The sequence below is a fragment of the Pelodiscus sinensis genome, chromosome 30 (genome assembly GCF_049634645.1).
Source record: "Pelodiscus sinensis isolate JC-2024 chromosome 30, ASM4963464v1, whole genome shotgun sequence".
NCBI classification, from domain to species: domain Eukaryota; kingdom Metazoa; phylum Chordata; order Testudines; family Trionychidae; genus Pelodiscus; species Pelodiscus sinensis.
Window position 1 is genome coordinate 10241867 of NC_134740.1, and position 70867 is coordinate 10312733.

The window sequence follows — 70867 nt, forward strand, 5'->3', positions numbered from 1 at the left end:
CTGTGACGGACCGGGCCGTGTCTGGGCACAGCTGAGGGCGTCCGCTCAGGGCGAATTGCTCAAATCCGGGGCTCCTTACAGTCCCCCTGACTGGCGACCTCTCCAAATAGGCCACAAACCAGTCTCACAGAGCGCTTCAGCAGCCTGCCTGAAGCCTCCTGAGCAAAACCCCTCCTACACCCCAGCAATATCCGTGCCCCAGATGGCCCCGGGCCTATACACAGGTGGGGGGTCCTAGCACCCAATCCCACCTATCCCGAACAAGTTCTGTCCGGTTCCAAGAAACCAGCCACAGATCCCTGGTCAATTTACCCTCTGGACCTTACCACAAATCACGCTGGGCCAATCCTTTAGAATCTATATCTAAAGGTTTATTATTACAAGAAAGAAAAGCCTGAGAGTAAGGTTATTAAAGTACAGTACGTCACATGCACCGAATCTCCCAGTCCTCGATGCAGGCTCTAGCAGAGATGTTGCAGCTGCTGGTTTAAAAGTCCTTATTGCACATCCTAGCATCAGGATGGGTTCACAGGTCTTCCGGGCTCTTCAATCCCTGCACTGCTGCCTCTGGGATGAAGTGCTGAGCTGAGAACAAAATGGCATCGACCACATGGCCTCTTTATACTCCTTCCTGGCCTCTTCTAGTATGTAGCAGGTCACCTGGTCCCCAGCTTCTCTGTGTTCCCTGCTGGCTGCTCTCAGGACAGCCCCCATTCTTTGGGTGTGTCTTTGGCCCCTTGAGAACCATTGTCCCACAGGTAATTAGCATGTCCACAGGCTCGGCCCTGCCCAATGCTTAACCACATGCAGGGAAATCTTCAGTTTCCACACAGATTACAGATTACAGATCTACACACACAGACATTATACACTCACATAAACAGTGTACACAGGGTCAGAAAACAACAAGCTCCCATTCAATACCAATTTCTGGGGCCAACACCCCCACCTACGGGTGCAGCAGCGATCTGGCTGCTTCCCTCCAACTCAGTAATGTGACACACTTTCCATGTCCTTATTGAGAAACAAACCACTGCACCAGTGTTAACCTTTGCAGACCCTACCAAGCCCTGTGAGCTGCACGTAGATGCCAGTCTTGATGGATTAGGAGCAGTTCTCTATCAGAATTATGAGAATCAATGGAAACCTGTGGCGTTTGTCAGTCGAGGGCTGACTGCCTCTGAAAGACACGATCCTGTGCACAAACTTGAGTTTTTAGCTCTCAAATGGGCTGTTGTGGGCTAACTTCATGTTTATCTATACGGAGCGACCTTTGTAGTAAAAACAGATAATAACCCACTTACTTATGTGCGGACCACGGCTAAACTAGATGCTACTGGTCAGCGATGGATGGCAGCCTTGGCTGCTTATGACTTTAAGCTGCAGTACCGTTCAGGTCAAACCAATGCAGACGCAGATGCATTGTCCCATCGTCCTCATAACCCGCTCGAGGAAGCATCTGAGTGGATGGAGATACCGTCGCCTGCTATTCGTGCCACCTGCAAGGCCGTAATAGGAAAAGTGCAGTCCCCTTATGTAAATGAGGAGAGATATGCTGACACACTGGGCTTGTCTGAGAAGGCTATACCTACCATTTATGCAAACCTCGTTGGGCTAAAGACTTTTGAATTGCTCCAGTTAACTCCGATTGAATTGAGAAGAGCTCAGCGGAAAGATTCAAATATTGGACCTGTGCTGGAAGCTGTAGAAAAGGGTGAAAACCCCATCGCTAAGGCTAACTTTTCCCCCGGCACAATTCTTCTCTTAAAAGAGTGGGATCGTTTAGTGATTAACACAGGTTTGTTATTCCGGACCATCCAGACTGTAAGGGGCCATGTGCGGAAACAACTGGTCTTACCCCAGGAATACCAGGAGATGGTGTTGAAGTCTCTGCACGATGATCATGGTCACTTGGGGGTAGATAAGACTTTGGAACTGGTCAGAGACCGGTTTTATTGACTCAAAATGACAGCATCTGTGGAAGACCCCTGCAAACGGTGCTCTCGGTGTGTTAAGCGGAAGACCCTGACAAAAAAGGCAGCGGCTATGGTGAACATCGCTACAGATGCACCCATGCAATTGACTTTTTGTCATTGGAGCCTGATAGAAAGAACCACTCCAGTATACTTGTAGTTCCTGACCATTTTACAAGGTATTCCCAAGCATTTCCCACAAAAGACCAAAAAGCCAGTACAGTGGCCAAAATTTGATGGGGCAAATTCTTTGTACATTATGGTTTCCCTGCCCGAATCCATTCTGACCAGGGAAGAGATTTTGAGAGCAGACTAATTCATGAACTTACAAAACCCTGGGAATAAGGAGTCCAGAACCACTCCTTACCATCCCCAGGGAGATCCACAACCGGAGAGGTTCAACCGGACTTTGCTAAACATGTTGGGAACACTACATCCATCCCAAAAGCCCAGATGGAGTGAGCATGTCAGTTACCTTGTGCATGCTTATAACTGCACTAAAAACGAGTCCACTGGATTTTCGCCTTATTATTTAATGTTTGGTAGAGAAGCAAGGCTACCAATTGACTTATGTTTTGGGATATCCTCTGATGAAGCTAGCGAAACAACTTATCTCCAGTACATTCAGAGTCTGAGTCATTTATTTCAATATAGTAAGAATGTTATTCATGTAAATTGAATAACAATTTAATGTTTTCAATTAATATTGTATGTGGACACAGCAATACCTACTTATTGGCTAATAATATTTATTGTCAACTAAACAATGTATACTATTGCCTGATGAAAAGGACCCTGCATGTTTGCGTTGTGGTTAAACGACCCTTGCCGAGGACGGCAAGAACTTTCGCCCAGGGAGAGTGTAACCCCCAAGGAGATGACTTAGATTCCCAGGGCTTTGTCTGCCAGCAGCTCAGGGACAGGCTCTGAGTTTGCCTTGGCTCCCCCTCCCTACCAGGGCCAGAGTCTGCCTGGCAACCCATAGGGAGTGCCAGGGCGTTCAGGAGGGGAAGGAGAGGCCATTGTTATGGGGAGTCTGGAGCCAGCAGGGAAAGGGGAAGGCTGGCTGGGTGGGAGCTAGTGAGCCCCAGGCCTGCATGCAGGGTTCCCCTGAGAACAGGCCTCTAGGGACCTGATGGCAGGATCCCTCCGCTGGGTTTTATGTCTCCCCTGTTGATTCCCAGTTTGTGGAGTTTGCTGGGAGGCTTCCCCAGCCAGGCTGAGTTGGCTCCCGCTCCCTGGGTGAGACCAGTCACCGCATGGTCAGTCGGCTCTATCTGCTAGTTCAGGCCTGCTGTGTGGGTCTGAATGCTGGGCTGGGAGGGTATAGTTTGAATTTTGGTGCAGCTGTGTGGCCTGCACCCCTTCGTGGTGAGGGGAAATTCCAGGACCGAAGCAGCCTGATTCCTGCCTGAAGACCCTCAAAATAGTGTTTTACCCTGTCCTGTTATATTTGTCTCCGTTATCTTTGTCTCCTGTTTAATATACTTGGCTGTGTCTACGTTGGCACCCCTTTCGGAAAAGGGATGCTAATGTAGCACGTTGGAATAGGCAAATCCGCGGGGGATTTAAATATCCCCCGCGGCATTTGCATTAACATGGCTGCCACTTTTTTCCGACTTGGGGAAAGTCTAGACGTTATTCTCTGGAAAATAAAGCCTTTTCCGGAAAAAAGCGTTGAGGGTTGGGGTAACGGGCTAGGGTACACGAGGGAATGTGGGGTATGGGCTCTGGGAGGGAGTTGAGGGTTGGGGTAATGGGCTAGGGTACGTGAGGGAATATGGGGTATGGGCTCTGGGAGGGAGTTTAGATGGGGGCGTTTCTAAGCACCGAGGCAGAGGATTAGGGTGCAGGAAGGGGAGCAAGAAGGGAGTGCCAGCCAGGCAGCACTTACCTCAGGTAGCTCCCGGAAAAGCCACCATGCCACGTCCTAGGCTCAAGGGTGGCCAGGCAGCTCTGCATGCTGCCGCTGTGCACAGGCACTGCCTTCAAAGCTCCCTCCCAGGGGCTGTGATTACAAGGCAAAGGGGACTGCGGTCTGAGCCCTCGTGACAGGGTGCGCACCGAAAGCTCCCGAGCCGTACCTGAGCCTAGGCACCGGACATGCTGTTGCTTGATTCTGGATGCCCCACGGGCCTTGCCTGCTCTGCTGCGCCACCAGACTTTTAGTAGCCTAAAATCTTCCAGACGGTTTTCAGTAGTTTCTGTGGGAGACCAAAATTAATTCTGGGAGATTTCCAGCCAATCCAGGAGGGTTGGCAAACCTAGAGAAAAAGGAAACTCCTCTGGCTCTCGCTCCCTGTGCAGCCAGAGAAGGTATCAGGCCCCTAACTGATCGCTTTGTGCTACAATGAATCCCTAGCTATGACAACCAAGTAGTTTTGATTAGCACAGCTTTTTAGAGTGAGGGTCTACACCATATTTCTCCCAAGTCATGGATTTAACGTGCCTCTGCAGAGCCCTCACATGCTTGTACATGCCCATGCATCCCGCCCAGAATCTTTGTCTTCTGACAGTGCCTGGTACCAGATAAGTCAGAGAGTGAAGAGAACAGGATCCATTTCCTGTTTGCCAGGCACAGCTAATAATAGCCAAAGCTTTAGGGACACATGCAGCGTGCGGTTAGATCCCTGATCATCTTGGCTAATAGTTACAGTATTCAAACTGTTCTTGCTGATATCCAGCAGTGCTGTGGCACAGGATGTGGATGGTGTTCCTGCTATCTTCCTGTTCTCTCTCAAAATCAACTGCATTGTGATCTTCAAATAGCCACGTGCCATTTTACAACTTCCCTTTCTTTTATTTAGGAAACGCACTAGTACAAACGTTTACTCATTTCATGGGATATATTTTTGCAAGTGTTGTTAAAGATCCAAACTCAGGGATCAGGAACCTTTGCTGGCTCAGGGCATCAGACCCACAGAAAAGTCGGTCGGGGCTGTACACGAGTGAGAAGCACAACAAAAGAAGGCCACTCTAAGAGTCGCACAAAAGGGCTTATTCCTGAGCGGGAAAGCGTCAGAGCTCGGCTGCAAGGAGCCCCGATTTCTTACATGAGAAGATCAGTTTACTTGCACAAGAACACGCAGCCCGTGTACACAGATGGCAAGTTTTTGCGCAAGAGCAGCCGCTTTTGGGCAAGATCGCATCAGTGTAGACACACCCAGGCTGCTCCCACAGGGTACTCTGGCCCACCACCAGCAGGATCTCCTCCGGCCCATCCAGTGCCTGTAGTGGGGAGGGGAGAAAGAAGTAGGTTGGTAGGCAGAGGCTGCTTGGGCATGGGGGAGCTACAGACAGAGGCTGTTTCCTTGGGCTGGGAAACCCATGAAGAGAGGGGCCATGTCTCCACTGGCGTGTCCTCATGCACAAACTCTTCCAGACGAGAGCGTCTACACCGGCATGTGCTTTTCCGCAAGAGATACGCGCAACAGCATCCAAGCCATTTTACCCATCGGGCTTCCTTGCACAAGAAATTCATGTTCCTGTCTACACTGGCCTTTTGGGCAAGAACAATTGCGCAAAAGGGATATTGCTGAGCAGAAGCGTCAGAGTTCTGGAGCAAGAAGCCCTGATTTCATACATTAGAACATCAGTTTACTTGCACAGCAACAGGCAGCCAGTGTAGACACAGCCAGGCTGTTTCCACAGGGTACTCTGGCCCATCACCAGCAGGGCTGCTCCAGCCCATCCAGAGCAGGCAGTGCCTGTCGTGGGGAGAGGAGACAGAGGTAGGCTGGTAGGCAGAGGCTGCTTTGGCTAAGCGGGATTATTTTCCAGAGATGTTTTTTAAAAATTGAGGTTTTCGGTCCAAATTTCTTCCAAATGACAGTTTTCAATTCGGAAAATGGTTTTTCAATCCAGGAAAAGCTGTGCGCTGCCAAGCTGTATGGGACCTAGCTGAATGTGCCTTACCTAACTTCTCAGGAACAGATTTCAGGGTGTAATTCAGCCCATGGAAGTGTCATAAATGTTTACCATTCTTTTCGGTGCTTTTCTTAACAAAGCACAGTCAAGTGTCTTTGGATGTCGCTGTAGCTTCTGTAGTTAGTTTTGTACATAGACACACATGGGATATAAAAGGCTACCTCTAGATGGGTATGTCTACACTACAAAGTTAGTTTGAACCAACGGACATTAGTTCGAACTAACTTTCATAGGCGCTACACTAGCGCTCCGCTAGTTCGAATTTAATTTGAACTAACGGAGCGCTTAGTTCGAACTAGGAAAATCTCATTCCACGAGGATTAAGCCTAGTTCGAACTAGCTAGTTCGAATTAAGGGGTGTGTAGCCCCTTAATTCGAACTAGTGGGAGGCTAGCCCTCCACAGGTTTCCCTGGTGGCCACTCTGGCCAACACCAGGGAAACACTTCTGCCCCCCTCCCGGCCCCGGCCCCCTTAAAGGGGCACAGGCTGGCTACGGTGCCCATGCAAGGTGCAAGCCTGCCAACACCCAGCCAGCAGACCCTGCACCTGGCACGGCACAGAGCCACCCACCCGATGCCCCCCAGCCCTCCCCCTCTTCCCGGGACCTGGCTGGCGGCTCCCGGGAGCTTGCCCTGGACCGCAAGAGGCGGGCACCCTCCTGGTCTAGTGCAGACATCGTGGACCTCGTCCATGACCTCCGCACTAGGCACAGGAAAGTGGCCGTCTAGGGCAGGAGAGCTGCCAGCCTGGCCACCCAGGAGCAGGTATGCAAGAGAATCAAGGGGGTCCAGTGAGATCCCCGACACTGAGCCCTGAGCTTACAATGGCCGTCCTGGGTCAGACCAAAGGTCCATCTAGCCCAGTAGCCTGTCTGCCGACAGCGGCCAACCCTAGGGGCCCTGGAGGGGATGGACCGAAGACAGTGACCAAGTCATTTGTCTCGTGCCATCCCTCTCCAGCCTTCCACAAACCTTGGGCAGGGACACCACTCCTACCCTCTGGCTAATACCACTCCATGAACCCAACCTCCATGACTTGATCTCACTTCCCTTTCAACTCTGTTCTAGTTCTAGCCTTCACAGTCTCCTGCAGCAAGGAGTTCCACAGGTTGACTCTTTGCTTTGTGAAGAAGAACTTTCTGTTACTAGTTTGAAGCCTGCTACCCATTCCTTTCCTTTGGTGTCCTCTAGTCCTTCTTTATGGGAACTAATGAAGAACTTTTCTGCATGCACCCTCTCCACCCAACTCCTGCTTTTATAGACCTCTATCCTGTCCCCCCTCCGTCTCCTCTTTTCTAAGCTGAAAAGTCTCAGTCTCTTTAGCCTCTCTTCATATGGGACCTGTTCCCAACCCCTGATCATGTTAATTGCCCTCCCCTCTTCCATCCTTTCTCTTCCCCTCTCCCACCCCCTTTTCCCAGTCTCCCCCAGTTTTGTTCAATAAAGACAGAGTCAGTGTTGGAAGAAACGTTATCTTTATTTTGTACATCAGGAAGGGGGGCTAGGGAAGGGTAAGTGGAAGGAGGTGAGGGAGGAATGGGGCACGAGCCCCCGATGGGGAGGACTGGGCTGGCTCTGCGGGCTTCTGGGGGTGGAAGCTCTTCTGCAGCACAGCCCCCCAATTGCCCCCTCTCCCCAGATGGCAGCCTGCGGCAAGTGCAGCCGGGCTGATGGCCGAGTGCTGTGATGTGCCCAGTGTGGGTAGTCCGGGCACTCCAAGCCAGGACTGCTTTGCAAGCGGGGCACCCTGAGAACTGTCTGTCCGGGGTGGGGGTCGAGTCCCTTTAAGCACAGCCCTCAGCTAGCCTGGGACAGCATCTCCACGCTCTAAGTTCTTCTCTGATGCCCTGCCGGCACTGCTTCCGGCCATCCTTAACCCCGCTTCAGGGTCCACTTAATGTGGACATGCTAGTTCGAATTAGCAAAACACTAATGCGAACTAGTTTTTAGGTCTAGATGCACTAGTTCGAATTAGCTTAGTTCGAATTAACTAATTCGAACTAAGTTAGTTCGAATTAACATTGTAGTGTAGACGTACCCTCTGAGAATGTAAACTTTGCAGTGTACCATAGTGGCTAGTTCTTAAGTTTGCCAAGGGTTGGGGAGGCAGTTTGCACAACAGGATGCTGATGGAAGGACTGACTGTACCATTGCAACTGTTCCAGTGCAGCGCTGACGACGGATAGACATGCATACGGAAAATGCCATCTGATCTATGCACTCTTTATGACAATTGTGTCCATGGATTTTATAGGGGTGCTAAGGATTTCATATGGGGTTACACATGGAGATACAACCTTTGCCATTTGCAATGAATTGTGGAGTCCAAAATATATCAATTATCTTCGCGGCCCAAATGAAAATGCTGACACAACAAAAGAAATACGAAGCAAAATTAAGGACAATCACTGATACCAGAAAAGTGGCTAAGTGGAGCTTAACTATTGTTCATTTTATTATCCATTAGGGATGTAATTGTGGAGTCAGTTAACCAATAAGCAAAAGCAAAAGTGTAGGTTAATGCTATAGACAGCATGTATTCCCCAGTCCTGCCAGTACATTATTTAGTATGCTGGCCAGCAGTCTGGCTTAGTTCCAGCTCACACCAGGTCTGGCAGCTTGGGACCCTCCTACATGGGGCTGCTGCCTCTTTATCTGAGGCAGCAGCACAGGGTGATAGGCAGCGGGTCAGAGAGGGGAGATGTTTTTTAAACCCTTCCAGCCCAGCTCCAGCCTGATAAAGAGGCAGCAGTGTGGAATGGCAAGAGGCCTGAAACAACAGGGTGATTTGGAAATCCATGAATGAATATCCAGGCAGAGTAAAGTGTTCTCCAAGAGGTTTCTGGGTGATGCCTTTTAGGATATCTGATTTCTGTCCATTGACTCTTGTAAATCTATTCACTGTTTTTTTACTCCTCCCTCTCACCTCCCCGCCCCCCCCCCCCCCCCCGCCTTTCCTTATTTATTCTTGGATCTGGACTTTTAATAATCCGGTGATCTAAAGAAGTGGATTTTGCCCACCAAAGCTCATGATACCGTCTATATGTTTCGTTAGGCTTTAAAGTGCTACTAGACTATTGGTTGTTTTTTAAATAGGTGCACACTAACTTGGCTACCCCTCTGAAGATCTTAAAAGATGACAACAAAAACTACATGGTGTTTCCCGCTTAAGAATAATATTAGGTGAAATCCTGGTTCCATTAAAATCTATGATACAACTCCCTCCGACCACAGTAAAGCCAGGATGTCACACACCCGCGTTTACTGTTACAGCATATTTGATAAATTCACCTTAACGTGTTCATACCTGTTTAATCAAATGTATTTCTTGTGAAAGAGGTTGGCCATAGCATCTTAGAAAATTCATAAGTAAATTCTTAAATTATTGAATGATAGTATTGTTGTGGCAACAAGTAGTTAAGAAGGCGATTTAACCATCTTGTTTGCACACCCTTAACTTTCTTTAAAGACTTACCCTTTCGGAGGCTGTACTGCCCTATGAACCAGGAATATTTTGGGGCATGTCAAGAGAAGACTACTTTTTTGTTTTGGCTCCCACTTGTGGGTCGCATGTTGAGCCTCGCATAAACCCAAACTGCATCACAGGCCGCAAATAAACGGGTCGGCCCACGGGTGGCATGTTGAGTAGCCTTGTGTTAGACCATTCACAATGCACAATGCCTTCCTCTCCCAGCCACCCCTGCCCAACCTGTATGTCCGGATAAGAGCTCTCTAACTTCCAGACACTTTAGTCGAGGAAGGAAATTGAAGTTATCCAACATAACCTGCCCATTCTCCGGCTCTGAATCAGCCCATCCTTAGCTTTCTGTAATCGCTGTTTATCTTTCAAACCCAGAACTGAATAAAATCAGACGCCTGCAACAGATTAACAGTCCCGTTCACAGTTCCCAAGGTACTGCTGTTGCAACACAACAGGCTTTAATTATTTATTCAAATCAATAAAAAACGTTTCTTTCTGTTCAAACACACAAAATCAACGTACCCTTCCTCTATTTACAAAGTAGTTTCTTTTAAAAAGGAAATCAAAACATTTATCCTCCTTCAGTAACTGAACACGGCCTTGAGTCTCTGTATTGCATAGAGGATTTTGTTTTCTGTTTGTTGGACTGCCCTTTGTTATTTAACACAAAGACACTTGCGTGATAGTTTCTGATAAAGGCTCTATAGTTTTAGCAAGTTTCTTCATCGTCTCCTCCCTAACCAGACCCAGAAATGGCAAACAATTCCTGCAAGTGTCAGGAGTCAGCTTTTGCTACAAAGAACACTGGCATGAATATGGCAGAATATGAAGCACCTGTTGTGTTACAGTAAGTGAACTAGCTGCGAACATCTCTCTGCTCACGTTTGGTCACTTTTAAACACCCCAAAGCACAGGGGTTAACCTCCCGATCGTGTCCATCATCTATCAAACCCTTGGCTCCCGCTTTCAGATGAAAAACATCCAGCATCTCAGCTGGATCGGGAGAAGCATGTGTGCAACACGGATTACTCTGCCCCAATTGTTTCTCTTCCCAAATGCCACAACATGCGAAAGAAAATACACAGGCCATAGCAACTATGAATATTTATTTTTTCTCCCACCCACCCTCCCCCCGTTTCCGTAAAACAGACCCCTGTGGGTCCCCATGCGTTTTCCAGGGACAGCTGTCCCTCGCCTCTGTCTGGGCAGAGTAAGTTAGTTTCCGGTCAGGTTAAACCCGGCACTTAGCCTCCTCTCGTGGCTGAGTCTGCAGACAAGAAGGTGTGGAGCAGAATGGGACAGTCAGACCAGGTGTTGGTGAGGCTGGAGGAGTTCTGCTCCCAGGAACAGCACATGGGCAGCCCGGCTATTGCCGCGAGGAGCGGCAGCGAGATGGTTCTCACCCCTCGGGCTCAGGAGTTCTCCGGGTGGCGCAGCTTTCCCAGCCTGTCCCCTCTCTTCTCTTTCTTCATGCCATCCAGCCACTCTGTGCACCTGCGCACCAGCTCCTGGTCCACGACCCCCGGCGCCGGATCCTCGTCATAGTCCTCGTCGTCGTACCGGTCCTGGTCATTCAGGAGTGAGATCTTTATACAGGACGTGAGGTCCAGGCCGGCTCTGCTCTGGGAGCCCGGCAGGAGCCTGGTGCCGACGACGGGGTTCGTACACCCACACTTGTTCTGCAGGTGGCGGCGCAGCAGCAGCGAGGTCGCGTCATCTGATAGCTTAATTTCGTACTTGGTTGTGGGGACTGCAGCCTCCGGCTCCGGCCTCGCCACCATGCCTGGGTTCCTGACGGCGCGACCACGGCTACGTGTTGGGCACGACTTCCGTGGTTGCTGCGGGGGCTGCGGCTGTAGCTGTTGCTGCCGAGAGGTGCAGAGGTGGGAGTTGGGCAAAGGGCCAGTCCCGGCCTGCGGCGCCCTCCGCGGGTTCCTCTCTCTGGGTGGCGGTTCTGAACCCTCAGGCCCTACCTGCTGCTTAGGCTGTGCCCGGGTGGTGGTGGGGCCAGCGGCTGCAGCAGAGGGAGGCTGGATGGATGGTAGGGGCATGGCGCTGCTCCGTGACCCCTCTGCTCCGCCTGCTGACTCAGCAGCCAGCTTCGCCTGGGGCTGGCGGATCCGCTCTCTCTCCAGGCTTAAGTAGCCCTCCGGCAGAAGAAAAAAGCACTGCTGTAACCGGCGGTGGCAGCAAGGTTGAGCCGGAGGAGTGGGTGTCGGGGGGGGAGCAGGTGGCTGGGAGGGCTGCGACGTCACCACCTGGGAGGGCTGCTGCGGTGTCCCCTGTGCGGGAGTTGGAACACGGCTGGAGAGGAGGCGGGAGTCGGGCAAGGGGCCAGTCCCTGCCTGGGGCGCCCACCGCACCTTCCTCTCTCTGGGCGGCGGTGCTAAATTCATAGGCACCTCCTCCTTAGGCTGCTCAGGGATGGCGGCGGCAGCGGCGGGAGGCTGGATGGGTGGAAGGGGCGTGGTGGTGCCGCCTGACCCCTCTGCTTCCCCTGCTAGCTCAGCGTCCAGCGTCGCCCGGGGCCGGCGGAACTCATCTTTCCACGGGCTTGAGATTCCCTCCAATACGGGAGAACAGCGCTGCTGCGACCGGCGGTGGCCCCGGCGCCATGAGTTGGAGGGGCGACGGCCGCAGGGCTGAGCCGGAGGAGTGGGCGTGGGGGCAGGAGGAGCGGGTGGTGGGGCCAGAGAAGCACTCACACGGGAGAGCGGTGATATCCCCCGGGAGGGCTGGGACACCACCACCCAGGAGACCTGCGATGTCCCGTGACAGGGCTGTGGCACTGTCACCCGGGTGGCCTCTGGCACTGTCACCCGGGTGGCCTCCGGCACTGTCACCCGGGTGGCCTCCGGCACTGTCACCCGGGTGGCCTCCGGCACTGTCACCCGGGAGAGCCGCGATGTCCTCTCGGAGCGCTGTTTTGATGTCGTCACCCGGGAGGGCTCTTGCGACGTCACTGGAGAGGGCTGTGACATACCCCGGAAGGGCTGCGACGCTACCACCTGGGAGGGTTGCGATGCCACCACTCGGGAAAGCTGCGATGTCCCCCGTGCTGGACTTTGAACACCGCTGAAAAAGAGGGGATGGGTTAAAATCGCATTCCAAGAAGAGACAAGTCTGACAGAGCAGGAGATGTCAGTAGATAATCCCGGAAACATTCACAAAAACAAACACTAGAGGCAGTTTGAGCAAGGCTGGAGCATTTACAGCTCTGAAATGGGAGAGGGACTCGTAGTTTAGCTGCTAATACTCTGGCACCGACCAGTATTTTCACACCCTAGGGACATACTACTGCTCTTCTACTGCACTCCTTGGTGCATTGGGGAACTGTTCTTAACATTTTAAAACAGTCATTTACACTCAGCATCTTTTGATTGTGATTAGTCCATGTGGCTATGTCGACACTGCCAGGTTATTTAGAAATAAGTTATTTCCAAATCTCTCCTGTTTGTGAGGAAGAATAACTCGTAACTATTTTGAAATAATGGGGGTATTTTGAAATAAGCTTATTTCATAACAGGCTTGGTAGTGTCGATGCTGCCTTGTTATTTTGAAATACCGCCCCAGAGCAGACATGAAAAGGACACAGATTTTATTGTTCAGTTTTTTAAAAGAGAAATGGTTTCCTCAACTATTCAGTCACCTTTCTCTCTTGCCATCTCCTGGAAGCACTCCTCACTCTTGCAGGAGCTGTTTCTAAAACTTAGCAATTATCTTCAGTTCACCCTCTTTGATAAAACTTCGTGAACTAGTTGAAGACATTTGGAACCTACTCCATTTAAAGCAGCTACATGTAAGAGAGACCGAAGAAGAGAGTCAGACATTTCTTCCAAGGTCAATGGAACTGGAAATGGTGTTACTTTTTCAGCACCTCATTCACACCTCCTTCTACCCGTAACCAGCAGCCTCTTTTAAAGTATCAGAAGGGTAGCCGTGTTAGTCTGAATCTGCAAAAGCGACGAGGAGTCCTGTGGCACCTTATAGACTAACTGAAGTGTAGGAGCATAAGCTTTCGTGGGCAAAGACCCACTTCGTCAGACGCATGCCTCTGACGAAGTGGGTCTTTGCCCACGAAAGCTTATGCTCCTACACTTCAGTTAGTCTATAAGGTGCCACAGGACTCCTCGTCGCTTTTGCAGCCTCTTTTAAAGACTCTCTCAAGATCTGCTTCCTTTTGTTCCTGAATCTTAGCCTCTACCAATTAAACACGTTAGAGGGAGCTGCCACGTGCTGTGTAGCTGTGACATCAAAAAGGCTCAATGCACCAATCAAAATGAGATTTTGGAGAAGGGATAACTCACATCGCGACTTTCACAGCAAAATATTATTCATTAAGCTAGCTTTCCCTCAAGAATTCCCCGGGCCAGATTGAAAGGATTGCTGGGCCAGATTTTGCCTGCCCCTGGGCTAAGGAATTGCTCCTCTTAATAGATTTATACGTCATAAAATACCAATAAAATTGCCTGCTCCAGCTATTACTGGGGTTGCTAGGGGTCTGGTTTTGAACCAGACAATCCAGTATTTGAGCTGTTTGGGAAACAAACTGAGAAGATATAGATGAGAAAATATCACATGTCTGGTATTTTCTACAGGAGATGTCATGGAGATTGTGGTGTCATGTCAAGTGTGTCGGGGATTTTTGTTGAAACCATGTGGCACGCCCTAGCTATTGCACAGCAGAGCCCTGCTTGTCATGACAAATTGGGACCAGCACCCAACCAGATGATCAAAAATTCAGATAGTCAGGGGAGTAGGGAAGTGTGAGGCCGCATCGCCATCTAGTGACCATGGGAGGATGCCTGCTGCTGGCCCTGCATGCGCTGGTCATTAGGTCAACATGGAAAGCTGCACAATGGAAGGCTGGAAAAATGGGGATCTACAGCAGCACATCATCTGTAAGGACTCCAGATAATAGGGCACCTCGTATTATACACTCCTGGCAGTGACACACACACACACACACACACACACACACACACACACACACACACACACACACACACACACACACACACACACAGATCCTCAACTTCCTTAGCCACAGGGCAGATAGTCGGGTGTAACAATCCATTCCTGACAGAATCAGGAACTGCTCAGACCCAACCAATGCAGAGAAGCAGAACAGTTCCCCAAGCAGATGATACATTCTGGCTCCTTTGCTGGGTCCCAAAGAGAACAAAGTCCTGAGTCTTCTCCCTATCACTCTCTCATCCACTCCACAGTGAGACTCTGGCCGGGCAGGAAGCTATGGGAAAGGGGAAACAAAAGACACAAATTCCACTGTCCCCAGTGGTGAGGAACAAAAAGCCTCGGTGGGAAAATAATAGTTCCAATTTTAGTGTTTCCCACAACTTGCATTTGGCCAGCACCAGATAGGTCAGGCAGCATCAGCCCCAAATCTATCCCAGGCTCTTACCTTCTCTGCAGAGATGTGTCTCTTTTTTCAGCATTGGATTTGAAGGAAAGTCCAATAAAATTCCTCCTTGTGTCCATGTTCGAGGCCTGAGAGCGCTCTAGGGAGGAGCAAACCTCGAGATGACTCCCGGTTGCAAAGCTACGGGAGTCTGAAATTGCCCCAGCCCTGCATCCTGTCCAGCCTGGCCGTTGTCATGGACTCTCTATGAGTTCACCACCTCTCAACACCCTTTAACCAATCAGCGGAGATGCCGAAAAAGGCCTTGTGATGTCACTGCCACACCCTGTCCTGCCCCTGGCCAGCCCCTCTGCATATTTGAGCCTCTCCCCCTGCATTACCCCTACTCACTCAATGTTAGTTCTAGGAATCAAGCAGCTGCACATGGAATCATCAGAGGCTGCTCAGTGCCACGTGTGCTTTGCAGATTGTAAGGCCAGAAAAGACCAATCCCCTAACCCCAGGGTGGATATTAATTTTCACCGTAGGGGGGGGTCACTTCAGGAATCTTGATATGTGGTCACAGGCTGGTTTTGGGCCTCCTGGAAGGTGCAGGGCCTCAGAGCTACACCGAGGGTATGTCTACACTACCCCCCTAGCGGGGTAATACAGGCATACCGAACTTGCTAATGAAGCCCGGGATTTGAATTTCCCGGGCTTCATTAGCATAAAGCCGGTGCCGCCATTTTTAAAAGCCGGCTAGTGCGAACCCCGTGCCGCGCGGCTACACGCGGCACGGACTAGATAGTTCGGATTAGGCTTCTAATCCGAACTATCTGTACGCCTCGTGGAAATGGCCGCCCTTGAAAGGAGAATGCCTGCTCTCCTGATAAAAGGACAAACTGTTTGGGTTTGGGGTTATTTTGCTGAACTTCTTTTCCCTGTCCTTTTCTGTTTCTTTGGTTTGCTCTCATCATTTATTTTACTCCCACCACAGCAGAACATTTTCTGTTATCCAAGATTCAGTAAACTGCGAGGCCCCAAATGCATTTGCAGGAGAGTTGTGTGCTTTTCTCAAATGCCACTAAGTAAATAAGGATTCCTTCTTTTCTGTATGAACTGTTTTGGATCCTGACAACAGAGGTGTGTTTGGATTGCCAAGCACTCAAAGAACATGGCATAGCATCATAACTGTGTAGTGCTATGATGCAACAACCCACAATATCTAGTGTCACACCACTGCTATTCCGAAATAAGCATTATTCTTCATGGAATGAGATTTACAGTTTTTTAAATAAGCCATCCGTTATTTTGAAATTATTTTGAAATTAGAGAAAGGAGATAATTACAACCCAAGGAACTACAGACCGTCACCTTAATTGCTGTACAAGATAAACTTAAAAAACAACAAATAGTCAACACCATATGTGCCACTCGGGGAAATGAAATTCAAACTTTCCCGGGCTTTTTCCTGTTCAGTTGGAAATCAGTGGAGCAAGGCAATAGATTGTGGGATGCTTCCCAAGGGCCAAAAGCATCGACTTTCTCAACGCTCAGTCTACATTGCCGTAAATTTGACATGTAAGGTAACATTTTGCGATACTCTTGGTGAACAACAGGAGGACTGAAATTGACTTCAGTGGCCATTAACAGGAACAGTCTTGGCAGTGTGGGCTCGAAGTTCAGAAAATCAACCTTACACAGCCACATTCAACCTAAACTCCAAATGTAGACCAGCCCTTAGAAACTGGAGGAGTTCATTTCTATTTTACTAACTGCTAAAATTTGTCCTTTCAGACTCTGTGCCTGTTTCTGAAAGCAACCAGATTCAGAACAATTTTTCTCAAAGACTCTTTGACCTCCTTGTTTCTCAGGCAGTAGATGACGGGGTTGATCATGGGATTCAGGACTGTGTAGAAGACCGAGAATATTTTGTGTAGCATTTTGGGAGTGTTGGTTGTTGGAACCACATAGACAGCAATTAGAGTCCCATAGAAAACTGACACCACAATGAGGTGGGAGGAGCAGGTGGAAAAGGTCTTTTGCCTCCCGGTGCTGGAAGGGATCCTCAGGATGGTGGTGATGATACAAATGTAGGACGTCAGAGTCAGTAGCAAGGGCACAAGAGCCCCTGTGGTAGCAACAATAAATGTCACCAGTTGCAGAGTCCAGGTGTCACTGCAGGACAGTTTTATGATGGGCGATAAATCACAAAAGAAATGGTCGATTTCTTTGGAATCACAGAATGTTAATGAGAACACAAAGCTATTTCCTATGGTGCTGAGCAGGATGCCGCTTATCCAGGACCCTGCCACGAGCTGGGCACACACCCTGCCGTTCATCAGAACAGCATAACGGAGGGGATGGCATATTGCTAGATATCGATCATATGACATGGCCGTGAGCAGCAAAAGTTCTGTAGGTGCCATGATAGAGAACCAATAAAATTGCCCCAGGCAGCCCTTAACAGAGATGGTTCTGTCCCCAGTCAGGAGACTGGCCAGCAGCTGGGGCAGGAAGGTGAAGGGATAACTGATGTCCAGGAAAGACAAGTTCCCTAGGAAGAAGTACATGGGGGTGTGAAGGTGCTGATCAGCCACAACTAACACCACAATGAGGATGTTCCCACCCATTGTCACAATGTAGATGGCCAGAAACAGCAGGAAGAGGAGAGGCTGCAGTTCAGAGACCTCCCCAAATCCCAGGAGGATGAATTCCATGATGTGCGTTTGGTTTCCTCCTCCTTCTTTCTCCATACAACGTATCTAGAAATAGAAAATTAATCAATATTGGTGAAGTGCAGTTTTGTGCTGTCAGTTTCACCGAAAGAAACCTGGAGGAGGTAAATTCCCACTGCTGTGTCTCTCCACTGGAAGAATGAAGTTGTCAATGAACAGCGGAAGGTAGGTGGAAGAATCTTCCATACATTGTGAGTCAAAAGCATGAAGCCATATTGAATTACAAGAAATGTCCTATTAACTCCTGCAAGCTCTTTTGAACTTGAAACAAAGACTTATTAGGTAGAAATCTGACTCATCTTTATTGCATCTACATCATCACCGCACACCTTGAAGAAATAACAAAATATCTGTTGGAAATGAGATATCTGTTAAGTCATTCACAATTTGGGTATATGTACGTTCACTCACTTTGAACTAGCTAGCAGGAAAAAATTAGCCGTGAGAATATGTGATACAGACAGTGGGTTGTGATAGCTACCTGTGTACATATCCAGGTCTCACATAGGATTATTGTCAGAAAGAGATTGTTCATTTCTCCAAGGCTGCGTCTAGACTGGCAAGATTTTGCGCAAATATTTTTACCGGAAAAGTTTTTTCCTTTAAAAGTATTTGCGCAAGAGAGCGTCTACACTGGCATGAATGCTTTAGCGCAGAAGACATCTTTTGTGCAAAAGCATCTGTGCCAGTGTAGATGCTCTCTTGTTCAAGAAATTAACTTGGCTGTCTACACTTGCCCTCTTGCGCAAGAATACTTGCGCAAGAGGGCTTATCCCTGAGCGGGAGCGTCGGAGTATTTGCACAAGAACCACTGATTTTGTACAGTACAAAGTCAGTGTTCTTGCTCAAATACTCACGGCCAGTGTAGACAGGCGGCAAGATTTTGTGCAAAAGTGGACACTTGTGCGCAAAATCATGCTAGTCTAGATGCAGCCCAAATGTTTTGAAGTATATAATACAGGTCCTTTTAAAGAAGTAGAAGCATTTAAAACAAAAGTGTCAGAGCCCATAAATCTGAAATCTCCTGCTTGATCTCCCCCTGCAATCTTCTCCATATATCCTACTTTCTGGTCTCCTCAGCCTCTGATTTATGATGTGCCCACTGAAGCTGTGTCTACACCAGGGGTACATCTAGATTATATGCCTCTGCTGACAGAGTCATGTAAAATAGGCTACCCAACATAGTCAATAAAGTGGGAATTTAAATATCCCCGGCTTCATTAAAATAAAAATGGCCTCCAAGCTGTGCCGGATCAGCTGATTGTCGGCACAGCGCGTGAGTCAAAGCGCGGATCAGTCGACAAGGGAAGCCTTTGTCAACCTCTCCTGTCAACCTCATTTCATGAGGCATAAGGGAGTAATTGACAAAGGCTTCCCTTGTCTACTGATCTGCTTACCCCTCCCACCATGTACAAAGGGCTGCCCCCCCCCCCCCCCCGAGAAAGGAACAAGAGCATGGTTTGGAAGGGGTGCTACCAAAGGAGGAATTTAATTAAGTTTGCTAAAAGAAGGAAGGGCGATGAGGGAGCTCTGGCAGAATGCAAAGGATGCTGCACCCCAGCTGACAATAGCCTTCAAGTCTCAGGCTATGTCTACACTCCAAAAAAGAAGTCGGAAAAAGATATGCAAATTGCGATCTGCAATTTACATATCTTTTTCAGCTGTTCTTTCGAAAGAGGTGGAAACACGTCCTCTTTCGAGCCATCCCTTCTTCCGCCTAAAACAAAGTTTACAGGGATGGCAAGAGAACTCGTCCACTTTCCATCCTTTTTTCCCATGGATACTGGACGTGTCCCAGAAAACACCTGCAGTCTAGACTAGTCTGTAGCCTGACATTAAACAGAGCTTTGACTTGCCTTGGCAGAGTCCCTTCTGACTATTCCTGATGACTTTCCTCTCTTCCATGTGATTCAAAATGGATTCCTTGTGGAACCTCTCCATGATTTTTCCAGATACTGAGGTGAGGCTGGCTGATCTCTAGTGCCCTGGATTCTTCTTTCCTTTTTTAAAGTTGGGCACTACATTTGCCTTTTTCCAATCGTCCAGGACCTCCCCGATTGGTATGAGTTGTCAAAGATGGTAGCTAATGGCTCTGCAGTGACATCTGCCAACTCCCTCAGAACCCTCAGAGGCATTAAATCCTGCCCCATGTGTGTCTGGCTTTTGTACATTTGGTAAACTGTCTTTTAACTAGTTATCAACCCATGAAAGGACTTTCTCTTATCCCGTGACAACTTACTTTACTTAAGAGCCTTTGGTGAGGGACCTTGTCAAAGGCTTTCTGGAAATCTAAGTACACTATATCCACTGGATCCCCTTGTGCACATGTTTGTTGACCTCCTCAAAGAACTCTAGCAGATTAGTAAGGCATGATTACCCTTGACAGAAACCATGATGACTTTCCCCCAACAAATTATGTTAATCTATGTGTCTGACAATTTTATTCTTTACTATAGTTTCAACTAATTTGTCTGGAACTGACATTAGACTTACCGGTCTGTAATAGCCAGGAATACCTCTAGAGCTCTTTTTAAATATTAGTGTCACATTAGCTATCTTCCAGCCATTAGGTACAGAAGCCAATTTAAAGGGTAGGTTACAAAGCACGGTTAATAGGTCCACAATTTCCCATTTGAGTTCTTTCAGAACTCTTGGGTGAATATCATCTGGTCCAGGTGACTTGTTACTATTAAGTTTATCAATTTGTTCCAAAACCTCCTGTAATGACACCTCAGTCTGGGACAATTCCTCAGATTTGTCACCTAAAAAGAATGGTTGAGGTTTGGGAATATCCCCAATATCCTCAGCGATGAAGACGGAATCAAATAATTAATTTAGTTTCTCTGCAATGACTTTATCATCTTTGAGTGCTCCTTTAGCATCTCGGTCATCCATGGGCCTCATTGGTTGTTTAGCTGGCTTCCTGCTTCTGATGTACTTAAAAAACATTTTGCTATTCCTTTTCAAGTTTGTGGCTAGCTACTCTTCAAACTCTTCTTTTGGCTTTCCTTATTATATTTTTACACTTATTTTGAGAAAGTTTATGGTCTTTCCTTTATTCTGCACTAAGATTTGACATCGACTTTTTGAAAGATGCCTTTTTATCTCTCACTTCTTCTTTTACTTCGCTGTTAAGCCATGGGGGCACTTTTATGGTTCTCTTACTGGCTGTGTCTACATTGGCCACTTATTCTGGAAAATCAGCTGCTTTTCCGGAATAACTTGCCAGCTGACTACACTGGCCCCTTGAATTTCCGGAAAAGCACTGACGATCTAATGTAAAATCGTCAGTGTATTTCCAGAAAAACTATGCTGCTCCCATTCGGGCAAAAGTCCTTTTCTGGAAAACTGTTCCGGAAAAGGGCCAGTATAGACAGCCCAGATTTCTTTTCTGCAAAAAAGCCCTGATCACGAAAATGGTGATCGGGGCTTTTTTGCAGAAAAGCACGTCTACATTGGCACGGACGCTTTTCCGCAAAAAGTGCTTTTATGGAAAAGCATCCTGTCAATGTAGTTTTCCGTTTTAAGCATTTCCGGAAAAGGGTGCCAGTGTAGATGTAGCCACTGTGTTTTTTAATTTGGGGTATACATTTAAGTTGGGCCTCTGTTATGGTGTCTTTGAAAAGTTTCCATGCAGCTTGCAGAGCTTTTACTTTTCTCACTGTACTTTTTAATTTCTGTTTAACTAACTTCCTGAATTTTGTGTAGTTTCCCTTTCTGAAATTGAATGCTACAGTGTTGGGCTGCTGCGGTGTTTTTCCTACCACAGGGATTTTATTCCAGTGTTTGACCACCCTGACAGTTAGGAACTTTTTCCTAACGTCCAACCTAAACCTCCCTTGCTGCAGTTTAAGCCCATTTTGATTCCTTCTATGATACATTCAAGAGACCACACGACCAAATGAGAGTCAAGATTATTGAGTAGGAACCAGGCATACTATAGGACAAGAAAAAGCGAGTGGGTCACTCAATAATTACGTGTTCACTTCACTTTATTCACGTCACTCCCTCTGAAGCGCCTTGTACCTGCCAAAGCTGGAGGAGAGGAGACTGCCCTAGAAGCACTTTGGGTCTGACTCACGATGGCTGTTTCTATGGGCTAAATCTGAGAGCTACTCACTGCTCTCCCATAGGCATGTTTTGCTATAACCCATCTGTGATGGGTCCCCCCAGGGTTCTCCCTGCACCTGGGGCTTCACTGAGTCCTCCAGCCCCCCAGACTGGGCTCCCTCTCACACCGGGCTGCTGAGGCCGGCTGCAGCCCAACTCCCGGTCCCATTCACATGGGCAGGGACACACCTAGTTCTGGTGACATGGGAGCTCTTTGACTGACCAGCACTAGAGAAGAGACAGTCCAGATCCCCACCGGCTCTCCAGCCTAGAATGCCAGTGGAGCAGAGGGGACAGCAGCCATGCATACTGGGACGTGGCTTGCTTTTCTTCCTGTTCCATTAACGATAAGTGAGCGAGTGGAAATACTTGGATTTCCTGCCTGCCTCCCACTCCTGGCTGGTGAAGGGATGGGGTGGAGGAGAAATTCATAGAATACTTTCCCCTTTCTCCCTGATAGTCAGGGGAGTGGAAGGACAAACAAGACATGTCCCGATACAGACGGATGCTGCCTCCCCCGCTCTACTGAAACGGCAGCCATGTAAGAACCCACAGGAGTAGCATCCCGCCCTGGTCCAAACAACAACCACTAGGTGTTTGTTTCCCAATCTGACTCTCCCAGTCTGAATGTGGAGGAAAATATGCTCATCTCTGGTTCCCCGGCTGAGAGATTTTCCTGCATAGAATTCACTTAGTGTCACCCTGGTTAAAGTCAAACTGCACTTTTATTAACTACAGAGGTAGCTGGTAAGAGACAAGAGATAGCAAACCGGCCAAAGCCGCTCATCTAGCAAGCAAGCAAACACACACATGAAGCCACAAGCAAGCAAACACGCTGGTCAGACTGGCTGTGAATGAGTCACATCTCACCTGCACTGATGACACCAGCCCTCCGGTAGATTCTCAAGGCACACGCTGCATTTGCTTTGGAACTTGTGTTCCTTTACAAAGGCTAAAAATCCCTTTCGCCTGGATCCAGCACTTCCCTCAGGTCTGTCTTTGTTCTGTGGGTCTCTGTAGGAGTCCTCTTCTATAGGGAATGAAAAGAACCAATGAGCTCACTCCCTGCTATATAGAGATTCAGATGGGGTGGGAACCCTTTGTTTCCAAAGTTGGTTCCCAGATGATTTATGGACAAATAAAGACATTACGTGAGGGAGTCCAGAGTCATGTTGGTTGGTGACTCCCCCAACCCCTCTCTTAGTGTCATAGCAACCGCTGGAGAGTTCTCAGGAGATGAGAGCTGAGGTTCTCTTAAGGCTTGTTGTTTTCTCTAATGGCTAATTACCGCTAATAGGCCCAACCCAGCCTTCTATCTAGGCCCATCCCAACATCCTACTGACAACATCTTTCCCAGTGGGCATGACAACGGTGTAACATAGAGTCGATATTCGTAACTGCAGAATCAAACACAAATAAGGAGAGCATATTCAGCCAGTCACAACCTCTCCAAACCAGCTGCACCTTCAGCCTAATTCTTCAGATTTTCTGAAATAATATGATAATCTTTTCATTACATTTCTCATTCTCTGCTATCCTTGGCAGTGACCAATCCTCCACAGAAACTGAGCTTTGGGATCTGGCCGACCCACCTAGACCCTACAGTGATTCTTAGTGTATTTCCTTGTTGGTAATGTCTCTCCTGGCTAGTAATTTTTCCTCCAGATACCTGAACATAGATGTTGGTGAAAATTTACATTATTGTGCAGGGAAAGTTAATATTTATTTTTAGAAAAGAAAAACTATGGCACTAGGACAGTCTTAGTACTAACCTCAAAGGGCAAGTCATGGAAGACAACTGATTTCAAAGGGAAAATAATGGAGACAGGAGAACTGTTGACCCTAAAGACAAACCAATAGAGAAAAAGGGAATGTCTCATTCAAAAGAAAATTAGCGTAGTCAGAACTGATCACAGAATCATAGAATCCTAGGTCTGGAAGGGTGTGTCTAGACTACCGAGTTTTGTCGACAAAAGTGGACTTTTGTCGACAAAACTATACCAGCGTCTACACTACCGCTGAGTTCTGTCGACGTTATGTCAGCAGTTTTGTCGACGCTGGTAAACCTCATTTTACGAGGCATAACACCTTCTGTCGACAGAGTTCTGTCGACAGAAGGTGTTATTGCCCGTAGGGTTGCGTCTAGACTACAGGGTTCTGTCGACAAAGCAGCTTGCTTTGTCGACAGAACTCAATGTGTCTGGATGCTCTTTGTTGACAGAAGTTTTGTCGACAGATACTGTCGACAAAACTTCTGTCGACAAATCCTGGTAGTCTAGACGTACCCGAAGAGATCTCAGGAGTCATTAAGATCTTTGGGCAGGGGGCTAGACTTGATGACCTCCTGAGGTCTCTTCCAGCTCTATGACTCTATGATTCAATGAAATGATAGAAATTCCACATCTGCATCTTACCCACAAGGCTTGTTACCCCTTCAAAGAAAGCAATGAAATGGGTTTGACATGATTTGTTCTGCACTCATCAACTTATTTGCTTGTAGATGTTTGCAAATAGATTTCTGAGGGATTTGTTCCATTTTCTTTCCTTGTAGTGAAGTTCAAGTGACTGGTCTGGAATTCCTTGGATTGTGATTCTTTCCCTTTTCTATGGATGGGCATTGTATTTGTCCATTTGAAGTCAACTGGAATCACTCTCAAATTCCCTGAGTTTTCAAAGATAATCACTAATGTCTCAGATATTTCCTCAATCAGCTCCTGGAGTAGAATCACAGAATGCTAGAACTGGAAGGGACCTTGAAAGGTCATCGAATCCAGTCCCCTGCCCTCACGGCAGGACCAAGCACCGTCTTACTTACCCTGGGCAAATTATTCCAGTGTTTCATCACCCTGACAGCTAGGTAGTTTTTCCTAACGTCCAACCTAAATCTCCCTTGCTGCAATATAAACCAATTGCTTCTTGTTCTGTCATCAGAGGCCAAGAAGAACAATATTTCTCCTTCCTCCTTGTAGCACCCTTTTTGCTACCATGTCCCCTCTCAGTCTTCTCTTTTCTAAACTAAACAAACCCAATTATTTCAGTCTTCCTTCATATCTTCTAGACCTTTAATCATTTTTGTTGCTCTTCTCTGGACCTTCTTCAGTTTCTCCACATCTTTCTTGAAATGTGGTGCGCAAACTGGACACAATACTCCAGTAGGGGCCTCATCAGAGCAGTGCAGAGCGGAGTGGAAGAATGACTTCCTGTGTCTTACTCACCACAGTCCTTTTAATGCCTCCCTGAATCATGTTTGCTTTTTTTTGCAACAGTGTTGCACTGTTGACTCGTGTTTAACTTGTGGTCCAGTATGACCCCTAAAATCATAATGCAGGATGCATTTCTTAGGCCCTGGTGACTTGTCTAAGTAACTTTTGTCTTGTCCTTCCCTTATTTGAGCATTTGAACCTACCCCATTTAAACTGTCATTGCTGATGCTCGGCCTCCCTTCTTGGTGAAAGCCAGGACAAAGAAATCATTAATTGCCCCTTCCATCTGCACGTGTCCTGTTACTGTTTCATTCTCCCTCTAAGAATCAAAGGGTGTGATGGAGGGGCAGTTACAGATGACTTCTTGCAGGTGCTTCCTGGAGTGTTGATCTCCCTGTCTCCTGCAGCCGAGGCACCGAGCTGAGACCTCTGACCCCTTGACGAAGAGCAATCTCTTCAGGTCCAGGGGAAATGCAGTTCGGGCCCAGCTTCCAGGAAACCAACCCCCAACTCGGATCAGAACCCCAAATGAACCACTCCAGCAAGCCCTCTTTAACAATGAAAGCGAGAACGTACACACTGATGGCTCCCCCAGGTAACACTTATTTACACGGGGCTGGATAGGAAATACAAGTGATTTTATTAAGTACAAAGAGGAGGATTTCATAGGTTTCAAGAGAAAACAGAGCACGGTGAATAACAAATTTAAAATAACAGAAAATGCACAGCCAGGTCTATCACACTAAAACTTATTGCAAACTTATTACAAATGGTTTTATTTCAGCCAGACCCCCAAGCAAGGGAAGATCTTTTTCTCTCTAGGGTCCCTCACTATTTCCCTGGGTGTGTCTGGCCAGCCAAGGTGTTTAGTTTAGAAACAACGGTTCAGTCCCATTGTTTTATAGATTCCCCTTCGGCTGGGAACTTGTTCTCTTTCCCGACTTCCATGAATTTCCCTGGTCACATGTCTTCTTTGGACCAACCCCCGCTGAGACTCAAAGGACAAAGCAGGCTGCTTACAGGTGATCCCCCAGATATGGAGGTGTCCAAGAACTGGAAACTCCTTTGATGGGTTTCAATCGCACATTTAAAACCAAAAGCTATTCTGTACTGCGTATCTAACTTTCCACACAAGAGTGATACATGCCCAGGAGGAACATATACAGGTGCAGCAGACTGGGACGTTACAGGCAGTAGGTTACATGAGATATGTTGTCCACAGCATCTTTGCTAGATGCATATCTCTGCCCATAAAGGCAATTTTATAAAGGATGTTGGTGGGCTGGAACTCATGGTTTAGAACAGCAGTTCCCACCCACCGATGTGTGGATTGTGACTGGCCACACCCCCAGCTTTTATTTAGCTCCACCCAATGGGGTTCCCAAGGAATTCTCTACCCCCCTACTTCCCTACGCCGCAGCAGTGTGATTGGGGCAGTTGGTAGCTGGTTGTGCTGTGATGGGAGCCGGGCCCTAGTTCCAGCTCCAATGGCTGCTACCTGGCCCGGCATTTTGAGTGGCTGCCTTGGCCAGCACAGCTGAGCACCATGGGATGGGCAGCTGTCACTGCAACCCCGTTCTCCTGTCCCCTTGGTCTCCAGCTTGTGCACACACATTATTATTATTCATTATTAAGTGCATACGCATATGAATGTGGAGAGGAGGGTTACTCAACTTTGGAAGCCCCAGGGACCAGAGTGATATTCACAGCACATGCCGAGGGCCGCAACTTAAGTGTGGTTGCATCTACATGCAAATAGATGCAAATATATAATTTCATATGGCTGGGCATAAATACAAAGATTAAGGCAAGATTACATAAGGCACAGGCCCCATGTAAATCAGTTCTGATATTAATACAATGCAATAGTTACCCAATTTCTACCCACATGACAGCACTTTTAATGAGCAATGACATGACAGTCCAGGACTTCAACTACTAAAGAGCATATCAACAAAAGACCATTATATTGACTCGCTGTTGAGGCGCGTGTTCCCAGTGGAGGCCATGTTCAAAGGATCCCAGCTCTGGGCCGCGTGTTGAGCCCCGTGTAAACCCAAATCGTACTGCAGGCTGCAAACAAACAAGCCATGGACTCCGTGTAGCCCACGGGCTGTGTGTTGAGTCTGGTGTAGAATGTATCAGCCCAGTCAGACCTGCTAACTACCACCTGTTTAATTCTGGTACCGTTGAGACCAAAGTTTAGAGCAAGAGAATATACTTTAACAAATATTAGCACCTATTTTATTGTTTTTTTCAAATATACATGTGCAGCAGGTTTTCTAATTCTTCTTAACCATCTTGTCTCCCTTCCTTTGATATGCCTTATTTGCCAGGGGCTACCATTGCAATGACATGTATTATGTGTGTACAGATGCGATGTAAAACGACATGTGACCTCTCAAAATTACCATACTGAATATACACATTTTTAGTGCCGGTATGCCAATAGCTTTTGAATGAGTTTGTCAGTCCATGGTATAAAAAAGTTGGGAACCAGTGGTTTAGAAAATCGATCTTATGAAGCTAAAGTCTACCTAAACTCCTAGGCTAGGTCTAGACTGGCATGATTTTCTGCAAATGCTTTTAATGGAAAAGTTTTTTTTAAAAAGCATTTGCAGAAAAGAGCGTCTTGATTGTCATGCACGCTTTTCCACAAAAGCACTTTTTGCAGAAAAGCGTCTGTGCCAATCTAGATGCGCTTTTGCGCAAAACAAAATTGAGCTGTCTACATTGGCCCTTTTGTGCAAAAACTTTTGCCCGAATGGGAGCAGCATAGTATTTCCACAAGAAGCACTGATTTTGTACATTACAAAGTCAGTGCTCTTGTGGAAATTCAAGCGGCCAGTGTAGACAGCTGGCAAGTTTTTGCGGAAAAACTTGCCAGTCTAGACACAGCCCTAGGGTATGTTTACACTACATGGAGCCATGTAGATTACCTTTGTAGACATAGGAAAATGAAGCCGCGATTTAAATAATCACTGCTTTATTTAAATTAAAATGGCTGTTGCGCTGTGCCGATGAGTGGTTTGCCGGCTCAGCGCGATAGACTGGACGCTCCACGGTCAACATCAAAGCCCTTTGTCAACCTCCCCGGTAAACCTCATCCCATGAGGCATAACGGGGAGGTCAACAAAGGGCTTTGATGTCGACCGCGGAGCGTCCAGACTATTGCACTGTGCCGACAAACAGCTGATCGGCACAGTGCAGCAGCCATTTTAATTTAAATGAAGTGGCGATTATTTAAATCGCCTCTTCATTTTCCTATGTCTACAAAGGTAATCTACATGGCTCTGTCGACAGAGCCATGTAGTGTAGACATACTCCTAGTGTACACCAGGCCTAAAAATCTGTTCATTTCTATTTTACTATGTGCTAAAATTTGTCCTTTCAGATTTGATGCCTGTTTCCAAAAGCAACCAGTTTCAAAATAGCATTTCTCAGAGACTTTTTCACCTCCTTGTTTCTTAGGCAATAGATGACGGGGTTAATCATGGGAGTCAGAACTGTGTAGCAGAGCGAGAACATTTTGTGTAGGACCTTGGGAGTGTTGTTTGTGGGAACCACATAGACAGCGATCAGGGTCCCGTATAAAACTGTCACCACAATGAGGTGGGAGGAGCAGGTGGAAAAGGCCTTTTGCCTCCCGGTGCTGGAAGGGATTCTCAGGATGGTGGTGATGATACAAATGTAGGATGCCAGGGTCAGTAGCAAGGGTACAAGTGCCCCTATGGTAGAGTCACTATATGTCACTAGTTCCAGAGTCCGGGTGTTGCTGCAGGACAGTTTTATCATGGGTGAGAAATCACAAAAGAAATGGTCGATTTCTTTAGAATCACAGAATGTTAATTGGAACACAAAGCTGTTGGCTATGATGCCAAGTAGAAAGCCGCTTATCCAAGACACCACCACTAACTGGCCACAAATCCTGCCATTCATCAGAGCAGCGTAATGGAGGGGACGGCATATTGCTAAATACCGATCATAAGACATGGCCGTCAGCAGCCAAAATTCCGTAGCTGCCATGATAGAGAACCAATACAATTGCACCAGGCAGCCCTTAACAGAGATGTTTCTGTCCCCAGTCAGGAGACTGGTCAGAAGCCTGGGCAGGATGGAGGAGCTGTAACAGAGATCCAGGAAGGACAAGTTCCCCAGGAAGAAGTACATGGGGGTGTGAAGGTGTCGACTGGACACAACTAATGCAAGAATGAGGTTGTTTCCACCCATTGTCACAAGATAGATGACCAGAAACAGCAGGAAGAGGAGAGGCTGCAGTTCCGGGACCTCTCCAAATCCCAGAAGGATAAATTCCACAATGGGTGTTTGGTTTCTTCTTTCTGCTCTCTCCATAGCACGTATCTAGAGATAGAACATTGTTAAAAACTGGTGGAAAGTGGTTCATGCTGTCAGTTACACTGATGGAAACCTGGAATCGATAACCTTCTATGGCTGCATCTGCTTCAGATGAGCTTGTGTGCCCACAATGCCATTTCCACTCAAGCTCATTTGAAGAAACGAGCTTTGCCCACAAAAGCTCATGGTACACATGCATATTTGGAAGTCTTTATGGTGCTATAGGGCCACTCGTTCTTGTTACAAGCTAACATGGTATTCCTCTGAGACCGAGAATAAAATACACACACAAGATGTGAAATAGATAAATTCATTGAAAAATACTTCCATGGATGGCTATTATCTGGGATGGGCAAGAATGGCATCCCTAGCATCTATTTGTCAGGGATGAGAATGGATTAAAGGGGATGGAGAATTGAAGATTCTGTGTTTGGTTCATTCCTTCTGGGGCACTTGGAATTGGCCACAGTTGGAAGATGGTACACTGGGCTAGACGGGTCTTGTAAGGCAGCTTTTATGATTTTACCTTCAAAATCTGAGAGTAATTCAATACCCTTTCATGGGCATATTTTGCTAAAACCTAACGCTCTTAATTTCACTATACCGGGCCTCTCTGGTCCGGCAACTTTGGTGGTTCGGCAGGACAATGGATGTCTCTATACTACAGAGCCCTGGTCGGGAGCTGGTGGGTAGGAGCCAGATGGCAGGGGGCAGGTGGCAGGTGGCTGGGAGCCCTGCTAGGAGGTAGTGGAAGAAGGACCAGGGCTGGTGGGGCTGGCAGCAGCCTAGCTCGAGTCAATGTCTGAGGTGGGGATGGTGGCCTGGGTGGCTGGAGGTAGGGGGACCAGTACCATGATCAAAATGAGTCCCACTCCTTACCCCTCCCAGAAAATACAAAAGGCTCTCTCCTTGGCCCCCTGCCCCTAGCCTCCCCAGGATGAAACCAACAGAGGGATGTAGATTAAGGGCCACCAAATTCGGAATGCAGCCTCCTCTTCTCCTAACGTAAAGCACGGTCAGGATGGGGTTGCGCCTGCAAAATGAGAGGTGCCCGCAATGAGACTGGTTCCCCAGAATTTGCAAAGGGAGGGGCAGAGAGAAGAGATGTGATACTGAGCGTGGCCACTGGGGGCAGCGAGCCGGCAGGGGAGAGCTGGACTGCAGGGTGACCAGAGAGGGCATGTGCACCAGCAAGAGAACGTCCGTCTGAGGCCAGGACTCTATTATGGAGCAGGTAAGTGGCCCTTAGGCGAAGTCCCAGCCCACCTTACCCCCCACACCACACCCTCCTGTGGAGCTCCCTAGCCCTCCCAACCCCCCCCCCCTGATCATTCCAGCCCTCATCCCCTTTTCCTCCCCCATCCCATGCCCACAGTGCCAGGCTCCTAGCACTCTCTCAGCCCCTCTGCCCCTTCTGCCACTCCCCCTGCATGGGAACTTCCTGCCCTCAGGGGCCTCCAACAGAGGCTGGGGCCAGAAATCCGTCCTCCTTGTCTGCCACATCCTGTTTCCCAGCAGCATGCTACTTACCCATCTCGTGGAAGCCTGTGGGTGTGAGGGTGGGAGGGAAAGAGGGATTGCAAGAGGCCGTAACTACTGGCTTCCTCTCCTCCTTCATCCAGAGTGCTGTGTAAACCACACAGTGATCAGGAGCTGATGCTCACTGAATGTGGCCAGAAATCTGTTACACCGCTTTGTGTTGTAAGGACAGCAGACCACTGACTGCACTTGGCATGGGAAGGACAGATAAACCAGGAGAACCTCCCAAGAACCTTGTAAAAAGACTCAGAGATGGTGATGGGGGTGATCACAGAAGACCCGTTAGGGCTGCTTCCCAATGTGCTGACAAAGTCACTGCCACTCGCCTCCTCGCTTTCAGGGGTTTCTCACCACCCGGTCCTACTGGGCCTGGTCTCCTGGTCTCCCCCAGGCAAGGCACCGAGCTGAGCTCACATACACTTACCCCAAAGCAACAGAGACACTGAAACACTTCGGCTACATCTAGACTGGCATGAATTTCTGAATTCCGTTAAAAGCATTTTCGGAAAAGCATGTCTAGATTGGCAGGATGCTTTTCCGCCAAAGCACTTTTTGTGGAAAAGGGTCCGTGGCCAATCTAGACGTGGTTTTCTGCAAAAAAAACCCCGATTGCCATTTTTGCGATCGGGGCTTTTTTGTGGAAAACAGTAGTATGCTGTCTACACTGGCCCTTTTGGGCAAAAGTCTTTCGGAAAAAGACTTTTGCCTGAATGGGAGCAGCATAGTTTTTCCGGAAAAGCACTGATGATTTTACATGAGATCGTCAGTGCTTTTTCGGAAATTCAAGTGGCCAGTATAGACAGCTGGCAAGTTTTTCCGGAAAATCATCCGGAAAAACTTGCCAGTCTAGACACAGCCTTCAGGTCTGAGGAAAATGCAGTTTCAGACCCAGTATCCAGGCAACCAGACCTGAACTGGGATCTGAACTGCAAATAAACCACTCAGACAAGCCCCCTTCAGCCCCATCACAATGCAAGATGGATGCACACGCGGGTTGCTCCCCCAAGTAACAATTATTTACAGGCAATAGTAAAAATAAATAATTTTATTAAGTACAAACAGGAGGATTCAAGTGTTTGCAAGTGACGACAGAGCGAAGTGAAAGACAAATTTATAATAAACTGAAAGTGCACAGCCAGTGGACACATTAAAGCTCATTGCAACGTTTCCCTACAGCTATTGCAGTTTCGGCTAAAACCCCAAGCCAGGGAACATCCTTTTCTCCCTTTTGGTCTCTGGTTATTTCCTTGGTTTTGTCCAGCCAGCCAAAGACAAAGGGACAGCTCGTTTCCTATTGTTTCATTGATTTCACTGTGGGTAGGAACTTCTTGTTCTCTCTCCCGTGGAAAATTCCCTGCTCAGACTCTACCAGTTGGGGTGTTCCCATGTTGTCCCAAGGCCAACCCCTGCTTACACTTAGAGGACAAAGGAGGTTATTTACAGGTGACCACTAGGAAATGGAGGTACCCCAGCATTGGAAACACCTTTGATGGCGTTCAATTGTGTATTTAAAACCCTAAACCGTTCCCTACCCTATATTTCTAACTTTCCATACAAGAGTGATACATGCACCAAACTACGACATACAGACACAGCAGACTTCAGCATTAAAATGACATGAAGTATTTTGTCCAAAGCATATTCAAGTTAGACATATTTGTATCCATAAAACAATGTCATACAGCATCACCAAGAGTTCCTATCTCAGAGCATGACGGGATGTGCAGGAAGGATTCCTGTTCCATCTCCAGACAAGTTAACAAGCCATTCCAGGCTTCCCATACTGTGCAGGCAGAGAACACACAACACATCACGCTCAAATGCCTTAACCCTCTTGTAGCAAGAAAAAAATTATGAGTTCCCCAGAAGTGTCCTCCCAGGGTTCAGCGCCCAGCTGTGAGATGTCATGTGAAGAGGGGATTGTCTCCAAAGTCACGAAAAGTTCTTGGCTCTCGCTGCTCACCAGCTGGCATTTTTCTCATTCTCCTCTTCCCCTCTCCCACTATGTGCTTCTCCAATGAGGTCCAAGATCTGCTGGACTCTCCATGATGGTGCTATTTTGCATCTCTGGGAACTGGCGCCCAAGGAAGTTGAATTAATGAAGGTCATGCCCATGTGTTCTGCTCAGGAGTGTTGTCTGCGCTGAGGTCTACTTGCAATGCTGGCCACATGGGAATTGAAATTCAAACTGACCTGGGGATTTTCCTGTTCACCTGGAAACCAGTAGAGTTGCATGTTCTGGACTTTCTCAGTGTCGGGTATACACAACCCTGACTTTGACCATTCAAGTTCAAATTTTCTCCATGAATAGCACGAGTACCAAAGTCGGCTTGAGTGACCTGTAATGTCGATGGAACAAGCTTGCTTGTGTGGACTCATGGTTAAGAAAATCAAGGTTATGTAGCTACATTCAACCTAAACTCCTCTGTAGACCAAGCCTAAGAAACCAGATGAGTTCCTTTCTATTTACTATATGCTAAAAATTGGCCTTTCATATTCTTTGCCTATTTCTGAAAGTAACAAACGTGAGAATAGCTTTTCTCAGAGACTTTTTGACCTCTTTGTTTCTCAGGCAGTAGACAACAGGATTGATCATGGGAGTCAGGACTGTGTAGAAGACAGAGGATATTTTGTATAGGATCTTGGGAGTGTTGTTTGTTGGAAACACATAGACAATAATCAGGGTCCCATACAAAACTGTCACCACAGTGAGGTGAGAGGAGCAGGTGGAAAAGGCCTTTTGCCTCCCGGTGCTGGAAGGGATTCTCAGGATGGTGGTGATGATACAAACGTAGGATGTCAGGGTCAGTAGACAAGGCACAAATGTCCCTATGGTAGCAAAAGTAAAGGCCACCAGTTCCAGAGTCCGGGTATCGCTACAGGACAGTTTTATCATGGGTGAAAAATCACAATAGAAATGGTCAATTTCTTTAGAATCACAGAATGTTATTTGGAACACAAAACTATGTGCTGTGATGCTGAACAGAAAACCACTTATCCAGGACCCTGCCACGAGCTGGCCACACACCCGGCCGTTCATCAGGGCAGCGTAGCGGAGGGGATGGCATATGGCTACATACCGATCGCACGACATGGCTGCAAGCAGCCAAAGTTCTGTAGCTGCCATAATAGCGAACAAATATAATTGCACAAGGCAGCTCTCAATAGAGACGGTTCCGTCCCCCGTCAGGAGACTGGACAGCAACCTGGGCAGAATGGAGGAGCTGTAACAGAGATCCAAGAAAGACAAGTTCCCCAGGAAGAAATACATGGGGGTGTGAAGGTGCTGATCAGCCACAACTAGCACAACGATGAGGATGTTCCCACCCATTGTCACAATGTAGATCACTAGAAACAGCAGGAAGAGGAGGGGCTGCAGTTCAGGGCCGTTCCCAAACCCTAAGAGGATAAATTCCATGATAGGTGTTTGGTTTCTTCCTTCTGCTTTCTCCATAATACCTGTCTAGAAATAGAACATTATTAAATATTGATGGAGTGCAAATTGTGCTGAAAGTTACTCTGGCAGAAACCTGAAGGAGGTATCCTCTTACTGGTGCATCTCTCCACTGGAAGAATCAAGTTGTCCATACACAGAGGAAGATTCATATCACTAAGGGTGTGTCTAGACTACAGGATTTTGTCGTCAAAAGTGGTCTTTTCTCAACAAAACTATACCTGCGTCCACACTGCCTTTGAGTTATGTCGACATGATGTTGACAAAACTCAGCAGTTTTGTCGACGTATGTAAACCTCATTCTACGAGGAATAACGCCTTTTGTTGACAGAGTTCTGTCGATAGAAGGCATTATTGCATCTACACTGTCCTTTGTGTCCACACTGTTTTGTTGACAAAGCGGCTTGCTTTGTTGACAGAACTGGATGTAGTCTAGACACTCTTTGTCGACAGAAGCTTTGTCGACAGTATCTGTTGACAAAACTTCTGTCGACAAAACCCTGGAGACTAGACGTACCCAAAGTGGCAGAATTTTCAGTAGATGGTGAATCAATAGCATGGATTCCTATTGAATTACTAGAAATGTCCCATCTAACTACCACAAGCTCTTTTGAACTTAAAACAAAGACTTCTAAGCTAGAACTCTGGGCCATCTTTATCACATTAGGGCCATCATAAGAAAACTAGAAGAAAAAACAAAGAAAAAAATATTAAAAAAGTGGGCTATTTAGATGTCATCCTTGCGTACGTCCAGTCTGCAGTCGGGAGGTGAAATTCCTAGCTTGGGTAGATGAACAAGCATTTGCTTTGACCGAGAAAGATAAAATTAGCAGTGGGAACATGATGACACACACAGTGACTTGGAACAGCCACCTGTGTTCGTATCTAGGATCTCACATGGGGTTGTTCTCAGTGAGAGATTATTTCCCCAAATTGTATGATGCATATAATACAGATGTGTTTAAAGAAATAATAGCAGATCCTTGCTCTTAAAGCAAAGATACCTGGCCAATGAATCTGATCCCTTTTAGTTGCTTTTCCCCTACAGTCATCTTGATAAATCCTTCCATCTGATCTCTTCAGCCTCTAACTTATGATGTGCCCATGGAAGTTATCTCCATACCAGGAGTGAAAATGGTGCATTGACATGGATGCAACCTAAAAGTATGCGAGAAAAATGGAAACCCAGAAAAACACACCCACATACAGAGAGTTAATTGTTTGTTTTAATATTTTTATGAGTAATAAATCTCATGTTCTGACAAACAACATGCATATACAGAATGTCAATGAAATAGACACGTATATGGGAATGACGTCCATCAATGGCTATTGCTGTCCTCATTGGGCAGGACAGGGTCCCTACCCTCTGTGTGTCAGGGATGAGACTGGGTAATGGGTGGATCTGTTTGTGATTCCCTGTTCTGTTCATTCCCTCTAGGGCACCTGGCATTGGCCACTGTAGGAAGACAGGACATTGGACTAGATGGCCCTTGAAAGGCCGTTTTTATGTTCTTCCCCTCAAAATCTGTGTGTCATTCAATATTCCTATCTAGGCATATTTTGCTCAAACTCACCTCTCTCCATTGAATTTTCTCTTGGATTGAAGAAGCCCTCCTATTCTTTTGATTATGGGGGATGCCTGAGCAAGCACTTATCTTTTTCAACCAGATAGTATCATTTTCACGGTGCTGTTTTAGCCTTCCCAGTTACGATCTCTTGTCAGTTACAACCTCACCAGATCCCTTCCTTCACATGTTTGGAGCTAAGAGGAGAATCTTTGCACTATGTTTTCCATTCGTTTCAACTTTTAATACAGGCGCTCCCACCAACTTATGACAATTGGTTTCTGGGGAACTGTCGCAAGTCGGGGGTGTCATAACTCAAGCCCTCATTTACAATAGGCATCATGCACCATCGTAAATGTGTGCCGAGGACATAAGTTGGGGGGTTTCAGCCCTTTCTGCACTTAAAAAACCAGTTGTAAGTGCCGGGGGGGGGGGGGGGGGGGGAGGTGCAACTTGGGCAGTTGCAACTTGGGGGTTTCCTGTTGCTACTAGGAGAAAGTGAAGTAAATGGGGCGGGGGGGTTAACTTACATAATCCTGCTTCCAGCCTTGCATTAATTTCAATTGGTTAAATAACCAGACAAAACACATGGTAGTGAGGCTTACAAAGTTTGACAAAAAGGGTTCTGGGGTCAGCAGATCCTTATCTAGACTGCTGGGCTGCTGTGGCCAGCTGCAGCCCTGCTCCCAGTCCCATTGACACGGGCAGGGACACGCTCAGCTGTGGTGACATGGTAGCTCTCTGACTGGCCACTGCATGGACCAGCAATCGAGAAGTGACAGTCCAGATCCCCACCAGCTCCCCAGCCTAAGGCCCCACCCATGTATCGCCCTATCCTGGTGCAAACACCAGCAAGTAGGAATTTGTTTCCCCATCTGACTCTTCCTGAACATGGAGAAAAAACATGCTCGTCTCTGGTATCCTGGCTGAGAGATTTCCCCGGGGAGTTCACTTAGTGTCACACCGGTTAAAGTTAAAGTACACATTTATGAACTACCGAGGCAAGAGATAGCAAACCGGTCAAAGCAGCTTGCCTAGCAAATAAACAAAAGCACAGACTAGCCTTAACACACTAGATAGATTAGGAGAGAATAAGTAATATCTCACCCTCACTGATAATACCAGAATCTCAAGGCACAAGCGGCATTTACTTTAGAATATGTGTTTTCTAGGGTTCATTACGAAGGCTAGAAATCCTGTTAGCTCGGATCCAGCACTGCCCGCAGGTCTGTCTTTGTTCCTTGGGTCTTTCCAGGAGCCCTCTTCTGCGGTGAACGAAGAGAATCTATGAGCTCGCTCCCTGCTATATAGAGATTCAAACGGGGTGGGAACCCTTTGTTTCAAATGTTGGCTCCCAGATGATTTATGGACAAATAAAGACATTACACGAGGGAGTCCAGAGTCATGTGGCTTGGACACTCTCTCCCCTCTCCCCACTTTTATAGTCATAGTAACCATTACTTACAGGCTCTCTGGAGAGGTCTCAGAAAAGCTCATCAGATGAGAGAAAGGTTCTCCTAAGGCTGATGTTTTCTCTAATGGCTAATTACCCCAATTCTAGAAACAAACCCAATTCTAGAGGGTCATGTTTTCTATAACTTTTTTTCGCTCTTCTCTTTACTTTTTCTAGTTTGTCCACATATTTCCTAAACACTGGACACAATACTTCAGCTGAGGTCAATTCAACATGTAATACAGCAGAAGAATTACATCTTGTGTCTTGCTTATGTAACTTCCTCTTTCCTCCCTGGGTTACTTGGGAGCAGGTCACACTCACAGATGTGCCTGGATGCCTGATGGTTTTAGCATAAAAGGAGATCCTGAGTACCCCAGTGGTGATGTCGTTTAGTTGGGGAAACCCTATTCACCCCCTTGCTGCTGTCCCTTGCTCATAAAGAACATATAATGGTGAAGCCTCCACCAGTTTGGCCCTGTAACACACTTACTGGTGTGACTTGGGAACCTCCAGGGATAAACTTATTCCAACAGTAAACTAGATCTAACTTCAGAACAACATTTACAAATCATAACTAATATACTTCTAATAGATTGCATTAGAATATACAACCTTTACTTAACTTAAAGAAACAGGATTTAACAAATTAACAGTGAATAACATCAATTGACAAAGTACACAGAAGTAAAAGGAACTTATCTAACTCCCATTTGCACTGCCAATATTTATTCCACCCTAGAATGTGCACACCCCTAGACTCAGAGTCCCAGACTCTTGCTTGAATGGGCGCGCTGGAAGAACTGCAGCTGTAATGGAGATTCTCTGTAGGGAGGGTGTATGTGGGTGTCAGGGGGCGAACCACCCCCTCCCCTTTAGCCCCGTATGGTTGTGGGGTAGGGGAGCCCGCGTTCAGTTCACGGAGGGGCTCTCCGCTACCCCTGACCCTTTTTCTCTTGGCCTATAGGATGTAGAAGGGTTCTCTTATATCTGGGTCGAGCCCCGCTATGACCAGGACCCTCCTACTTAACCCCTGTGGCCAGTAAAGGTCCCAGTCTCCGGTGCTCTCTCCAGTCCAGCTCTTACCAGTCCGTTGACACCGCCTCGGTCGGAGCGTCCCTCCCGTGGTCCTACGTCGCCTGGTTGCTCTTCCGTGGCCTGGGGTCTGGTCAATCCCAGCTCAGCTCTCCACCGCAGCCCTAAGGTTGCCCCCTCTTGCTCGGGGGGATAGGGAGGTGCGATCCACCGGCCCCTCCTGGGACCTCCGCCCCCCCTCAGCATCCTCCGCCGCTGTTTCCCACTCGCGGGTGTGCCTCCCCCCAGGTGTGCTGGTGCATGCGCGGCAATGCAGCCAGCACTCCCCCGGCTCTTCGCTCACCACGCGAGCTGCCCGCGTGCCTGGACACAGCGCAGGTGACGGGGCTGGCCCGTCACAGTGGGTGCAAGCTATGCAGCACCTCTGGTTCACTGGGTTGGCCTCTCTGTCTCTCTTTGAACCCAGAATTAGTCTGTGTCTCTGAGGTCTGTCCCAGGCAGCATTTCCCCAAAGATGCCCAGTTACTCACAGTCTCCGGGTATGTCTACACTACAGCGCTAATTCGAACTAACTTAGTTCGAATTAGTTAATTTGAACTAAGCTAATTCGAACTAATGGATCCAGACTAAAAAACTAGTTCGAATTACCATTTTGCTAATTCGAACTAGCATGTCCACATTAAGTGGACCCTGAACCGGGGTTAAATATGGCCGGAAGCAGTGCCGGCAGGGCATCAGATGAGGACTTAGAGCGTGGAGCTGCTGCCTCAGGCTAGCCGAGGGCTGTGCTTAAAGGGACCCGACCCCCACCCCGGACAGACAGTTCTCAGGGGTGCCCCGCTTGCAAAGAAGTCCTGGCTTGGATTGCCCGGAGTGGGCACATCACAGCACTCGGCCATCAGCCCGGCTGCACTTGCCGCAGGCTGCCATCTGGAGAGAGGGGGAAATTGGGGGGCTGCGGGAGAGCTTCCACCCCAAAAGCCCGCAGAGCCAGCCCAGTCCTCCCCATCGGGGGTGCGTACCCCATTCCTCCCTCACCTCCTTCCACTTACCCTTCCCTAGCCCCTCTTCTTGATGTACAAAATAAAGAGAATATGTCTTCCAAAATGGAATCTGTCTTTATTGAACAAAACTGGGGGAGACTGGGAAAAGGAGGTGGGAGAGGGGAAGAGAGAGGCTGGGAGAGGGGAGGGCAACTACAATGATCAGGGGTTGGGAACAGGTCCCATATGAAGAGAGGCTAAAGAGACTGGGACTTTTCAGTTTTGAAAAGAGGAGACAGAGGGGGGACAGGATAGAGGTCTATAAAAGCATGAGTGGGGTGGAGAGGATGCATCAAGAAAAGTTCTTCATTAGTTCCCATAATAGAAAGACTAGAGGACACCAAAGGAAAGGAATGGGTAGCAGGCTTCAAACTAGTAACAGAAAGTTGTTCTTCACAAAGCAAAGAGTCAACCTGTGGAACTCCTTGCTGCAGGAGGCTGTGAAGGCTAGAACTAGAACAGAGTTTAAAGATAAGTGAGAGCAAGTCATGGAGGTTGGGTTCATGGAGTGGTATTAGCCAGGGGGTAGGAGTGGTGTCCCTGCCCAAAGTTTGTGGAAGGCTGGAGAGGGATGGCACGAGACAAATGGCTTGGTCACTGTCTTCGGTCCATCCCCTCCAGGGTCCCTAGGGTTGGCCGCTGTTGGCAGACAGGCTACTGGGCTAGATGGACCTTTGGTCTGACCCAGGACGGCCATTGTAAGCTCAGGGTCGGGGGTCTCAGTGGACCCCCTTGATTTTCATGCACACCTGCTCCTGGGTGGCCAGGCTGGCAGCTCTCCTGCCCTAGACGGCCACTTTCCTGTGCCTAGTGTGGAGGTCATGGACGAGGTCCACGATGTCCACACTAGACCAGGTGCATGCCCGCCTCTTGCGTTCCCGGGCAACCTCCCGGGAGCCGCCAGCCTGGTCCCGGGAAGAGGGGGTGGGCTGGGGGCCATCGGGTGGCTGGCTCGAGGCGTGACAGGTGCAGGGTCTGCTGGCTGGGTGCTGGCAGGCTTGCACCTGGCATGGGCACCGTAGCCAGCCCGTGCCACTTTAAGAGGTCCGGGGCCGGGAGCGGGGCAATAGAGTTTCCCTGGTGTTGGCCAGAGTGGCCACCAGGGAAACCTGTGGAGGGCTAGCCTCCCACTAGTTCGAATTAAGGGGCTGCACAGCCCTTAATTCGAACTAGTAAATTCGAACTAGGCTTAATCCTCGTAAAATGAGGTTTACCTAGTTCGAACTAAGCGCTCCGCTAGTTCGAATTAAGTTTGAATTAGCGGAGCGCTAGTGTAGCACCTATCAAAATTAATTCGAACTAATGTCCGTTAGTTCGAATTAACTTTGTAGTGTAGACAAACCCTCCTTCTGTGTGCTGGATGCAGAGTAGCTTCTAGTCACAAGTACAGCCAAAGGGCCTCCCTTCTAGGGCAATTGGAAGCAGCCTGATATATCCCAGTTCCAAAGGCTTGCTGTCCCAGTCTGTAACTGCAACATAACAGCTCCTGAACTGGATCAAACACCTCCACAGCAGCCTGGCTCCCTTTGTGCTCCAAAAACACAGGGAAGAGTTCACAGACTGCTCAGTCTTCCTCCACACAAGTGGAGAGACTCCAGATCTCCAAAACAGAAGTCACTTCCTTCCTGTTTTCCCCCAGGGCTCATGGTAATTGTAGTCTGTGTGGCTAGATTGCAGCATATAGGGTCTTCCCAGAAAATAAGCAGAGGCACCTTTAGTAAGGGGACTAAACTTATATCACTTCTGCTAAAATATCCCAGGATGATGCATATTTGTTTTGCAACAGTGTTCCACTGTTGACTCATATTTGCCTTGTGATCCATTATGACCCCTAGACCTCGTTCTGCACAAATCTTTTCTAGGTGGTCACAGAGGCTATGTCTAGACAGCAGAGCTATTTTGGGATACCGGAAGTTTCAGGAAATAGCTATTCTGTGTCTTTTAATGTGCTAGTTATTTCAAAAAAGATTTCAAAACAAGGGGTGCACTATTCCGTGATGTCCCTGAAACTCTTATTCTATGGGGGTTAAGGAACTTGTCGGAATTGCACTTTATTTTAAAATTTGGCACCGTGTAGACAAATTGCTTATTTCGAGTTGAGGATGCAAGTGCAGATGAACCTTAACAGATTGTTCCTTTCCTAAGTGGAGATATTTACATTTGTGTTTATTGAATTTCACCCTACTTACCTCAGACCATTTCTCCAGTTTGTCCAGATCATTCTGAATTACAATTCTCTCCTTTAAAGTACTTTCAACTCCTTCCGGTTTGGTATCATCCGCAAACTCATAAGCGTACTTTGCGTTGTCTAAATCATTGATGATGATATTAAATTCTGCCAGACTCAGAACAGATTCCTGCAGAACCCCACTTGTTATGTTTTGTAGTATAACTGTGAACCATTAATTACTATCTGGAATGCTTATCCAACCAGTTATGTACCAACCTTACAGTTTGTGTATTTCCTTAGTTTATTAATGAGAAAATCATGCAAGTCTGTATCAAACAGTTTACTAAAGGCTAGAAATACCACATCTACAACTTTCCCCTTATCTACAAGGCTTTTTATCCTGTTAAAGGAAGCAATAAACTTGGTTTGATGTGATGTGTTCTTTATTTACCCCATTATCTTCTAAATGTTTGCAAATTGATCCCTGTGTGATTTGCTCCATTATCTTTCCTTGTACAGAAGCTTCAGTGGGTAGCCTAGTTAGTCTGTACAGGATAAACTTAAAAAACAACAAATAGTCTGGTAGCACTTTAAAGACTAACAAACCATGTAGATGGTATCATGAGCGTTTGTGGGCACAGTCTACTTCTTCAGATGGTCCTCTGAAGAAGTGGTCTGTGCCCATGAACATTCATGATACCAGCTACATGTTTTGTTAGTCTTTTACAAAACCTAAAAACAACAATTAGAAATGAAGGGAAGAAACCTGAAAGAGTTGGTCTGTGCCATGGTTTCCAGCCCCCACCCCTACTGGTGGGGCCCCCTGGGGGAAGGGGCTGAGGTTGAGGTTGGAGAAAAAGTTGGGGGCGGAGAGGTCAGGGAGCGTAGGGGGCTCAGACAGTGCTAGGAGCAGGAGGACCTAGGATGGGCAAAATGGAGCAGAGGGCTGGCGGGGGGGGGATCTCAGACAGGGTTGAGAGGGCTGGAATCTGGAGGCCTGGGGTGGGAGGTCCAGGGCACAGGAGCCCCCTTTAAGAGCCACTTACCTGCTCCATTGCAAAGCCCCATCCTCAGCTGGCCAGACTCAGTCGGTGCAGTTGCCCCCTCTGGTTACCCTGCTCTCCCCTGCCCGCTTGCTTCCCGCGGTGGCCACACTCAGTAACACATCTCCTCTCTCCACCCCTCCCTCTACAAATTGTAGGGAAATAGTCCTATTGCTGGCACCTCCCATTTTCCAGGCAGAACCACAACCTGCCCTTGCTTTAGGTTAGGGTAAGAGGTAAGTGTATACCAAATTTGGTGGCACAAGCTCTTATCATTTTGGAGATGCTCCCGAATAAACAGACTCACAAGAGACACAGAGACAGATGCATATTATATATGTAGGTACATATATACACATGCACATGCATTCACATACATTTATATATAGGTATTTATATATACACAGAGGGTATGTCTACACTACCCTCCTATTTCGAAGTAGGAGGGTAATGTAGGCATACCGCACTTGCAAATGAAGCCCGGGATTTGAATTTCCCGGGCTTCATTTGCATAAGCCGGGCGCCGCCATTTTTAAATCCCGGCTGGTTCGAACCCCGTGCCGCGCGGCTACACGTGGCACGAACTAGGTAGTTCGAACTAGGCTTCCTAGAGAGAGAGAGAAAGAGAGAGAGAGAGAAAGAGAGAGAGAGAGAGCAATAACATAATGTACAAATGACAGCTGCAGTTAATGAATTCTTTGTCCTAGCTTTCACCAAGAAGACTGGCTGTGAATGGATGCCTAACATTGAGAATACCAGTTTAAATGGGGTATGCTAAGACACTAAAATAGGGAATGAACAAGTGAAAAGTTACTTAGACAAAGTTTCTTGAAGGGCCAGAAGAAATGCCTTCCATACGATTCAAGGAGCTAATTGAAGAGATATCTGAGCCCCCAGCGATTATCTTTAAAAAGTCCTGGAATATGAGAGAGATTTCAGATTATTTCAAAAGGACAAATCTAGTGCCCATCTATAGAGAAAGGAGATAATTACAACCCAAGGAACTACAGACCGTCACCTTAACTGCTGTACAAGATAAACTTAAAAAACAACAAATAGTCAACACCATATGTGCCACTCGGGGAAATGAAATTCAAACTTTCCCAGGCTTTTTCCTGTTCAGTTGGAAAGCAGTGGAGCAAGGCAATAGATTGTGGGATGCTTCCCAAGGGCCAAAAGCATCGACTTTCTCAACGCTCAGTCTACATTGCCGTGAATTTGACATGTAAGGTAACATTTTGCGATACTCTTGGGCTATGTCTAGACTGCAAGCCTCTTTCGAAAGAGAGCATCTAGACTGCACGTTGAACTTTCGAAAAAGCGGCTTGCTTTTTCGAAAGAAAGCATCCAGTGAGTCTGGATGCTCTCTTTCGAAGAAGCCCTATTTACATTGAAGAACGCCTTCTTTCGAAAGAGGAACTTTCGAAAGAAGGCGTTCTTCCTCGTGAAATGAGGTTTACCGCCGTCGAAAGAAAAGCCGCGTTCTTTCGATTTAATTTCAAAAGAACGCGGCTGCAGTCTAGACGCAGGTGAGGTTTTTTCGAAAAAACCCCTGAGTCTGGACACAGCCTTGGTGAACAACAGGAGTACTGAAATTGACTTCAGTGGCCTTTAACAGGAACAGTCTTGGCAGTGTGGGCTCGAAGTTCAGAAAATCAACCTTACACAGCCACATTCAACCTAAACTCCAAATGTAGACCAGCCCTTAGAAACTGGAGCAGTTCATTTCTATTTTACTAACTGCTAAAATTTGTCCTTTCAGACTCTGTGCCTGTTTCTGAAAGCAACCAGATTCAGAACAATTTTTCTCAAAGACTCTTTGACCTCCTTGTTTCTCAGGCAGTAGATGACGGGGTTGATCATGGGATTCAGGACTGTGTAGAAGACCGAGAATATTTTGTGTAGCATTTTGGGAGTGTTGGTTGTTGGAACCACATAGACAGCAATTAGAGTTCCATAGAAAACTGACACCACAATGAGGTGGGAGGAGCAGGTGGAAAAGGTCTTTTGCCTCCCGGTGCTGGAAGGGATCCTCAGGATGGTGGTGATGATACAAATGTAGGACGTCAGAGTCAGTAGCAAGGGCACAAGAGCCCCTGTGGTAGCAACAATAAATGTCACCAGTTGCAGAGTCCGGGTGTCACTGCAGGACAGTTTTATCATGGGCGATAAATCACAAAAGAAATGGTCGATTTCTTTGGAATCACAGAACGATAATGAGAACACAAAGCTATTTCCTATGGTGCTGAGCAGGATGCCGCTTATCCAGGACCCTGCCACGAGCTGGGCACACACCCTGCCGTTCATCAGAACAGCATAACGGAGGGGATGGCATATTGCTAGATATCGATCATATGACATGGCCGTGAGCAGCAAAAGTTCTGTAGTTGCCATGATAGAGAACCAATAAAATTGCCCCAGGCAGCCCTTAACAGAGATGGTTCTGTCCCCAGTCAGGAGACTGGCCAGCAGCCGGGGCAGGAAGGTGAAGGTATAACTGATGTCCAGGACAGACAAGTTCCCTAGGAAGAAGTACATGGGGGTGTGAAGGTGCTGATCAGCCACAACTAACACCACAATGAGGATGTTCCCACCCGTTGTCACAATGTAGATGGCCAGAAACAGCAGGAAGAGGAGAGGCTGCAGTTCAGAGACCTCCCCAAATCCCAGGAGGATGAATTCCATGATGTGCGTTTGGTTTCCTCCTCCTTCTTTCTCCATACAACGTATCTAGAAATAGAAAATTAATCAATATTGGTGAAGTGCAGTTTTGTGCTGTCAGTTTCACCGAAAGAAACCTGGAGGAGGTAAATTCCCACTGCTGTGTCTCTCCACTGGAAGAATGAAGTTGTCAATGAACAGCGGAAGACTCATATCAGTAGGTGGAAGAATCTTCCGTAGGAATAAGAGATTCTCTGGAAAAGGGCTTTATTCCGGAGGATCGGGCCAGTCTAAATGCTTTTTTTCCGGCTTTTCTCCAAGCCGGGAAAAAAGCGGTAGACATATTTATTTAAATCCGCGGGGGATATTTAAATCCCCCACGGATTTCCCTATTCCCACTTTCAAATTTAGCATGCCCCTTCCGAAAAAGGGGCCAGTGTAGATGTAGCCTGTGTGTCAGAAGCATGAAGCCGTATTGAATTACAAGAAATGTCCTATTAACTCCTGCAAGCTCTTTTGAACTTGAAACAAAGACTTATTAGGTAGAAATCTGACTCATCTTTATCACATCTACATCATCACCGTACACCTTGAAGAAATAACAAAATATCTGTTGGAAATGAGATATATGTTAAGTCATTCACAACTTGGGTATATGTACGTTCACTCACTTTGAACTAGCTAGCAGGAAAAAATTAGCCATGAGAACATGTGATACAGACAGTGGGTTGTGATAGCTACCTGTGTACGTATCCATGATTTCACATAGGATTATTGTCAGAAAGAGATTGTTTATTTCTCTAGACTGGCAAGATTTTGCGCAAATATTTTTACCGGAAAAGTTTTTTCCGTTAAAAGTATTTGCACAAGAGAGCGTCTACACTGGCATGAATGCTTTAGCGCAGAAGACATCTTTTGTGCAAAAGCATCTGTGCCAGTGTAGATGCTCTCTTGTTCAAGAAATTAACTTGGCTGTCTACACTTGCCCTCTTGCACAAGAATACTTGCGCAAGAGGGCTTATCCATGAGCAGGAGCGTCAGAGTATTTGCACAAGAACCACTGATTTTGTACAGTATAAAGTCAGTGTTCTTGCGCAAATACTCGTGGCCAGTGTAGACAGGCGGCAAGATTTTGCGTAAAAGTGGCCACCTTTGCACAAAATCATGCTAGTCTAGAATCATAGAATCATAGGACTGGAAGGGACCTTGAGAGATCATCGAGTCCAGCCCCCCGCCCTCAAGGCAGGACCAAGCTCCGTCTACACCATCCCTGACAGATGTCTATCTAACCTGTTCTTAAATATCTCCAGAGAGGGAGATTCCACCACCTCCCTTGGCAATTTATTCCAATATTTGACCACCCTGACAGTTAGGAATTTTTTCCTAATGTCCAATCTAAACCTTCCTTGCTGCACTTTAAGCCCATTACTCCTTATCCTGTCCTCAGAAACCAAGAGGAACAAATTTTCTCCTTCCTCCTTGTGACACCCTTTTAGATATTTGAAAACCGCTATCATGTCCCCCCTTAATCTTCTTTTATCCAAACTAAACAAGCCCAGTTCATGAAGCCTGGCTTCATAGGTCATGTTCTCTAGACCTTTAATTATTCTTGTCCCTTTAATCATTCTAGACGCAGCCCGAATGTTTTGAAGCAGATAATACAGGTCCTTTTAAAGAAGTAGAAGCATTTAAAACAAAAGTGTCAGAGCTCATAAATCTGAAATCTCCTGCTTGATCTCCCCCTGCAATCTTCTCCATATATCCAACTTTCTGGTCTCCTCAACCTCTGACTTATGATGTGCCCACAGAAGCTGTGTCTACATGCCAACAGAGGCATGTAAAATAGGCTACCTGACATAGTCAATAAAGTGGGAATTTAAATATCCCCGGCTTCATTAAAATAAAAATGGCCACCGTGCTGTGCCGGATCAGCTGATGGTTGGCACAGCGCATGAGTCAAAGTGCGGATCAGTCGACAAGGGAAGCCTTTGTGGACCGCTCCTGTCAACCTCGTTTCATGAGGCATAAGGGAGTAGTTGAGAAAGACTTCCCTTGTCAACTGTTACCCCTCCCACCACGTACAAAGGGCTGTCTCCCTACCCCAACGTCCCCCCCGAGAAAGGAACAAGAGCATGGTGTGGAAGGGGTGCTACCAAAGAAGGGATACCACCGATTTAATTACGTTTGCTAAAAGAAGGAAGGGCGAAGAGAGAGCTCTGGCAGAATGCAAAGGATGCTGCACCCCAGCTGACAATAGCCTTCAAGTCTCAGGCTACGTCTACACTCCAAAAAAGAAGTCGGAAAAAGATATGCAAATTGCGAACTGCAATTTGCATATCTTTTTCAGCTTTTCTTTCGAGCCATCTCTTCTTCCCCCTAAAATAAAGTTTACAGGGACGGGAAGAGAACTTGCACGCTCTCCATCTTTTTTTCCCATGGATACTGGATGTATCCCAGAAAACAGCTGGTCTGTGTCTAGACTGGCCAGTTTTTCCGGAAAATCAGCCACTTTTCCAGAAAAACTTGCCATCTGTCTACACTGGCCGCTTGAATTTCCGCAAAAGCACTGACTTCCTACTGTAAGAAATCAGTGCTTCTTGCGGAAATACTACGCTGCTCCCGTTCAGGCAAAAGTAGAGATTTCTTTTCTGCAAAAAAGCCCCGATCGCGAAAATGGCGATCGGGGCTTTTTTGTGGAAAAGCGCGTCTAGATTGGCCACGGACACATTTCCGCAAAAATTGCTTTTGTGGGAAAGCGCCCTGCCAATCTAGACGCTCTTCCGAAAATGCTTTTAACTGAAAACTTTTCCGTTAAAAGCATTTCCGGAAAATCATACCAGTCTAGACGTAGCCCTGCAGTCTAGACGTAGCCACACAATAAACAGAGCTTTGACTTGCCCTGGCAGAATCCCTATTCCTGATGACTTTCCTCTCTTCCATGTGATTCAAAATGGATTCCTTGTGGAACCTCTCCATGATTTTTCCAGATACTGAGGTGAGGCTGGCTGATCTCTAGTGCCCTGGATTCTTCTTTCCTTTTTTAAAGTTGGGCACTACATTTGCCTTTTTCCAATCGTCCGGGACCTCCCCTGATTGGTAGGAGTTGTCAAAGATGATAGCTAATGGCTCTGCAGTGACATCTGCCAACTCCCTCAGAATCCTCAGAGGCATTAAATCCTGCCCCATGTGTGTCTGGTTTTTGTACATTTGGTAAACTGTCTTTTAACTAGTTATCAACCCATGAAAGGACTTTGCCTCTTATCCCATGACAACTTACTTTACTTAAGAGCCTTTGGTGAGGGACCTTGTCAAAGGCTTTCTGGAAATCTAAGTACACTATATCCACTGGATCCCCTTGTGCACATGTTTGTTGACCTCCTCAAAGAACTCTAGCAGATTAGTAAGGCATGATTACCCTTGACAGAAACCATGATGACTTTCCCCCAACAAATTATGTTAATCTATGTGTCTGACAATTTTATTCTTTACTATAATTTCAACTAATTTGTCTGGAACTGACATTAGACTTACCGGTCTGTAATAGCCAGGAATACCTCTAGAGCTCTTTTTAAATATTAGTGTCACATTAGCTATCTTCCAGTCATTAGGTACAGAAGCCAATTTAAAGGTAGGTTACAAAGCACGGTTAATAGGTCCACAATTTCCCATTTGAGTTCTTTCAGAACTCTTGGGTGAATATCATCTGGTCCAGGTGACTTGTTACTATTAAGTTTATCAATTTGTTCCAAAACCTCCTGTAATGACACCTCAGTCTGGGACAATTCCTCAGATTTGTCACCTAAAAAGAATGGTTGAGGTTTGGGAATATCCCCAATATCCTCAGCGATGAAGACGGAATCAAATAATTAATTTAGTTTCTCTGCAATGACGTTATCATCTTTGAGGGCTCCTTTAGCATCTCGATCATCCATGGGCCTCACTGGTTGTTTAGCTGGCTTCCTGCTTCTGAGGAACTTAAAAAAACATTTTGCTATTCCTTTTCAAGTTTGTGGCTAGCTACTCTTCAAACTCTTCTTTTGGCTTTCCTTATTACATTTTTACACTTATTTTGACAAAGTTTATGGTCTTTCCTCTATTCTGCACTAAGATTTGACATCGACTTTTTAAAAGATGCCTTTTTATCTCTCACTTCTTCTTTTACTTCATTGCTAAGCCATGGGGGCACTTTTATGGTTCTCTTACTGTGTTTTTTAATTTGGGGTATACATTTAAGTTGGGCCTCTATTATGGTGTCGTTGAAAAGTTTCCATGCAGCTTGCAGAGCTTTTACTTTTCTCACTGTACTTTTTAATTTCTGTTTAACTAAATTCCTGAATTTTGTGTAGTTTCCCTTTCTGAAATTAAATGCTACAGTGTTGGGCTGCTGAGGTGTTTTTCCTACCACAGGGATGTTACATTTTATTGCATTATGGTCACTATCTCTAAGTTATATTTACCTCTTGAATCAGATCCTGTGCTTCATTTAAGACTAAATCAGGAATATCCTCTCCTGCCGTGGGTTCCAGAATCAGCTGCTCCAAGAAGCAGTCATTTAAGGTACCAAGAAATGTTATTTCTGCATCTGGTCCTGAGGTGACATGTACCCAGTCAATATGGGGATAGTTGAAATCCCCCACTAATATCGAGTTTTTTATTTTGATTGCCTCTCTAATCCCCCTTAGCATTCCTTAGTCACTGTCACTGTCCTGATCAGTATATCTGTCCTCATAATATATCCCTACTGCTATATACCTATTATATGACCATAGGGATTCTATGGAACATTTTGGCTCATTTAAGTTTTTTACTTCATTTGAGTCTACATTTTCTTTCACGTACAGTGCCTGTCCCCCACCAGCACGACCTGTTCTGTCCTTCCGATAGATTTTGTACCCTGGTACTATGACTGTGTCCCATTGATTGTCCTCATTCCACCAAGTTTCTGTGATGCCTATTATATCAATATCCTCCTTTAAAATGAGGTGCTCAAGTTCACCCATTTTATTATTTAGATTTCTAGCATTTGTGTATAAGCACTTTAATAATTTGTCACTATTTATCTGTCTGCTGTTTCCTGATGTGTTAGACTCTTTTGCATTTGATTGTGTCTCATCTGATCTGACCCATACTTCCATCCTCTCCTCCTGACTAGAACATAGAGCATCTCTATGAATAGACCCTCCTCTAAGAGATGTCTCTGTCCGATCCATGTGCTCCTCCACACCCAGCTTTCCCCCCAGCCCTTCATTAAAAAACTGCTCTACTTCTAAGCTTCCTTTTTGAGTTTAAGCTCACCAAGGATTTCACTGTCAAGCCAAGCTGGACACCTGCCATATTTGCTTTTCTTACTGCACACCAGGATGATTTGTTCCTGTGCTTTCAACAAGGCTTCTTCAAACTATAGCCAGCTCTCCTGGACTCCTTTCCCTTTCATGTTAGCGCCCTTGTTTTAGACTCATAGACTCATAGAATACTAGGACTGGAAGGGACCTCGAGAGGTCATCGAGTCCAGTCCCCTGCCCCCATTGCAGGACCAAATACTGTCTAGACCATCCCTGATAGACATTTATCTAACCTGCTCTTAAATATCTCCAGAGATGGGGATTCCACAACCTCCCTGGGCAATTTATTCCAGTGTTTCACCACCCTGACAGTTAGGAACTTTTTCCTAACGTCCAACCGAAACCTCCCTTGCTGCAGTTTAAGCCCATTTTGATTCCTTCTATGATACATTCAAGAGACCACACGACCAAATGAGAGTCAAGATTATTGAGTAGGACCCAGGCATACTATAGGACAAGAAAAAGCGAGTGGGTCACTCAATAATTACGTGTTCACTTCACTTTATTCACGTCACTCCCTCTGAAGCGCCTTGTACCTGCCAAAGCTGGAGGAGAGGAGACTGCCCTAGAAGCACTTTGGGTCTGACTCACAATGGCTGTTTCTATGGGCTAAATCTGAGAGCTACTCACTGCTCTCCCATAGGCATGTTTTGCTATAACCCATCTGTGATGGGTCCCCCCAGGGTTCTCCCTGCAACTGGGGCTTCACTGAGTCCTCCAGCCCCCCAGACTGGGCTCCCTCTCACACCGGGCTGCTGGGGCCGGTCCCATTCACATGGGCAGGGACACACCTAGTTCTGGTGACATGGGAGCTCTTTGACTGAGCAGCACTAGAGAAGAGACAGTCCAGATCCCCACCGGCTCTCCAGCCTAGAATGCCAGTGGAGCAGAGGGGACAGCAGCCATGCATACTGGGACGTGGCTTGCTTTTCTTCCTGTTCCATTAACGATAAGTGAGCGAGTGGAAATACTTGGATTTCCTGCCTGCCTCCCACTCCTGGCTGGTGAAGGGATGGGTGGAGGAGAAATTCATAGAATACTTTCCCCTTTCTCCCTGATAGTCAGGGGAGTGGAAGGACAAAGAAGACATGTCCCGATACAGACGGATGCTGCCTCCCCCGCTCTACTGAAACGGCAGCCATGTAAGAACCCACAGGAGTAGCATCCCGCCCTGGTCCAAACAACAACCACTAGGTGTTTGTTTCCCAATCTGACTCTCCCAGTCTGAATGTGGAGGAAAATATGCTCATCTCTGGTTCCCCGGCTGAGAGATTTTCCTGCATAGAGTTCACTTAGTGTCACCCTGGTTAAAGTCAAACTGCACTTTTATTAACTACAGAGGTAGCTGGTAAGAGACAAGAGATAGCAAACCGGCCAAAGCCGCTCATCTAGCAAGCAAGCAAACACACACATGAAGCCACAAGCAAGCAAACACGCTGGTCAGACTGGCTGTGAATGAGTCACATCTCACCTGCACTGATGACACCAGCCCTCCGGTAGATTCTCAAGGCACACGCTGCATTTACTTTGGAGCTTGCATTTCCCAGGCTCAATTACAAAGGCTGGAAATCCCGTTAGCCCCGATCCAGCACTTCCCTCAGGTCTGTCTTTGATCCCCGGGTCTTTCTAGGAGCCCTCTTCTGTGGTGAATGAAGAGAACCGATGAGCTCGCTCTCTGCTATATGGAGAGTCAGTTGGGGCAGGAACCCTTTGTTTCAAAAGTTAATTCCCAGATTAGTTAGCAGACAAATAAAAACTTTCTTTGAGGGAGTCTAGAGTCATGTGGCTTGGACACTCTCCCCTCCCTTTATAGAGTCCTAGCAAGCGTGACTGACGGGGTCTCTGGAGAGGTTGCAGAATGGCTCAGCAGTTGAGAGATGAGGTTCCCCTAATGTTTATCGGTTTCCTAATGCCTAATTACCCCGACAGGCCCATCCCAACCTCCTACCTAGACTGGCAGCATGTTTCCTGATGGGCATTACACAAGTGTAACTATGTTTCAAAAACAGACACAGAGTCGATATTCATAACTTCAGAAACAAAACCAAATCAGAATGGCATATTCCACCAATTACAAGCTATCCACAAATATGCCTAGTAATCCATCATGCCCAAAATCCTTTTTGCTATTCACGCTAATAACATTACTATGGAGAATGTCGTTCCCTCTCCTGGATTGAAAAAGCAACCCTATTGTCTCAGATATGGGGGTGAGCAATCTGATTTCATTTCTAAATCAAATTATTGCATTTTCACTGTGAGGCATCACTATACATACTATAGCCAGCCACTAGGTACCCTGGAGGGGATGGACCGAAGACAATGACCAAGCCATTTGTCTCGTGCATCCATCTCCAGCCTTCCACAAACAGAGGCCAGGGACACCATTTCTACTCCCTGGCTAATACCACTCCATGGACCCAACTTCCATGACTTTATCAAACTTCTCTTTAAACTCTGTTCTAGTTCTAGCCTTCACAGCCTCCTGCAGCAAGGAGTTCCACAGGTTGACTATTTGCTTTGTGAAGAAGAACTTTCTGTTGTTAGTTTGAAGCCTGCTACCCATTCATTTCATTTGGTGTCCTTTAGTCCTTCTATTATGGGAACTAATGAAGAACTTTTCTTTATGCACCCTCTCCACATCACTCATGCTTTTATAGACCTCTATCCTGTCCCCCCTCAGTCTCCTCTTTTCTAAGCTGAAAAGTCTCAGTCTCTTTAGCCTCTCTTTATATGGGACCTGTTCTAAACCCCTGATCATTTTAGTTGCCCTCCCCTCTCCCACCCTCTCTCTTCCCCTCTCCCACCTCCTTTTCCCAGTCTCCCCCAGTTTTGTTCAATGAAGACAGATTCTATTTTTGAACACACGTGTCCTTTATTTTGTACATCAGGAAGGGGGGCTAGGGAGGGGTAAGTGGAAGGAGGTGAGGGAGGAATGGGGTACAAGCCCCCAATTGGGAGGATTGGGCTGGCTCTGCGGGCTCCTCGGGGTGGAAGCTCTCCTGCAGCCCCTTGATTGACCTCCCCCCCCCGGATGGCAGCCTGTGGCAAGTGCAGCCGGGCTGATGGCCGAGTGCTGTGATGTGCCCAGTGTGGGCACTCAGGGCACTCCAAGCCAGGACTGCTTTGCAAGCGGGGAACCCCTGAGAACTGTCTGTCCGGGGTGGGGGTCGGGTCCCTTTAAGCACAGCCCTCAGCTAGCCTGAGACAGCAGCTCCACACTCTAAGTCCTAACCTGATGCCCTGCCGGCACTGCTTCTGGCCATACTTAACCTCGTTTCAGGGTCCACTCAATGTGGACATGCTAGTTCGAATTAGCAAAATGCTAATTGGAACTAGTTTTTAGGTCTAGATGCACTAGTTCGAATTAGGTTAGTTCGAATTAACTAATGCGAACTAAGTTAGTTCGAATTAGTGCTGTAGTGTAGACGTACCCTAAGTTAATTCGAATTAGTGCTGTAGTGTAGACGTACCCTAAGTTAGTTCGAATTAGCGCTGTAGTGTAGACGTACCCTAAGTTAGTTCGAATTAGCGCTGTAGTGTAGACGTACCCTAAGTTAGTTCGAATTAGCGCTGTAGTGTAGACGTACCCTAAGTTAGTTCGAATTAGTGCTGTAGTGTAGACATACCCTCCATGACTGTGCCACTTGCTCTTCACCTACAGAAAGGTTCCCCAGGAATCCACAGGGTTCCTGTGGATTTGAGGTTCTGTACGAGAGAAGAGTGAGGGGACCCCGGACTTGCTAAGAGCTGAGAGGGAGGAGAAGGCCTCCCCCGTGGGGAATTGGTGGTGGACTATGTCCTGGCTTCCTAAGAAAAATTTGCTGAGCTCCTAGGCCTTGGGGACCAGCGTTGCCCCTTGTTGGAATGTATTCCCCTGAGCAGCTAACACCAGCCCAGGACAGGGAGTTCAGAGAGGTACTGCATTCCCACTCACCTAGCACTCAAGCAGAGAGGGATGGGAGCCCATCCCGCTCTGGCTCCACCCTGAGCCCTCGCCCTGAACCCACCCCCAGACCTCGTGCCAGGGCCCGGAAGAAGGCCCGGCCTTGGCCACAGCTGGACCTCATGCTGGGATCGGGGAAAGTATCCATCACCCTCCCCCGCCAAAGATAGGTGGTGAAACCAGGAGCAGTGGCCTGACCAACCCCCACCCCACACAGGACAGGCAGAGGGTCCAGGAACTACAGTTTGGTCTGGCCACCCTCCCAGGACAAGTGGGGGGGGGGCACCGGGAGCCATGGCCTGCCCCCTCTTAGGACAGAAGGTGGACTGAGTGTCACAGCCCTTCCTGCTCCCCCTGTTGGACCGGCTCCACATGGAACATTGGCGGGACCACGAATCATGGCTCCCCACCCCCAAAGCACATGCCAGGGTCTGGCTCAGTGCCCCTCCCCCCAAAGAAGACCCCCGCAGGACTAGGAATTGCAGATCCCCCCTTCCTGGGGAAGATGTCAGGAATAGGAACGGTGCCACAGCCTAACCCCCTCCCACACATGGAGGAGACAACCGGCCCAGAGAAGACTTCAAGGCTGAGCACTTCAGCCTGGCCCTCTCCCTGGACCAGTGACATCTTGGCCACCCCAGGAAGCCATGGTGGGTCCCCCCCCATGGCTCCCTGCCTCCTGCCCTGAGCCTCCTGCCCAGATCCCCCATCCTTGCCCTAAGGCTCATCTCATACCAACCAAAAAACAGGACAATGTAGCACTTTAAAGACTAACAAGATGGTTTATTAGGGGATGAGCTTTCGTGGGCCAGACCCACTTCCTCAGATCAAATAGTGGAAGAAAATTGTCACAACCATAGATACCAAAGGATACAATTTAAAAAACGAACACATATGAAACGGACAAATCACATTTCAGAACAGAAGGGAGATGGGGGGGGGAGGTAAATGTCTGTGAGCTAATGATATTAGAGGTGATAATTGGGGAAGCTATCCTTGTAATGGGAAAGATAACTAGAGTCTTTATTCAAACTTAGGTGTAAAGTGTTGAATGTAAGCATGAATGACAGTTCAGAGGATTCTCTTTCAAGAGTAGTCTGAAAAGGCCTTGGTAGCAGGATTCAGGTAGTTAAGTCGTTGAGACAATGTCCTTTCTGGTTGAAATGGCAAGAAACTGTTTTTTCTTTGTGATCCTGTCTAATATCTGTTTTGTGGGCATTGATCCGTTGGCGAAGTGTCTGAGACGTTTGTCCAATGTACAAAGCAGACGGACACTTTTGGCACATGATAGCATAGATTATATTTCTGGGTGCGCAGGAATATGTGTACTTGATCTTATAACTCACTTGGTTAGGTCCAATAATGGTTTCAGCAGAGTGAATAAGGTCTGGACAAAGCTGGCAACAGGGTTTGTTGCAAGGGAAGGTACCAGGGTTGGTATTAGTGTGGTATGTCCTGTTGTTGTTGGTAAGAATCAACTTGAGGTTAGGAGGTCATCTATAGGAGACTATGGATCTGTCTTCCAGAGCCTCTCGGAGTTTGGAATCCTGTTCCAGTATAGGCTGTAGTTTATTGATAATGTGTTGGACAGGTTTAAGTTGGGGGCTATAGCTGATGACAAGTGGTGTTCTATTGTTGGTTTTCTTGGGTCTGTCTTGAAGTAGATGGTTTCTAGGTATTCGTCAGGCTCTTTCAATTTGCTTTTTTATTTCACTGGGTGGGTAGTTGAGGTTTATAAATGCTTGGTGGAGATGCTGAAGTTTCTGGTCTCTGTCAGTGGGATTAGAGCAGATGCGGTTGTATCGAAGGGCTTGGCTATAGAAGATGGATCATATGGAGTTTTCTGGATGGGAGCTGGAAGCATGTAGGTAACTGTATGAGTCAGTGGGTTTTCTGTAGAGAGTGGTGTCTAATTTTCCATTGCAGATTTGTACGGTGGTGTCCAGGAAATGGATCTCTCGTGTAGAATGGTCCAGGCTAAGATTGATGGTGGGGTGTAGGTTGTTAAAATCTCTGTGGAATGTCTCCAGTGTTTCTTGGCCATGCGTCCAGATTAACACGGCTACATTTCTATCACTTCTTGCTAATGTGCCTGTAGAAACCTTTCTTGTTATCCTTCACATCCGTTGCTAGTCGCAAAGCCAATAGTGAAGAAGAAATTTCTGTTGTTAGTTTGAAGCCTGCTACCCATTCATTTCATTTGGTGTCCTTTAGTCCTTATATTATGGGAACTAATGAAGAACTTTTCTTTATGCACCCTCTCCACCCCACTCATGCTTTTATAGACCTCTATCATATCCCCCCTCAGTCTCCTCTTTCCTAAGCTGAGAAGTCCCAGTCCCTTTAACCTCTCTTCATATGGGACCTGTTCCAAACCCCTGATCATTTTAGTTGCCCTCCCCTCTCCAACCCTCTCTCTTCCCCTCTCCCACCTCCTTTTACCAGTCTCCCCGAGTTTTGGTCAATAAAGAGAGTCCTTTATTTTGTACATCAGGAAGGGGGCTAGGGAGGGGCAAGTGGAAGGAGGTTAGGGAGGAATGGGGTACGAGCCCCCGATGGGGAGGACTGGGATGGCTCTGCGGGCTCCTCAGGGTGGAAGATCTCCTGCAGCCCCCTGATTGACACAACCCCCCCAGATGGCAGCCTGCGGCAAGTGGCACCGGGCTGATGGCCGAGTGCTGTGATGTGCCGAGTGTGGGAATTCAGGGTACTCCAAGTCAGGACTGCTTTGCTTTCTCTCATCGAGTTAGACAAGCGAGCGGGGAACTCCTAAGAACTGTCTGTCCGGGGTGGGGGTCGGGTCCCTTTTTATGCACAGCCCTCGGTTAGCCTGAGACAGCAGCTCCACGCTCCAAGTCCTCATCTGATGCCCTGCTGTCACTGATTCCAGCCAGCCTTAACCTCGGTTGAGGGTCCACTCAATGTGGACATGCTGGTTCAAATTAGCAAAACGCTAATTTTCTAGGTATTTGTCTGGCTCTTTCAATTTACTTTTTTATTTCTAAAGGTGAAACCTCAACTACCCACCTCAGGCAGCAGCCACGCACACTGAGAACTAAACTGATGACCTGCCAGCACTGGTTTCATCCAGCCTTAACTTTGGTTCAGGGTCCACTCAGTGTGGACGTGCTATTTCAAAATAGCAAAATGCTATTTCGAAATAGTTTTTGTGTGTAGATGCGCTATTTTGAATTAAGTTAATTCAAAATAGCAGTGTAGGGTAGACATACCCTCAAAGGGCGTAACAAGGAGGAGGGAGAAACATTATTCTTCCTGGCCTCTGAGGATAGAACAAGAAGCAATGGGCTTAAACTGCATCTATGGAGGATTCGGTTGGACATCAGGAAAAACTTCCTCCCTATCTGGGTGGTTAAACACTGGAAAATTGCCTAGAGAGGTTGTGGAATCTCCATCTTGAAAGATATTTAAGAGCAGATTAGACAGACCTCTATCAGGAATGATCTAGAAGGTGCTTGGTCCTGCCATGAGGGCAGGAGACCGGACTCGGTGACCTCTCGAGGGCCCTTCCAGTCCTAGCATTGTATGACTCTATGATTCAATAAAGAAGCCGAGGATGCAATCACAAGCACTGAAGGACATTTCAATTCTTGGAAAATAACCTCCACCCAGTCAAGTTTTTCATTGCAGCTTTAATCTCCTTGTTCCTCAAGCTGTAGATGACCGGATTCATTATGGGAGGCACCACGGCATAAAGAACACCCACCACCAGATCCAGACTTGATGCTGAGCTGGAGGTGGGTTTCAAGTACGCAAATAAACCAGTGCAAATTAACAAGGAGATCACAGCGAGGTGGGGGAGGCAGGTGGAGAAGGCTTTGTGCCGGCCCTGCTCCGAGGGGATTCTCAGCACCGCTCTGAAGATCTGAACATACGACACAATGATGAAAACAAAACAGTTTAAACCTAGAATCACACCACAGGCAAGAAGTCCAACCTCACTCAGGTAGGAGTCGGAGCAGACCAGTTTGAGGAGCTGGGGGATTTCACAGAAGAACTGGTCGATGACATTGGACTGGCAGAAGGGTAAAGTGAAGGTGTTCCCGGTGTGCAGAACAGAGTAGACAATACCTGCAAACCAGGCACTAGCTGCCATTTGGACACAAGCTCCCTTGTTCATCACTCTCTCGTAGTGCAGCGGGAGGCAGATGGCGACGTGTCGGTCGTAGGCCATGACGGTGAGTAAGGCAAAATCAGTTGTAGCGAAGAAAAAAAAGAGAAAGACTTGGGCGACACAGGCAGGGTAGGAAATCGACCTAGAGTTCAGGAGGGAGTTGGCCATGGATTTGGGGACAGTGACGGAGATGGAGCCGAGGTCTAGGAGAGACAGGTTCCCCAGGAAGAAGTACATGGGGGTGTGCAGACGGTGGTCACAGACTATGGCTGTGATGATGAGAAGATTCCCCATAAGGGTAGCCAGGTAAAGCACCAGAAACACCACAAAGTGCAAAACCTGCAGCTCCCGGATGTCTGAGAACCCCCGGAGCAGGAACTCGGTCACGGTGCTTCGGTTGGACATTTCCTTCTCTGTGATATCTGTGGAGGGAAGGACAAGGACAGTGGTGAGGTTCAGAGAGGCCAAGTGCTTCCCCTTGGTACTGACTGACCCAGAGGCCCTCGTCTCTCGTCAGCTGCATTCACCATGAGCGGTGAGTTATCCCGGGCCCATTGGCCTGACTCCTGTACCATCCAGGGATCTGCATCTGAAGATCAGGCGCAGGACGGGGCTGGGTCTAATGCTGTGTGAAGGTTGGAACAAAGCACAATCCCAGGGCAGCAGCTCTGGCCGAGACGGCTCCCTGCTTGCTACAAACAGCAGGCCCGGAACTGGGGCATGAAACTAAAATGCCGACACTTTCTGCAGCAATCTGACTCACTCAGGAGCTTGCACGCCCGCTCCAATGGAATGGTTCTGCTCTAACGCCATGGGGACGTCCGGCTCCCGGCTTACGCACCAAGTGAGACAGGATCCCATCTCCATCTCAGTGCACCCTTGGGCTCGTAATAGGGGGAGCATATTTCCCTAGGCTGATTACAGGACACCTGGTCAAATGACTCATCCTAAAGTGAGTTCACCGGCAACCGATCATACAAACGTTCAAATGAACATCGAGTGGACTGACCGGTTGAAGCAAAAAGCCGTGTAGCTGGAGGCTTTGTATTGACTTTCTGATCTTTGAGGTTTAAGGGATAAAACAAGGAGGGGTGATGCCCCCCAACACACTGCACCCCTCTCTCCCAGGGGGTATAACTGGCTGACCCAACCCTGCCTGCCCCTCTCTGCCCTCCATGCCTGGCTGGGCTGCCTGGACGGACCCACTTTTCCTGGTACCTGCCACAGCGTCATCTTGGGGCAACATGTGGGGGGGGTGTCTGGTGTGGGGTGGGGTACGTCACATACCCCCTCACCAGATTCCTGTCATGGGTGTCCCCAGAATGCAGCTGGCAGCAGTGTTTTGGGCCCTGTGTGGGGGGAAGGGATGGGACCTGCTTCCAGCCACAGGAGGGGAGTGGAAAGGAGAGGAGGAGAAAGGATGATCAGGCAGAGCTCATCTCTTCTCCTCCTCCCCCTGCCACCCCACCCCTGTGGCTGGAGGCCCCTTGGCCCTTCATGCCCGGACCAGCCAGGGAGGCGGCTCAGCAGGGCAGGGAGCCCAGGGAACGGAGCATGACCCTGTGGAGTCTGCTTTCATCTTGACTATCTTGACAGTTTAGTTTTGTCTGCAAACTTTGCCACCTCACTACTTCCCCCTTTCTCTAGATCATTTATGAATAAGTTGAGTAGGATTGGTCCTAGGGCTGACCCTTGGGGAGCACCACCAGTTACCCCTCTCCATTCAGAAAATTTACCATTTATTCCTACCCTTTATTTCCTGTCTTTTAACCAGTTCTCAGTCCATGAAAGGATCTTCTCTCTCATAACACGACAAACTAATTTACACAAGAGCCTTTGGAGAGGGACCTTGTCAAAGGCTTCCTGGAAATCTAAGTACACTATATCTAGTGGATCCCCCTGTCCGCATGTTTGTTAACCCCTTCAAAGAACTCTAATAGATTAGTAAGACAGGATTTCACTTTACAGAAACCATGTTGATGTTTGCCCAACAAATTATGTTCTTCTACATGTCTGACAATTTTATTCTTTACTGTGGTTTCAACTAATTTGCTCGGTACTGATGTTAGACTTACTGGTCTGTCATCTCAGAGCTCTTTTTAAATATTGGCGTTATGTTAGCTGTCTTCCAGTCCTTGGGTACAGAAGCTGATTTAAAGGAGAGGTTACAAACCACAGTTAATAGTCCCGCAATTTCACATTTGAGTTCTTTCAGCACCCTTGGGCGAATGCCATCAGGTCCCGATAATTTGTTACTGTTAAGTTTTCAATTTGTTCCAAAACCTTCTCTAATGACACTTCAATGACAGTTCTTCAGATTCATCACCGACAAAGGACGGTGCAGGTTTGGGAATCCCCTTAACATCCTCAGCCGTTAAGAACAAAGCAAAGAAATCATTTAGTCTCTCCACAATGGCTTTATCATCCTTGATTGTTCCTTTTGTATTCCGATCATCCAGGGGCCCCACTGGTTGTTTAACTGGCTTCCTGTTTCTAATGTACTTAAAAAACATTTTGCTATTTCTTTTTGAGTTTTTGGCTAGCTGTTCCTCAAAATCTTTTTTTGACTTTTCTTATGACAGAGTCTTGGACAGCTGAGGTGTTCTTCCCACCACAAGAATGTTAAAAGTTATTATATTATGGTCACTATTCCCAAGCTGTCCTGTAATAGTTACCTTGTGGACCAGATTCTGCGCTCCACTCAGGACTAAATGGAGAATTGCCTCTCCTCTTGTGGGTTCCTGTACCCCCTGGAAGATGTTCCCAAATAAAAAATTTGGGTTTCACTCAATTTCTGTAAAAAGGCCCCTTGTTCTCTCCTGGAGGAAGGAAAACAAAAACCTCTGAGCAGCTCTAAGGTTGATTCAATGACATGAAAAGTCTGGCTGAGTTCCCACGGTAACTAACTTGCAGCTCTAGTGTTAATTTTCCCCAATACATCAACCCCTAAGTACGTTTAATTGAAGTAACGAACTCACCGTGCTGGACTTTGCCGGATGGTTCCCCGCTTGGGATGCATTTCACCGCCAGGATTTTCAGTCATCGCTTAGCCATGGACCTGCCAGAAATGCCCCATCGCTGTCTTATCCTGCTGCTTTCTCCATGCCCTTCCATACAGTTCATAGTACACAGGGACCCGCTCCTCAGATGGCTGCTCCCGGCTTCTCCTCGGGCAGGCTGGGCTGAGCGGCGAAGGAGCACAGAGGACGGGGGCAGAAATCCCCTCCCTGCTCTGAAACTGCTCCCAGCCAGCGCACGCAGCAAACAGGGGCCCAGCTTGTACTGGGGCTAAATAGACAACTCCGGTCTCCATGGCATCTCTCAATCCCTGAGGGGAACCACCCCACGTGCCACGCGATGACAGTAGCCCTGGAAGGACCCCTGGCTACAGACAGAGCTCAGCTGAAGTCATAAGGGCGGTAAAGGAGATTGCAGAATCAACTCTCCATTGGTGGCACAGATGGGACCTACGATAGCCCAAAGCCCGGTGGCCCTACAGCCTCGGCTGGCTTGGAGCAGCCTGGTCCCTCATGAACCCCACAGACTCCGCTCTGGCAGAGCAGAGACGTTTGGTCTCCTGCGTTTCTGGAATTCCAAGGCTGGTCGAGACCTCAGGAGTCATTGAGTCCAGCCCCCTGCCCAAGGCAGGACCAACCCAACTCAATCATCCCAGCCAGGGCTTTGCCAAGCCAGGACTTCAATCCTTCCTCTGGGGGTTGCACCACATCTCTTGGGATGCAGCCCTCAAAGGCTCCCATGGCTTTGGCCACCCCGAGTGTTTGATGTGGGTTAGGAAGAAGCATCCAGAGACAAATGCTGCATCCTAAACTGGTGGAAATTGATACAAAGTTGGTTTGTGGCTCCCTTCTCAGCTGGATGGAGACACCCATCCGCCTGCTTGGCCCAGCTTCCCAGGAGGTTGGCAGCCAGGCAGAGGATCACGTGGCCCTCTGACCACTCCCCCTCGCTGCCCATCCACATGGACCCCAATGACACTGCGAGGAATGACCTTGAGCAGATCAGGAGTGACTGCCGGGCTCTGGACGGGAGAGTGAAGGAGCTGTGGGCACAGGTGGGGTTGTCATCCATCCTCCCAGTCAAGGGTAGGGTCCAGGCAAAGACCAACACATCCCTGAGGTGAATACGTGGGGTGGAATCACACAATTCTCCCTCTCAAGGGGTCCTGGGTGACAGCAATTTGCCTGCCAATGATGATGTCTCCTGTCATGTTTCGTACCTGCGGTTCTTTCCACAGGAGCTGTGACCTGCAGTAGCTGGAATGAGTAGCCGGTTTGACGGCCTCCTCCAAAAAAAAGGGACAATTTACTGACCAGGGTAGGAACACAGAGAAAACATGAGCAATTAAATCCCTCCAGTAATTTTGTTGAATAATCATTTGATTTTGCTAGCCAGGCTCATTTTGCCCTTAGGAAACATTACAACAGTAGACCATTAGAAGAATATTGTATTCATCCGCTCATTCGTCTGTCCATGTATTTATACCAAAATATACAAAATGATAGAAGGACCCATTTGCTCTAATCTATTGATCTATCTATCCCAGTCGGATATGGAAGAGGCTTCTCCCCCTCTGGGTCAATAGGCCAGTAGTCAGTGGGTCCTGGCCTGGGCTTAAGGCCCCCAATAGCTAATAGGAGCTACTGGCCCAAGCCCTAGTTCAGGACGCAACAGCAAACAAGCAGATGGTCATCAAACTTGGATCTCCTTGCTCGGGCAGGGGTCCAGCAAATGCTGAGGGGGAAGGCTACTTCCCAGGACTGGGTGGCAGGGGGGATGTAGTCCCACCCACCCCACTGCGTCCCGGCCTGCTCCTGGATCCACAATGCAACACAGTGACCCCACCTCTGGTTCAGCCAAACTGCTTTTGGCGATCCCTGGGTTGCTTCCATTTCTACCCCTCTGCAAGTGTCTGGCTCCAGGGCATTTCCTCTGTGCTTTGCAGGACTGGAACCGCTGGCACGGTGAACAGGTCTTCCAGGCCATGACCCAACTGGGCTCCGGCAGTCTGGTCCAGCTCCCTGCTTGGAAGCACAGGGGAGGATCCTGGTTCCTCTGGCGGCTGGGGGCTGATGGACCTCTCAGGCCGGTCTTCTATAGTTCTGGCCCCACCTCCTGACTTCTGGTCAGGTGATGAGCTGGGGCCAGGCGCTGCCCACCAAGGCTCTGGGAGGGGCTTCTCCCGCTCTAGGGCCGTGGGTTGCCACTCTGCCCCACTACACTGTATTTTAAAGAGTTTGTGTATATGTCTGTCTGAGAGTCCTTCTGTCTGTCTGCTTGCAAGTCCATGTGTCCAAGATCTCCACCTAAGGGCTATTTTCTCTTTCCCTAACGTAATGCAAGGTCAGAGTCTGATTGTGCCAGGACGATGAGAAGTGCCTTGAATGGGACTGGTTTCCATAACATGAATAGAGAGGGGGCTGATTGGAGAGACATCGATACTACAGGATGACCACTGGGGGCAGCGAGCGCGGGGGACAGCAATACCGCCTGATGACCACAGGAGCGGGGCAACACCAGCAAGAGAGTGGCCAGCTGGGGAAGGAGCTTCCCATGTTGCCGGCCACTGGATGAGTGGACCAGCTGCAGGCCAAGACAACCCCTGCAGCCCTGTGGCTGGGGTGGGGGTGGGAGGAGAGAGCAGGAAGATGCCGGGCACGGTCCCCCTGCCAGGCAGCCTGGAAGCCGAACGGCCTGTGGAGCCCAACCCCCCTGAACAGATGGAGGGTGGAGGAGAACCAGCTGAAGACCGGGGATGGTTCTTGGATCCCTGACCCCCAACCTCAGAAGGAGCCTCAAACTGGGGAGCACAGCCCCATGACCCTGGAAAAGCCTCCAGCTTTCCCCTTGCCATCATGGTCAAGCCCTGTGAGCTCCCCCAATGTTCCAGGACCATAGTCCAGAGTCCCCCCTACCCTGAGTGCTGCACCATCCACCCCCTGGCTTGGGTCTTGCACCTCAACACCCTATTCCCCCTGTCCTGAGCTACTCTTTAACCTCAGTGCCTTACCCCAGCCCCCTCCACTCACACCAACCCCCAGCCCTGAGTCCCTCCTCATCTCCAAACCCTGACTCCTTTACCCCTTCTCTTCTACATCCTGCCCTGAGCCCCACCAACACCTCACACCCCTGCACTCACACCTGTACCCCTTCTCCCTACCATGAGTCCTATACCCCACTCCATTCTCTGAACCCCCACCTCCTGCCCTGACTCCTGCACACTCCACCTTCCGCTCTGAGCCCCATCATTCAAATCAAGCACATACATTGCCCTTTAATTAACAAGTCCCAACTTTACTATAGTTAAGGACGTGAGTAACGCCAGGCACCTCTACTAGTGTATAATAAATAGCACATTAACATCCCATCCACGTGAAATAAATCATTTAAATGGAAATCATGAATTCTTCATCCCTGGGGAAAGGAAATCTTCCAGTCTCTCAGTGTATGTCTACACTGCAGAGTTTTTCCAGAAAAATGTCCGTTTTTCCAGAAAAACTACACTTACGTCCACACTGCAATTGTATTCTTGCTACAATAAGTCGAAAGAGCAGAGAGGGCTTTCCGACAGGGGTAAACCTCATTCTACAAGGAAGAAGCCTTTTTTCCGAAAGAGCCCTTTCAGAAAAAGGCATGTGTGGATGGGGAAAAGGTTTTTTTTCATCTTCAAGAAACGAGGCCTCCAGGAAAATGCACAGGTGCCCTGGTGTCCACTCTGTCCGCAGCAATTAGAATTTAAAGGTGAGATAGCGTCCCATCCATGTGGATGCTCTCTTTCAAAAGAAGTCTTTTTGGAAGATCTCTTCCAGAAAAACCTCTTCCGAAAGAAGCCTGCAGTCTAGACATAGCCTAAAAAAAACCATTCAAAGAGATTCTGACATTGACACCTTGAATAGATGACAAAATCAACTGATGCCCCCACTTAATTCTACATATTTCATCCAGCAAATTCCTACCTCACAAATGTCAGCTGGAACAAAGAAACAAGGCAGCCAAGGAATCGCTAAAATGCAATAAATGGAAAAAGCAAATACCTAAGCCAAAGTTCTCATACCCCCACCACAATTTTATCCCCGAACAGGAGAAGAGGAAGAGACTTCACAAAGACCACTAGTGACTTAGCTGTGGCTATTGATCTTCTGTGCAAAATGTTGTGCAATTGTGATATTAAATCCCTGTGAGAGAGGGACAGGTGTGTATCTAGATGGAGGGGTATGAGGAGCACATTCTGCTATTATTTACACTGGTCTAATGCCAAATTAATCCATTTAATTTCAGTGGCACTAGTGCATCTATCATAAAGAAGCTGAGGCTGCAATCACAAACCCTGAAGGACATTTCACTTCATGGAGATAAACCTCCACCCCATCCATTTCTTGAGGGCCGCTCTGATCTCCTTGTTCCTCAGGCTGTAGATGACCGAATTCAGCATGGGAGGCACCACAGTGTACAGAACACCCACCGCCAGATCCAGATTAGATGCTGAGCTGGAGGTGGGCTTCAAGCTCTCTTTTTCATCGCTTTCTCATAGTGCAGGGGCTGGCAGATGGTGATGTATCAGTCGTAGGCCATGATGGAGAGTAAGGCAAGATCAGTTGAAGTGAAGACGACAAAGAGAAAGACTTGGGCGACACACCCAGGGTAGGAAATCAACCTGGTGTCCAGGATGGAGTTGGCCATGGATTTTGGGATGGTGACAGAGATGGAGCCAAGGTATCGGATTCTCTAGGAAGAAGTTCAGGGGAGTGTGAAGACAGTGGTCGAGGGCTATGACTGAGATGATGAGCAGATTCCCCACCAAGTCTGCCAGGTAAAGCACTAGAAATACCACAAAATGCAAAACCTGCAGCCCTCGAATGTCAAGAGAACCCCCCAAGCAGGAACTCAGTCATGGTGGTTTGGTTGGACATTTTCTTCCTCAGTTCACAGTTGGTTGTCTCATTCCTAAATGCCCAGTTGAAAATTACATCCATAACTCCCGAATCCAAAAGATAAAAAACCACATAATCATGTAATTTACTTTCAGCTTTCCATGGGACTTTTGTCATTTTTAAAGTTAAGCATTGGCTTACGTGTATTTCCAGATCAGGGTCTTAGTTTACCGTTCTCCATGGAGTTGAGTTTTAAATTCATAATCATCCTAAGGGACATAGCTAGGTCTGTAGGCATGTTTATGGACAGATACTTACAGTCAGATCTTCCTTACACTGTTACGATTGAAAATTAACTCATTCAATGCCATTGACATTAGTCTGGATTTTATGACTTCCTAATAAGGTGCATCCAATCTTATCAAGGAGGGAATTTTGTCATCAGTTTATTGGATCTACAAAGGAGCTCAGTGAAATTACAGTCCAGGCAGTGAAATTACAATCCAGACCTTAATTCTTGGTGAATAACCTCCACATGATCAGTTTCTTTGGTCTATGAAGAAGCTCAGAATGAAATTGCAGTCAAGACACAATGAGAGGCACTTTAATTCTTGGCGTGTAACCTTCACACAATAAGTTTCTTTAATGCAACTTGGAGCTCCTTGTTCCTCAGGCTGTAGATGACCGGATTCATCATGGGGGGTACCAGGGAATAAACAACAGTCACCGTGAGATCCAGATACGATGCTGAGCTGGAGGTGGGTTTCAGATATTCAAAGAAGCCAGTGCAAAGGAACAAAGAGACTACTGTGAGGTGGGGGAGGCAGGTGGAGAAGGCTTTGTGCCAGCCCTGCTCCGAGGGGATTCTCAGCACCACTCTGAAGATCTGAACATACGACACAATGATAAAAACAAAGCAATTCAAATTTAAAAACACACCGAAGGCAATAAGCCCAACTTCACTGAGGAAGGAGTCGGAGCAGGCCAGTTTGAGGAGCTGGGGGATTTCACAGAAGAACTGGTCGACGACGTTGGACTGGCAGAAGGGTAACGTGAAGGTGTTCCCGGTGTGCAGGGCAGAGTAGACAATAGCAGTGATCCAGGCACTAGTGGCCATGTGGACACAGGCTCCCCTATTCATCACTCTCTCATAGTGCAGTGGTCGGCAGATGGCAACGTATCGGTCATAGGCCATAAGGGTGAGTAAGGCAAGATCTGCTGCAGTGAAGACTACAAAGAAGAAAACTTGGGTGACACAGGCAGGATAGGAAATCAACCTGGTGTCTAGGAGGGAGTTGACCATGGATTTGGGGATGGTGACAGAGATGCAGCCAAGGTCTATAATGGACAGGTTGCCCAGGAAGAAGTACATGGGGGTGTGCAGACGGTGGTCGAGGGTGATGGCTATGAGGATGAGAAGGTTCCCCATCAGGGCTGCTAGGTAAAGCACAAGGAAAAGTGCAAAGTGCAAAACCTGCAGCTCCCGGATGTCAGAGAAGCCCAGGAGCAGCAACTCGGTCACGGTGCTTTGGTTGAACATTTTCTTCTTCAGTTCACTGTGTGTTGACTGAGGAGGGAAGGACACAGACAGGGTGGGGATTAGAGTGTTACATGGAATGGCCTACAGTACCCTCTCATGTTGTGGATGTCCACCATGCCCAGTGTCAGTCCCAGCTACTCCCTAGCGGCAGTGAGTTACACACGGGTATCAAATGGCCCGGCTCCCAGTCAGGCCATGGAGCTGCATCTCTTTGCACCATCCAAAGACCTGGGAATGGTGTAGGATGGCTTAGGATCGGGCTGGATTAAAAGCTCTGTGAAGGATGGAACAAAGCACAATCCCACCAGCAACAGCTCCAGCCAAGAGGGATCCCCTGTTGCTACAAGCAGCAAGCCCTGGGCACGGGCATGAAAGAAAAATTCCATCAGTGCCTGAAAACCACTTTCTGGGGAAATGTGAGACACATAGTGACTCAGTATCCTGCATGGCAGCTCATCTGTCAAATTCCATTGCAACATTCCATGGACGTCCCACTGCCTCCGTATTGATTCATGACATTAGATCCCAGCTCCACCTCTCTGAACAGGTGGGCTAGCAACAGCTCCCAGCAACCTCCCTGCTGTGTCATTGCCTCTCATAGAATCATGGAATCCCATGGCTGGAAGAGACCTCAGGAGTCATCGAGTCCAGCCCCCTGCTCAAAGCAGGACCAATCCCAATACAATCAACCCAGGCAGGGCTTTGTCAAGACAGGACTTAAACATGTCGAGGGACGGAAATTCCACCCCCTCCCTAAGACACCCATCCCAGTGCTTCCCCACCATCCTAGTTTTTCCAAATATCCAACCTAGACTTGACCCGCTGCAACTTGAGAGCATTACTCTTCGTTCCACCATCTGTCACCACTGAGAACAGCCTCTCTCCAGCCTCTTTGGGACTCTAAGTCAGGGAGCTGAAGGCTGCTCTCAAATCCCCCCTCACTCTTCTCTTCTGCAGACTAAACAAGCCCAAATCCCTCATGTTCTCCTTCTAACTTATGTGCCTCAGCTACTAATCAATTTGCTTGCCCTCCGATGGACTCTCTCCAGTGCATTCACACCCTTTCTGTAATGGGGGGCCCAGAATTGAATGCACTACCCCAGATGTTGCCTCCCCAGAGCTGAATAAAGGGGAATAATGACTTCTCTAGATCTGCTGGCAATGCTCCTTCCAATGCACCCTAATATGCAATTAGCCTTCTTGGCTACAAGGGCGCCCTGTTGACTCGTCTCCAGCTTCTCAGCCACTGTAATCTCCAGGTTCTTTTCTGCTGAACTACTGTTTAGCCAGTCGGTCCCCAGCCTGTAACAATGCTTGGGATTCTTCTTTCCCAAGTGCAGGATTCTACACTTGTCCTTGTTAAACCTCATAAGATATCTTTTGGCCAAGTCCTCTACTCTGTTCAGGTCACTCTGGACCCTTTCCCTGCCCTCAAATGTATCTATCTCTTCCCCTAGTTTAGTGTCATCTGCAAATTTGCTGAGGGTGCAATCCATCCCCTCATCCAGATCACTAATAAGGATGTTAAACCAAATTGGCCCTGGAACGATCCATGGGGCACTCTGATTCAAACCAACCACCGACCCGACATTGAGCCATTGATCACTACCCGTTTGGCCCGACAGTCTAGCCAACTTTCTATCCACATCACAGTCCATTTATCCAATCCATGCTTACTCAACTGCTGGCAAGAATATTGGGGGTCACAGTATCAAAAGCTTTGCTGAAGTCAAGGTAGATCACATCCACTGACTTTCCCATGTCCACAGAGCCAGTTACCTCATCCTAGAAGCTAATCAGATTGGTCAGGCACGACTTGCCCTTGGTGAATCCATGCTGACTATTCCTGATCACTTTCTGCTTTTCCAAGTCCTTCAAAATTGTTTCCTTGAAGATCCCCTCCATGATGTTTCCGGGGACCGAGATGAGGCTGACTGGTCTGTAGTTCCCTAGATTATCTTTCTGCTCTTTCTTTAAGACGGATACTACATTTGCCTTTTCCCAATCATCTGGGACCTCTCTTTGATTCTGAGGAGCTATTGGGACACTTGGATTCTATTCTTGATTCTACTACTGACCTGCCATGTGATATCAGGCTGGTCACTTACCTTTGCTGTGCCTCTGTTTCCCTTTCCTCCCTTTCTATGCTTTGTCTGCTGGGACTGCTGGCTGTCAGGGGGTTGCACTGTGCGTTATGTGTGCTTTCGGTGCCTCTCTTTGCAGCACTTGTAGTTAGCTGACAGCAGTAGAGAGGTCATATGATGGTAGAGCTGACTGTCTAGGTGCTAATCTCATTGACCTCCCCTATATGGTTGGGCACAGTTAACTGATACAGGCTTTGGCTAGTGGTGGAGGGGGTCAATTCACTGTTCCCATTGAAGGCATTAATATGTTTAATACCTGTGCTATGGGCTTCCCACTTTGCTGCTTGCTCCTTCTTACCATTCAACAAGTAAACAGAAACACATCATAGCAACAGAGGGTATGTCTACACTACCCCGCTAGTTCGAACTAGCGGGGTAATGTATGCATACCGCACTTGCTAATGAAGCCCGGGATTTGAATTTCCCGGGCTTCATTAGCATAAGCGGGGAGCCGCCATTTTTAAATCCCCGCTGCTTCGAACCCCGTGTAGCGCGGCTACACGGGGTTCGAAGCAGCGGGGATTTAAAAATGGCGGCTCCCCGCTTATGCTAATGAAGCCCGGGAAATTCAAATCCCGGGCTTCATTAGCAAGTGCGGTATGCATACATTACCCCGCTAGTTCGAACTAGGAGGGTAGTGTAGACATACCCATAGTGAGTGGGTGCAGATTTTACTATTTCTAGACTAGACCAGCGTTCCCATCCAGTTTCAATCTAAGACACCAGTGTGGGAAACTCAGACATTTTCTGTTTAAATTATA

General features: G+C 47.7%; 6 protein-coding genes across 6 annotated transcripts; all 6 read right to left on the reverse strand.

Moving 5' to 3' along the window:
* Positions 1-16533: 16533 nt before the first annotated feature.
* Positions 16534-17496, reverse strand: LOC142821171 (olfactory receptor 1G1-like). The gene has a single exon (XM_075911981.1). The coding sequence runs from the start codon at positions 17494-17496 to the stop codon at positions 16534-16536; it is 963 nt and encodes a 320-aa protein (XP_075768096.1).
* Positions 17497-28181: 10685 nt separating this feature from the next.
* Positions 28182-29144, reverse strand: LOC142821284 (olfactory receptor 6C75-like). Its single transcript, XM_075912131.1, has one exon. The coding sequence runs from the start codon at positions 29142-29144 to the stop codon at positions 28182-28184; it is 963 nt and encodes a 320-aa protein (XP_075768246.1).
* A 4033-nt stretch (positions 29145-33177) lies between these two features.
* Positions 33178-34140, reverse strand: LOC142821285 (olfactory receptor 5AP2-like). The gene has a single exon (XM_075912132.1). The coding sequence runs from the start codon at positions 34138-34140 to the stop codon at positions 33178-33180; it is 963 nt and encodes a 320-aa protein (XP_075768247.1).
* Positions 34141-44210: 10070 nt separating this feature from the next.
* Positions 44211-45173, reverse strand: LOC142821173 (olfactory receptor 5B21-like). Its single transcript, XM_075911987.1, has one exon. The coding sequence runs from the start codon at positions 45171-45173 to the stop codon at positions 44211-44213; it is 963 nt and encodes a 320-aa protein (XP_075768102.1).
* A 12829-nt stretch (positions 45174-58002) lies between these two features.
* Positions 58003-58938, reverse strand: LOC142821201 (olfactory receptor 14C36-like). Its single transcript, XM_075912043.1, has one exon. The coding sequence runs from the start codon at positions 58936-58938 to the stop codon at positions 58003-58005; it is 936 nt and encodes a 311-aa protein (XP_075768158.1).
* Positions 58939-67047: 8109 nt separating this feature from the next.
* On the reverse strand, positions 67048-67962 carry LOC102458996 (olfactory receptor 14A16-like). The gene has a single exon (XM_014573757.2). It carries the CDS (start codon positions 67960-67962, stop codon positions 67048-67050), a length of 915 nt encoding a protein of 304 aa, XP_014429243.2.
* Positions 67963-70867: the final 2905 nt, after the last annotated feature.

Excerpts from the sequence above, each read along its gene's own strand:
- LOC142821171 (XM_075911981.1), bottom strand. The coding sequence starts at position 17,496 with ATGGAGAAAGAAGGAGGAGGAAACCAAACGCACATCATGGAATTCATC.
- LOC142821284 (XM_075912131.1), bottom strand. The coding sequence starts at position 29,144 with ATGGAGAGAGCAGAAAGAAGAAACCAAACACCCATTGTGGAATTTATC.
- LOC142821285 (XM_075912132.1), bottom strand. The coding sequence starts at position 34,140 with ATGGAGAAAGCAGAAGGAAGAAACCAAACACCTATCATGGAATTTATC.
- LOC142821173 (XM_075911987.1), bottom strand. The coding sequence starts at position 45,173 with ATGGAGAAAGAAGGAGGAGGAAACCAAACGCACATCATGGAATTCATC.
- LOC142821201 (XM_075912043.1), bottom strand. The coding sequence starts at position 58,938 with ATGTCCAACCGAAGCACCGTGACCGAGTTCCTGCTCCGGGGGTTCTCA.
- LOC102458996 (XM_014573757.2), bottom strand. The coding sequence starts at position 67,962 with ATGTTCAACCAAAGCACCGTGACCGAGTTGCTGCTCCTGGGCTTCTCT.